Below are 72,089 nucleotides of genomic sequence, written 5' to 3' on the forward strand. Positions count from 1 at the left end.
TTTGGGTTTCATAGGAAAAATGATAAGGATGGAAAAGACCCTAGTGATTATAAGTACTACCTTTACAAGCAGATTCACTTTGAAATTTTTATAACAAGGACCGTGTCATTGAAATCAATGTACGAACAGATCCGAATGCACTTGTGGACCTTACAGAGGATAGAGAGGTTGATGTGGAATTTCTTTATACTGTAAAATGGAAGGAGACTACTACTCCTTTTGAGAAGCGGATGGACAAGTACTCTCAATCTTCTTCGCTGCCTCATCATTTGGAGATCCATTGGTTTTCAATCATAAATTCGTGTGTGACTGTACTTCTTCTAACTGGGTTTTTGGCAACCATTCTCATGCGAGTCCTTAAGAACGATTTTGTCAAGTAAGAACTGTTCATCCATTTTTATTTTATTTTTTGCAGTGCCTGTTTACTTTGACCATATTGGAGAATCTTTTTCTCTTTGCTGATAAATTGTTTCTGTCTTTCCCAAAGATATGCCCATGATGAAGAATCTGCTGAGGACCAGGAAGAGACTGGTTGGAAATACATCCATGGAGATGTATTTAGGTTTCCCAAGTTCAAGTCTCTATTTGCAGCTGCCCTTGGCTCTGGCACCCAGCTGTTTACACTGTAAGTATCTTTTAGTCCCTAGAGGCACATCTCTGTAAAGTTATTGTGATATTTGTCTTTATAAGATTTTGAAAATAAACTGTATTTATGCATGTTTTGCAGAACTGTATTCATATTCATTCTGGCACTTGTTGGTGTATTTTATCCATACAATCGAGGAGCTCTATTTACTGCGCTTGTTGTCATATAGCACTGACTTCGGGAATTGCTGGTTACACTGCAACCTCCTTCTCTGTCAGCTTGAAGGAACAAATTGGGTGTGTGCTTAGGAATTTTCTATGCGACTTGGTCCTGTTCTGATTTATCTTTAATTTGATTTTTGTTGATGTTATGCACTTGCCCTGTTGTCATGACAGGTCAGAAATCTACTTTTAACTGGGTGCCTTTTCTGTGGACCTCTGTTCCTTACGTTCTGCTTTCTGAATACTGTAGCAATTGCTTACAATGCTACTGCTGCTCTTCCATTTGGCACAATTGTGGTGATAGTTCTTATATGGACCCTTGTGACATCACCTTTTGTGTTGGGTGGGATTGCTGGAAAGAATAGCAAGTCAGAATTCCAAGCTCCTGTCCGAACACACTAAATATCCCAGGGAGATTCCGCCATTGCCATGGTATCGTGGAACAATTCCCCAGATGGCAATGGCAGGATTTTTGCCTTTCAGTGCAATATACATTGAACTTTACTATATATTTGCAAGCGTCTGGGGTCACAGGATTTACACCATATATAGCATCCTGTTCATTGTCTTCATTATTCTGTTGATTGTTACTGCTTTCATTACCGTGGCATTGACATATTTCCAGCTTGCTGCTGAGGATCATGAATGGTGGTGGAGGTGAGTGTACTACTTGCCACAATCTCCTTCTTGGTTTGTTGTCATGCATGCTATCTGATTTGACAGCTAATTGACTTATGGTTATTTGTTTGCTAGTAACTTTGGCACGCTTTGCTCTGGTACTTGACTTCCTGGTGGGTCTAGAAAATGGGTTGTTACATAAACATTGATCTTATTCTAGGCTAATTAGTTTTGCATTAACAGAAGTGATGATCTTCTATCTCTTGCCCCTGTGCTTGTATTGGTGTTTCTATTTTGTGTGTCGTAATATATCAGACCTTTGTTGTGTTCTTAATTATCTGCCTCTTGGATGATCTTGATGCCGGATCCTGTTATAGTTGTTATTATATCAATATTCAAGCGATAATCTGTAAACTGTGATTTTTTTTAAGTTATTATTTTTATATGAATATTTTTCCAAATGAAAAATGAACACCTCTGATAATTTAAATTTTGAAATGCCGAAATTTTGAAGGTAAAACTGTGATTTTCTTAGTTGTTATTTTTTATATGAATTTTTTCAAAATAAAAAATGAACGCCTATGATAATTTAAATTTTGAAAAATCAAAATTTTGAATTTAACAATTAATATTGGTGATAAAGTTCATGATGATTGCCTTGATATTGTCAACAAAAAACTATCGCTTTTCTTGTGGTTTTTGGCCATCAAATCTATTAAGACGTTCCTCATTGTCACTTCTGTATTCATATTTCTGAACCTGTGGACCCTCACCGCAATCCTCCAGTAAAAATAGAGCTGCGAGAGTAAAAGCTTTCTCGCATTTCCATTTACCTACTGAATAGTTTCATTTTTTGAAGTCATGTTTTATTGGTGAGATTGCCTGCATTTATTTAGCCTGCATTCCATTTACCTACTGAACAGTTTCATTTTTTGAAGTCATGTTTTACTGGTGAGATTGCCTGCATTTATTTATCACATGCTTGTTTAGTTTAAATTTAAAACTTATTCAAAGTGAGTGGGGAGAAGAGAGAAATTTTTAGTTCAGACATTTTCTAAAAAGAGAAAAAATTATCTCTGATTCTTGCCTTTCAATTCGTTCTCTCTTCGATCCAAACATTTGTCTAAGAGAAAATATTAGATTCGGGAGGATGTCAGAAAATTTCTTCATCCTCTCTCCCCAGTCTCCATTGTACTCAATCCAATCATGTCCATGAAAACTGGTGTTCAGGAGAAATTATTATATGCTCACTGTGCTTGACCTGTGGTTACGTTTCCTTTCAGGTCATTCCTGTGCGGTGGATCGACAGGCCTGTTCATCTATGCCTACTGTTTGTATTACTACTATGCTCGATCTGATATGTCTGGGTTCATGCAGACTTCATTTTTCTTTGGATACATGGCCTGTATATGCTATGGTTTCTTCTTGATGCTTGGAACTGTTGGTTTCCGTGCTGCTTTGCTCTTTGTTCGTCACATATATCGATCCATTAAGTGCGAGTAACCAGACATTTTGTCCTCACAAGAGTCCCCTAGAGCTGTTACTGTCTTCATTTCATAGGCATTGTGTAGAGAATTACATTAATTCTGTGGTTCTTTTATGTATAAGGGAAAGCTGACAATGGGACTCGGCTCCTAGAGAAGCATGTTAGATCCCAAAATAGGTCCTTCTTTGGGACTACTTGTGTACTGCCATCCTTTAACCAAACTTTGCAATACTATCTCTTTTTTCTTTTCTTTTATGAACTTTCTTTACAGAGCTAGAAAACCTGTTACCTTAACAACTTTTACCTAATAAATAGAGGCACTCTTAATCAGGCTCCAATAAAGATTTTGCTGCAATCATTTGTCACATCATTGTCACTTGTCTCTTGGACCTTCTTGTAGTTGTTTCTGTTTTGCTTTGTTGTCACCACCGTTGTGGTGATTTTGACCTCGAGTTTGAGTCTGGTCTGTTACTCCATGCCCTGATTTTCAAGAGTAGGGTATATTTATTTCATTTAGACACCTTTTAAATGTATTATAGGGTGTGAGAAGGAAGACTCGTGTTTATTCTTTGTGAATGTTCTATATGCAATATTTGGTAAAGAATAAGTATATGCAATATCTTTTTTTTCTTGTTTCCATAGAGGCGTATTGATATTATTCAGAAAAATAAAACCGAGATGTTAATCAAAGAAGGAATAAATACAAAGTTCATGGAGAACACTAAGTCTATTCTACTAATGAGGCAACTTTAAGATTGAGATTTAATTTTGTTTCCATACTTTTTTTTGAGGAACGCCGGGTACTTTATATTTTTAAGTGAAAGAATTTTATTCTTGAATTATTTTTTCAAGAAGCAAAAAACTTTTTTATTAATTAATTGTTAATTTTTTTTGGTTATTGACATAACATGTGTGTGTGGATCTTACGCACATGTAAGACTTTAATTACCATTCGCTATTTACTTATAAAACTATTTTTCTAGAAATACTAAATATATAACGTTTTTTTAGAAGTTTTTGAATGCTTTGAAGTCTTATTAAAATAAAATTTAATAAATATTATTAAAATAATAAGTATTTGAGTATTTAATAATTTAAATATTATTATTTAAATCATTACATCACCCTTTAATATTTTAATATTTTTGATATTTGGCAATTTTATATTAAAAATGAAAAGAATGAACTTTTAAATTAACGATTTGGGTATTGTCTTGGGATAAAGATTAAAAATTGATATCTAAAAAATAAAAAGTCATTTATAAAATTACAAAATGCTAGTTTGAATTGTTAATATTTGAAAAGTAATTTATAAATTTGAATAAATATTTATAAATAATAATATTTAAATTATTAAATATGAAAATATTTAGTATTTGACAATATTAATTAAATTTTATTTTAATAAGATTTCAAGGTACCTATTACTCCTATAAAAAGATTTTAGGGTGCCCAACATTCTAAAAAAAGAGTTTAGATGCAAATTAACACAAAAAATATGATCAAAGTCTTATTTGTTACTGTATGTGGATCTCATGTTAGCAAAAAATGAAAAAATTAACTGCCTTCAAACATAAGGGCTCTTTGGACCTTGAAAAAATACTTCATGAAAAATTGCTTCACTTAAAAATATAGGTATCCAGCACTCCTAAAAAAATAAGTGTAACAGTAAAATTGAATCTTAGTCCTAACTTTTATTGTGGCTATCCTTATTAATATTTTTTGAAACTTTTGAGAGAAGCCTCCTATGCCTCTCCTTTGAGACAAAAGTTTAATTTAAATTTGGACAGTCTAAATTTAATATTTTTATTTTTATTTATATTTTTAAAATAAAAAATAGATAAAGATTGTAAAATTTTTTAATAAATATATTTATTAATCTAACAGTTTAAATTTAATATAGACGGTCCAAAATTAATATTAAATTTTTTTAATAAACTTACCGTTCTGTTCGGAATATTTTTACATGGTTCAGAATATATTTAAAAAGTCAATTTAAATTTTTTTATATTAAATTTAAAATTATCTATATTAAACTTAGACTGTCAAATCGATAAGTATATTTATTAAAATTATTTACAATTTTTATACATTTATATTTTAAAAACATGAATAAAAAATAAAATTATTAAATTTGAATTATTCAGGTCTAAATTTTTTTCTGCCTTAAAAGAGAGGCAGATGAGATTTTTTTTTAAAGGAGGGAGGCCGACTACTTTTTTTGAGCATTTGAACGCACGAGTGCCTCCCGCCATTCTCGGATATGGCCTACATGAATTTCACAGAAAACAGATTTGTTAAGGACCCAAAAAGATATGTAGATTTGTTTTTAAAAAATATGTAGATGTTTTCCAAAAAAGAACGTAGATGAGACGAGAACTATGAGAGCATTCTAGAAGGGAAAAAAAAAAAAGAAACAGATAAATTTTTTGTTTTGGTAAAAATGGACATATAGTTTATACGTGAATGAAACCATGAAAAGTTTGATTGGCTTCATAGTGGTCCCCCGACCCCTCTTCATTTTGGGTCATAAAACTTTAGGAAAAGATAACTTTATGTTTATGTAATTTGCTCAAATTTTATTATAAATTTTTATATTTTTATTTTCAATGTTTCATATTATTACACTTTTTTTCCTTCGACATTTTATGTCTTTTCATTAACAGTATTATAGGAACCTAAAAGAAAAAAGTTCAGGGATCTGGAATACTAAAAAAATAATAAAAACTTGTAACAAAATTTAAACAAAATATAAAGATTTAAAGTTATGTTTTTTTTCTAAAACTTAAATAAGGGTGCCAGACATGGTGGATGATGAGAAGGCTAAGATACAAGTTGAGAACTGATCTCTTAGTTGGATTAATGCACTACTTGTTAATTAAAAAAAAAAAACACTCAATAAGGAAGAAGCTCAATGATCCCACAAAAGGAGGGGTTGAAGCCCCGACTCTTGGAATATTTATTTATGTATTTACATTAATTAATAAACTTAAATAGATTGGTTTTTATAATTTTGTGTGAACCGTAATAGGTGAACCATATAAGTGAGCCTAATAGGTAGAGATCCAACCTACAATCCTATAGCCATCAGTTATTTTCTATCTATTAACTGACTGGAGATAATAAAATATAATTAATTAATTAATTAATTAATTTATTAAAGTAGTTACTGATCTAGCTCATATAAGCTGATTAATCGATAACCGCAAACACACGATAGCTTTCACTTATTTTGTTATTTTTTGAATTCTCTACAAACTATAGGAGTTTAGTGAATTGTGCGTCTTTTTATATTCGATGTAATCGAGAAATTACAATCAATCATAAATTTTTTAGATATGCATTTTACTCTACTTAATTTTATTTAATTTATATAAATTAAGATACTAGAGTTAACAATCTCTTGTGAAAACGAGGCCCTCAGCCCTCAAGTCATGAAACTTCTTGTGAATATCTTTAGTTGCTTGTTACAATATAAAGCAGTTTTGTTAATATATTAATATAATTTATCATTTTAGAAATATGTACTCTCTCTATTTTCAAATAAAATATAAATAACCAATTCACACAGTTTAAAAAAATTATTAAGTATAATAATTATGTATGAAATTGAACTAAATTATCTCTATAATTAATGAAATAAATTTGTCTAGTGAAAATAAATATTGACATTATGAAGAACAATTTAAAAAAATGTGATAAATGTTTTTTAAATGTTATAACTTTTCTTATAAAAGAAAAGAAATATAAGATAATTTTTCTTATATTAAAAAACAAAGTAGCACTTGTAAATTTATTAAAAAAAATTGTTAACAATACTTTTTGCATATTTAATCTTATTGGCTTGTTAAAATATAAAATTTACTTGTTAGAATCTTAATTTAACTTAATAAAAAATGAAGGATATTTTAATTATTTCTTATCAAAATATATTTTCAATTCAGTCTCTTAGATCCCTACATTACATTTGCACATTCTATTATTTTCTATTTACAATTAAACCCTTATAGGGATCCTTTGCTGAAGTTTCCCTTATTTATTTGGAAAGAAAGTACAAGAGAATATAGCTATATATGATGTCCACATCTCGAAGTATACTCATTTACAGTTTTCTCTTAAGGAGAATCATAGTTAATTAACTATTATTCTCCTTAAGCTGCATATGAATGAGGTTTGATTCAGATATCACCGTCCCAGAGTTCTTCTAAGGACTTTATTAACTATTATTCTCCTCAAGCTGCATATGAATGAGGTTTGATTCAGATATCACCGTCCCAGAGTTCTTCTAAGGACTTGTAAGGCCCATTTTCAGATAGGAACATTTCTCCCGCGTACATCCTGCGTTGTGGAATCTGGTTGATCTTGTCTGATTCCTCTTTGCTTAGCTCCCAATCAAATATTTCTAGGTTTTGTTTCATCCTCTCCTTATTAAAGCTTTTCACTATAACGCTAGCCCCTTGCTCGTATATCCATCTCACTGCTATCTGCATACAGAGTTAGAAAGAGCAAAAAAGATTATGATTCATGAACACTCTGGTTCTGTCTATCACCCTTCATTTTAGTTCTAGAGATGGATCCTCACTGCTACTTTCTGTCATTAGAACAAAAAGTACTTTACTACTTCTCTATACATGTTAGGGCACCTTCTGGCACTTGGAAACTGGGGAATTCCTGTTACCGATTTATAATTCAAATATGTCAAATAGCTTCAAGAAATGACGGGAATGAAGAACTACATTTTGGGCACATGCAAAAGGAAATAGAGGTTATATCTTAGTTTCTTGAGGAGCGTCCGATTTCGGTCCTTGAAAACATGGGGTCATTATTAGTGTCATTATTAGCTACTAGCAAGTAATGGTCTAGTTGGTGAAGTTATGGATAGTTAGCAAGTAGTTTTGAGTTAGATCCTTTGCTCTATATCATTTAACAAAAACCATTGACAATGAAACCATTTTTGATCAAAAGACCAGAATAAGGATTTTTGGTATATATGAAACTTGTTGGCACGAAGAAAGCTGCATTTGGAAATATTTAGTTTGAAAGCTGCAGTACTGAACCTGAGCTATACTCTTGTTTCTAGCCTCAGCAATTTCCTTAAGGACTGGATTCTCCATCACAGCATTGGAGCCCCAACGTAATCCGTATGCTGCTAGAGGTGACCATGCACTCACATGGATCCCTTTCTGCTTGCAAAACTGTCTTATTTTTCCCTGACGCCATGATGTGTTCATTTCCACCTAAAATCACCATTCAGCACTCTTCACTACCAAGTCAAAATTAATGAGAGCCACTACAGTAGAATTGTTTATGAATATACTACAAAATTCTTTAACGATAACTTATTAATTAGTGTTGAATTGAAAGATGAGTGGAGGAGAAGTACATTAATTCCTATTTATAAAAATAAAGGAGATATTCAGAATTGTACTAACTATAGAGGGATTAAACTCATGAGCCACACAATGAAATTGTGGGAGAAAGTAATTGAGCACAGGTTGAGATTGGAGACAAGTATTTCTGAGAATCAATTTGGTTTTATGCCAGGTAGATCAACTACAGAGGCGATTTATCTACTAAGGGGATTAATGGAAAAGTATCGTTGTAAAGATAAAGATCTACACATGGTTTTTATTGATTTGGAAAAAGCTTATGACCGTATACCAAGAGAAGTGCTTTGGAAAGCGTTGGAAAAAAAGGAGTACGGATTGCTTATATTAAAGCCATACAAGATATGTATGAGGGGGTAAAAACTAGTATAAGAACGCCTAGTGGTCAAACAAAGGATTTTCCTATAAAGATTGGACTACATCAGGGATCATCTCTGAGTCCTTATTTGTTTAACTTGATTTTAAATGTTTTGACGGAACATATTCAAGAGGAAATCCCGAAATGTATGCTCTTCGCGGATGATATAGTTCTTATAGCAGAGACAAGAGAAGAGGTTAATTGCAAACTTGAGTTATGGAGGAGGACATTGGAGTCGAAAGGTTTTCGTCTGAGTAGAAGTAAGACGGAATATTTATATTGTAAATTTGGTAAAGGACTATTCGAAAATAATTTGGAAGTGAAATTGGGAGATCAAATTATACCTCAAGTGGAAAAGTTTAGATATTTGGGAGCCATTATTCAAAATGATGGCGAAATCAGTGGAGATATTTCACATAGAATTCAAGCTGGGTGGTTTAATTGGAGAAAAGCTAAAGGAGTTATTTGTGACCGTAAGGTGCCTAATAAACTTAAAGGAAAGTTTTATCGTACTGCTATCAGACCGGCAATGTTATATAGTAGTGAATGCTGGGCTCTAACGGGACAGCAAGAGCATAAAGTTGGAGTAGCAGAGATGAGAATGTTACGATGGATGTGCGGACATACACGTAAAGATAAAATTCGAAATGAGCACATACGCGAAAAAGTGAGGGTGGCACCTATTGAGGAAAAAATGGTAGAAAATCGGTTGAGATGGTTTGGGCATGTACAAAGAAGACCAAGGGAGGCACCAGTGAGAAGAGTGGAACATATAACTTTGAGTCCGATTAAGAGAGGTAGAGGAAGGCCTAAGAGAACACTCTTGGAAGTTGTTGAACGTGATCTCTTAATTAATAATATTTCTAAAAGCTTAATAAATGATAGAGCACAATGGCGTCTTGCAATCCATGTAGCCGACCCCACCTAGTGGGATAAAGGCTTGTTGTTGTTGTTGTTGTTGTTGAAAAAAGAAATCAGCTGTTTTTATTGGAAAATTTATAACAAAATGCTAAAAAAAAAAAAGAGTCTATGCATGCACATACGCACCTGATTAACTGCAGGAGGGATTGCAGAATTATCTAAGAGCTGGGTAAGCTTTTTGGTGCCAAAGTTGCTGACCCCAATAGACTTGACTAAGCCCAATTTGTGGCATTCTTCCATGGCCTTCCATGTTCCTTCTATGTCAAACGGAAGCACGTCCTCCGCAGTGAAATTGAAACCTTCAACCCCTGGTCTCAACCTCACTGGCCAGTGAATCAGATACAGATCCACATATTCCAGCCCCAGATTTCTACACAATTCCAACCCAGGAGTCCGAACAAGTCATTGGATTTAAAGAAATGGTGAGGCCTCAACAATAAGATACACAAGGAAAAAAAAACAGAACACACAAAATCACAATATCAACATGTCAATATAAAATATAATATTTATAGTAAGTTGGTACGATGAATAAGAATTAAATAATGCAGGTCTCCCCCACTTGGCAAAAAAAACCGCGTATATGTTTTTTTTTTGTGTCTGACGTGTTCAGCTGAATAGGATTCGATCTTTCAAATAAACTGGTGCTACCTGGACCAACACCAAAAAAAGCTTATTCTCACTAAACCTTTAACTAAATTTGGACAATCGCAATTTTTGTCTAAAAACTGAACATTATTCTTGCACGTTTTCAGCATATCACTACTTCTCTGGTCAATTCTATCTGGAGAGTAATTTCTACTCCTCTTTCACCTGATCTCAAAAATAACAAGAAAACACATCTTTGCCTCCTGTAGAGCAGTAAAAGAGCACATGCTTGAGTATATAGAAGACACAGTATACCGCGTGAGAAAAAATACCAAAAGCTGGGAAAGATACAAGAAGACAGACCGGAGGGATGTTTTGAGAGCTGGAAGAACAAGATCGGGATGAGCGTCGGTGTTCCAGAGCTTGGAAGTGATGAACAATTCGTCGCGACTCTTGACGAGACCTTGTTCTATAGCTACGGCCACGGCTTTGCCAAGAGGCTGTTCGGTTCCATAGATAGCAGCGGTATCGAAATGCCGGTAGCCAATACGAATGGCGTCGAGGAAGACGGCGGTGAGTTCGTCGGGCGGCGGAAGAGGAGCAGTCGCCGTTCCCAACCCTATCACCGGCATCTTGTGCCCAGAATTCAGCATCACATCTGGGACTTTCTTTGCTTCCTGCATAGTTCAAATTTTGAAACCACCAGTGTGATGAGAAATTGAGAGCAAGTGCAGGAGAAATCTTGGTGCCTTTATGATCAGTAAAGGAGTGAGTTTCTCGGGGTTCCGTTGCGTCCACGCACTTGCTTCCCCTCACGCCCACGTAACGCCAGAAAAGCCGATTCTCAACATTGTCCCGTTAGATCATGAGGTGGACTCACCATATCCACGCAAATCAATCAATAAAGTGGTATATTTAGCCCTCAAATTTAACACCCCCCCCAAAAAAAAAAAAAAGCAAATTACAATCAATTTTGATGGAACAATGACAATAAAATACTTCTCAAATGCATAAATTACAATTTAATTTATTAAAGTGTCATAATTTTTTTAAAATTATTAGAAAATTTTCTATCATTAATAAATTTATATAAATTATTAAATTATTTTTATTAAAAATAAATGATTCATAATTTTTTTTTATATTTACAATTTTTTTTTAAATTTACAATAATATAATAGCAAATGATAATTTTATATGTTGAATTTTTTATTTGCTGTTGCATTATTGTGAATATTAGAAAAAAAGTTTTGAATATAAGAAGAAAAATTGTGAATCATTTATTTTCAATAAGGGTAATTTAATAATTTATATAAATTCATTAATGAAAAAATTTTTTTTTAAAATTTTAAAAAAATTATAATATTTTGAGAGATTAAATTATCATTTATATATTTTAAAAAGATTTTATTATTATTTTTTCATTTTTAATTTGGTCCTTTGGCTTTTTGCATTGAACTCACCTTGATTTATTTATGTATGAGGTGCGGGTCTATTTAAGTATTTAGAAACTTCAAGTCATAAAATATTAATACATGAATTGCATTCTCTTAATGTTAATATTATGACGTACATTTCCTAAAATTAAAGATTTATAGCTAGCCATGTATAATTGCATGAGTGTTTCAATACTTTATAATTTGAATTCATGAATGGGTGAGGAAAATAATTTTATTTAAAAATAGAATAAATTTTTAATTTTATAATAAATTGAAGCTTCCACCAAAAAAATGAGGATTAAAATGCTTTTTTTCCTTTATATTTTCCTTCAAATAGTGCTGGATAACTTATACTAATAAATAGAGCATTTTTTCTTGAACCATTTTCTAAAGGATAAAAATTTTTCCTTATTAATGGATTATTAATGGAGGGTGAATTTTTGCTTATTTGGAAAATGATTCAAAGGGAAAATGTCCAATTTATTAGTGTAGAATATCTAACACTTCTTGAAAAAAATTATAGGGTCAAAAATTTACTTTAACCTAAAAATAAATATTAATAATTTTTTTCTTGATGATGACAAGAATAGAACAAACAATTATAACTTCTCCTTTGCAAATGTAGTGATTGCTTAAACTAAAATAGTCACAAATATTTACAACACTTGAACTTTAGTTAATCAAAAATTTACACAAAGAAAGTTATAATTGGTTATTCTATTCTAGTTATTACTAGAAAAAAAGTAGTTATTACTTAAATTAAAGTAGTCATTAATATTTAATTTTTTATTTTAAATCAAGAGTATCTTAGTTATTTCACTAAAAATCATTAACATATGAAAAGTCCCTAAATATTTAAGAAGAATTATGACATTTTGTGAGATCTCAATATCATTTGCATATTTCAGGAGATTAAAGTGCATTTTTACTTCTATACTTTCTTTCAAAAAACACTAGGCATCTTATACTAGTAAATAAGGTATTTTTCTCTTAAACTATTTTTTAGAGGAGTGAAAATCCTCCTTCTATTTAGGAGACAAAATATCTCGCTTATTAATATAGAGCGTCCAGCGTTCCTCAAAAACAGTATGGAATTAAAATGTTCTTTAATCTTTTAAAATTTTAAAAAGACTTTTCTATATTTAAATTACCGGTCAGTTATTCTCTCCTATTAAAATCGATAGCCAAATACTAACAACTCCATTTCGTGTTTTGGCTGACGACATAATTTTTTAGGTTGGACAGTTCCCTTTCTTTGTAAACATGAGTTAAATTAAAAATGATTTACAATTTAGTCGAATTAAATCACAATCCGTTATAAAGGAACTCATTCTTCCCTGAAAAAAATAAGAAAAAAACACTGAACTCACCGCACCAGTCGCCACTTTCAATAAGACTTTTTCCTCAATTAAAAAAAAAAATTAGCAACTAGATATAAGTACATGGCACTGAAAGTTTTCATGACTTAGGTCCAGTTTAGTTATTAGAAAGGAATTAAATTAAATTAATTGTAAAAAGATTAAAATTAAAATGAAATAAATTACATTTTTTTTATAGTAAGTATGATAAATCTCATTAATATATATTATAAATATAAAAATTATCAATCTCTTAAAAAAAATCTCATCAATCATGATTATCAACTCTATTAACTAAATTACCTCTCTTTTTTGTGAATGTGATCACCTATCATTTTAATCATCTTATTTTTACTTTTATTTTTTCAATCTATTTCATTTCATTTCATTTCATTCTTTATAGTAACCAGGACCTAAATGTTAAACATTTTATGATCTCTCCATCCTTATTTTTCAATTTTATGATCAGTAGGATGATTTCTGCGTTGTTTCTTTGCTTTCCTGCTGGCTTTTGTTCTGTTACGTTATGAGATTTCTGGCTTTCCGTCTTTTGCTGGTTTTTTGTTTCATATGGGCTGTCTCTGGACTCTCTCTAGCCTTGTGGAAGTTTTTATGGAATGAACTATTGCTAAAAAAAAAAAACAGAGTCCCTTGATATGCGTGTTCTTGGGTGAATTAATTTCGGCGGATAGAGGAATTGTAAGAAATGAATAAAATTGTGTTAGAATTTAATTTATTGCATTTAACTAAAGATACTTTTAAAAATATTAGACAAGTTTCCAAACTATCTATAAAATACGGTTTCGGTTTCTCTGCTCTCTCGTGAACCCCACTGCCACTCCTTCTCACCTGATCAGATTTAAGCCTTACTAGTGCGCATATCATATACTATACACATTCAATATACTGATATTTTATTTTTTAAAAATACAAGATATGATTCATTTTTAATACGTATATATATTTATAAAAAATATAATTTTAATTTAGAAAATATCAATTAACATACATATAGAGTTCTTTATAATAATACTAAGTAAAATATAATCGTCAATTGTAATTCATTCTATCTATACCTAATTGTTATTGTTTAGTCCTTATTAATAAATATAGTATTAATATCTTTACCTCGTCAACAACAACAACAACAACAACAAGCCTTTATCCCACTAGGTGGGTTTAGTCCTTATTAATAAATATAGTATTAATATCTTTACCTCGTCGATTATCATAAAATTACATTTTCATGGTTTATAACTAAAAAAAATGTAATTTTCATTCTTTTATTACATCCAAATAAAAGTAAATCCAAAAATGATATTAGTAATACAAAAATTTAATATCAAAATTTTTAATAAAATTTAATTCTTTAAATATTTTTAGCTTTAAAGAATCGACTTGCAATCTAGAAGTATCATATACAGGTTAATAATTAATTTTTTTAAATTAAAAAAATATTATTTCAATACTTTATGGATATATATATGAAAGAAGTATTGACAAGTATCAGTATTAGATGCGATACCGATATGAACATTTGAGGCAATTTGAAGTATCAGTGCTTTATAGATTTAAACTGTCTAAATCTATACAGTTTAAATTTAAAGTTTTCAATTTTATTTTTATATTATATTTCTTAACATAAAAAAAGAAAAAATGATAATAAAATCCTTTTAAATTATATAAATAATAATTTAATCCCTCAAAACGGCATAATTTTACTGAAGTTTTTAAAAACTTTTTTATCATCAATGAACCAAATTGTCCTTATTGAAGATAAAATAATCACAAGTTTTATTTAAATAATTATAACTTTTCTTTTTGTATTCATAACAATGCAATAATAAATTAAAACTTCACATATCAAATTCCTGATATTGTTACAATTGTTGGAAAAAAATAAGTAATTGTTACAAGTTTTGTTTGAATAACTACAACTTTTCTTCTTATTTTCGCAACAATACAACAACAAATCAAAATTTTACATGTCAAATTTTTAATATTGCTACGAGAATTAGAAATAATAAGTAATAATCATAATTTTTATTTAAATAATCATAATTTTTTTATATTTGCAATAATGTAACAGTAAATCATAAATTTGCATGTCAAAATCTTAATATTACTATAAGTGTTGGAAATAATAAGTAATGATCACAAATTTTGTTTGAATGATTACAACTTTTATTTTTATATTTGTAACCATAAAACAGCAAATCACACTTTTGCATGTTAAATTTATGATATTGTTATAAGGTGATTTGGTTATCTACATAAATTCATTAATGATAAAAAGGTCTTTGGGAATTTTAATGAAATTATAACATTTTAAGCCATCAAATTATTATTATATAATTTAGAGAGATTTTGATATTATTTTCTAATAAATAATTATAAAAAAACATGTAGTATTGCCAACATGGACAATTCAAAATTAATATGAATTATCCAAATTTAATATTAATATTTTTTAATTTTTATAAATTGATTACGTAGATCTATGCCAAATACTTTGGATTTAAAATTTTAAACTCATAATTTTCTTAAAAATATTTTTAAAATTTCATATTAAAATATTATCTTGATTTTTAATTTTCATTATCAAAATAAAATTTATAAAATTTATTAAAAATTTAAATATTAAATCTGCACCTTCTAGAGTGAATTTGCATAGTCATCTTATAAAAATTATAAAAAATTTAATATTAAATTTAAATAATCTATATTAATTATTAAATTTGAACTGTCTAAATTGATAATTTAAAAAAAATTTAAATTTTAAATTTAAGAAATGAAAATAACAATTGAAATAAAAAAATTAAATTTAAGTGATCAAATTGTGTATAGAAAAGTGAGAGGAGAGGGGCAAAAGGTCTCCCCTTTTCCTTTCCTCTTTTTCTCCTCCATTTCTTTAATTCTAACCATTGAATCCATGGAGCTCTTATACCATTCAAAATAGCAGCGTTAATTATTTTTTTAAGAAAAACAAATCTAATAACATTTTTGGTTCATGAAAAAAAAGGGTTTTGGAATTGGATTTTTTTATTAAAATAAACACAGCATTATTAAAAAAATCCTATTACATTTTTTCAAAATATTTAATTTAAATTTTATTTTTATGTTTTAAAATGAAATTATTATAAATTTAATCTTTGAATGTTTGTTTTCATCTTTGTCGTTTTATTTATAAATAAAAATAAAAATGGGGAAATATTAATGTGTTTATAAAAATATATTATTTAAAAAATTTAAAAATACATATTATTATAAATTTAAAAAGATTTTCCTACCAAAAAAATTAAAAACTGTACAGTGAGTAAACCAATTTTTACGTTTTTCTCATGCGATGTTCTTCCGGTAACATATGGTCCTGCATTTTCTACTTACCCGAATTGCAAAATTCATGTTGATTTTACCATATTGATTGAAATATATATATATATATATATATTTATATTAATATTTCCCCCCACTGAAATGTTTTTTAAATGTATACATTGATTAAAAAACATAAGAATTAGTTTTACTCCCTGACACAGTTTTTAACTTTTTGGTAGGAACAGTTTTTAAAATTTATAAATAATATATTTATATAAATACTCTTCTAGTACTATTTATAGATCACTCCTAATATGTTGTAGTGAAATTAAAAAAAATTTAAAATTTATTAATTATGTCTAAAAATTTAATACTTCCTTTGGTCCTATTTATAGGGTAGATAAATAAGATTTTTTGTCTTATCTATAAGTTATCTCATTAAATTTTTTTATTTGTCCTCCATTGAATATTAATGAGAAAAAATATGTTATTAAAGTATATATTTAATAGAGATAAGATGAAAAATTTTTAAATTTTTAAATAGAGTTAATGAGTTTAAAAGTTTTCATTGGTTTGATAAAATATATTGAAAGTGATTTATAAATAAAATTAGAGAAGTAATTTATCATTTTTATCCCTATTAAATATATATACTCCCTCCATTAAAAATGTAAAGTATTTTTGAAGAATTAAATGTTAAAAAATATAAGACATTTTTAGTCTTTTACGGTGTAATCATTGCCTTTTTTTCAAAAAGTGCCTCTATTGATAGTGAGTTTATATTTATTGTAGGGTATTTAATAGAGATAAATATAAAAAAATAGGGTTAGCTTGAAAGTAGGTTATTATTTTACTAAAATATAAGATTCTGTTAAAAATACTTTATATTTTCAAACGAAGGGAGTATATTTTAACAATACATTTGAAAAAATAGGACAAGTGGAATACTTTAATGTTGAAAAAATGTAATAGGATTAGTTTTATAAAAATAATGCGTGTTAACCTTTTTTTTCATACACCTTTTTTTTCATACACTAACCAAAACCGTTTTTTAAGACCAAATTGTTTAGTGATGATGTGTTGAATTACAATTGGCTGTTACGATCTTAAAACTCCCCAGTCTTTAAACCGTGCCAGTTTTAGCATGATCAATCTCTTGATCTTTGCTAAGTTAGTCGAACTCTCAAGATGTAGTCAAAGAAATTAGGAAACTTGAATGTAAGAGAGAAGAGAGCTTGGATGAGGGAACTTAAGAGTTTTAAACTTTGATTACTTTTCTTGTTGTTTACAAATGAGGAGTTGTGAGGATATTTATAGACCTCCCCCTTTGTGCTAAAAATTTTTACCTCCTTAATGAATAGTAGAGGTTAATCTAATCTTACAATTTACATTCATCCTCTAAAGTATTTCATAAAAAAATTTATAACAAATATCTAAATATTTATAAGGATATTTCTAGACTAATCTTTAAGATATGTGTGGAATGTTCTAGAACATTTTAGAATATCCTATAATATTCTAGACATCTCCACCTCCCTCTCTAAGTTTTTCGAACCTTTTAGAAATTTTTAGATTTTTTCATATTATTCTAAAATATTTTAGATGCTTTTAAAATATTTTAGCACATATTAGATTCTTCTTAAATTTTCTGAAAATCTCTGTATCGTCCTGAATATCTCCAAAAATATCATATTCTTATGGTTTTTTCTCTTTTTAAAGAGAGATTGTGACATGGCGCTAGCTTTGCGTGATCATATCAAAGTCTCACAAATTGAATGGTTAGGATCAAAGAAATGGAGGATAAAAGGGCGGAAAAGGAAAGGGAAAGATCCCAGCTCGAGGAGAGGCACCTCAGCGGAGAAAACCCAACCCCTGTAAATAACATTCTTCTAGTTGAAACTTTTCTCTCCTCTTTTCTTTCCTTCTCCACCCCTCAACTGCATTAAGTAAAGGTTTGAATTATTTAAATTTAATATTTAATATTTTTGTTTTATATTTATTAAAGTAAAAAATTTAATAAATCTAATTATCAGGTTAGTTCAGATTTAATATAAATAATTTAAATTTAATAATAAAAATTATAAAAAAATTTAATATTAAATCTTGTGTATATTTAGATAGTTAATTTATATAAATTATGAAAAATTTTAATATTAAATTTGAATTGTCATTGTTGATGAAAAATTAAAATTAAAATATTTAGATTTATTAATTTTTTTTTAATAATTTGTATAATTTTTATTTTAATTTATATAAAATTAAAATTACAGTACTAAACCCAGACCTGATGCAGTGGAGGGAAGGAGAGGAGTGGAAGTCGCGGGGGAAAGCCGAGTCCCTCCTGGTTGACATGGAGGTCTGAAGATTGAAGATAAGATTCAAGACAGAGTTTTCAGTACCACACCATAGCCGGTGGCTTTAAAGCACTTATTCCTTAATTATTAATCTACGAAGGTCAGGTCCATCCAGAGAGATAGATCTAAGACTGCTCTGGCGCGTACTGGTAATTCATCATACATGAAATCGCAACTCAAAGTTTATTTAAACTTTAATCAATCACACAACAAATCAGAATTAAACGTCGCCATCCCAAAGCTCTTCCAATGTCTTGTAAGATCCGGTTTCAGATAGCCACATATCACCTGTGTATTGCCTGCGCTGTGGAATCTGCTTCATCCTCTCCATCTCTTCCTCGCTCAGCTCAAAATCAAATATTTCAAGGTTTTGTTTCATCCTCTCCTTGTTGAAGCTTTTCACCATCGCACTCGATCCTTGTTGGTACGCCCATCTCAGTGCAACCTGAAACGATTCACATACTCGCTTTGTTATAACTTTGTTGCCGTCTTCATATGAATATAGCTACTATCAATTGAATCAAAAAGCCTTTGTCTGATTAGTGCATGATGGGAGTTTGATGAATTACCCACAGAAAGCATTAGCATTTTATTGTAATTCTGAAAGTACTAGTTCATTCATTTTTACTAAGGGGAAGTGGAAGTTTGTGTTTTCCCTGAGCTATGATCTTCATCTTGCTCATGATTTTCAATTACCTGAGCTGCGGTCTTGTTTTTGGCCTTGGCAATTTCTTGTATGATTGGATTCTCCATGACTGCCCCTGAACCCCAAGATACCTTATAAGCTCCGAGCGATGACCAAGCACTCACATGAATACCTTTCTGCTTGCAGAACTCTCTAAGTTTCTCTTGCTGCCATGATGGATTCATCTCTATCTGAAACGCATTTGGGATCATCTTCATGATCATCATGTTCATCATGCAATACACTAACCGATCATTAGGCTAAATCGCTTAATTATGGATACCTGAAGAACTGCAGGAGGGATGCTCGCAATTTGTAGGAGTTGGGTTAGTTTCTTGATTCCATAGTTGCATATTCCAATGGACTTTGCTAAGCCCAATCTGTAACACTCTTCCATGGCTTTCCACGTCCCTTCTATATCAAAGGGAAGTAAATCTTCCTTTGAAAATTTCACGGGGTTTTGCAAGTCATGTCTGAGTCTTACTGGCCAGTGTATCAGATAAAGATCCACATAATCCATCCCTAGATTTCTGATCAGTTGACAACAATTAGTGAAAAAAAAAAAGCACAAAAAAGGAACGCAAGCCCACTATTGTTAGAATAATCTAAGCAAGCTAAGGAAAAGAGATAGTTGTTACTTTAGTGAGGTTTTGAGAGATGGGAGAATAAGATCAGGATGTGCATCTGTAATCCATGGCTTTGAAGTGATGAAAGCTTCATCACGGCTCTTTATAAGACCTTGCTTCACAGCTTTGGCCACAGCTTGCCCTATGTCTTCCTCTGTTCTATAGACAGAAGCACTGTCAAAATGGTGATAACCCATTTCAATAGCATCCATGAAGATGGAGACTAGGGTGTCATTTGGAGGAAGATTATCAGCTGATGTTCCTAAACCTAGAACTGGCATTTTGTGGCCTGAATTTAGCATCACAGTTGGCATTCTCTTTGCTTCCATGTTTTCTCCTCGTTGTTGTGTATAACGTGACTAGGAATTGTAGGCACTACCTCATATATAGTTGTTCTGGTTTGAGCATAGTTATTGACTGTAGTAGCTGGTCCCTAGAGTTTCTTTTCATAACGAAAAGGTCAACTGATATTGTGAATAAAATAGGGAAAACCTTCCTGGTTTTGTATGGGCTTATGTTAAAATGCCTGGTTAACCTAATTTGTCATTTTCAAAAACTCGATCCTAATTGATCGTGCTTAAGCTGAGGCATAAAAGCCTAGATATTTTCTGTTAACATTTTCCCCCGAATTTAAACTATATCATCACAAATTCACAATACTTACCTAAATTCTAACGGAGAAAAAAAGTAGATGTTATGAGGTTCAATTTGTGTAATGCACATACGAACTCTAAATTATCAAATCAAAATGTTCTAAAGTTCAAATTGGATAATACAAATCTAGGTTTTAAAGGATAAAATATAATTTTTCTAACGTCTAAATTGCAAACACAAAATTAAATCTCCCTTAACTTTCATCCTCATCGTCTAAAAGCAAAATATTTGACCTTTCAGATGTAAGGTTGGGTCGGGGAGACTGACCTAATGTAAAATGGGGGATGGGGAGACTGACTCTTTGTTTGAATGAGGTGAAAAATAAAGATAAAAAAAATTAAAAAAACTTTTAAAAATAATAAAACAAGTTACTTTTACTCCTCCTTTTTTTTTTTTTTAACACTTTTTCCCCATTTACACCAAATCCGATTTCAACTTTAATTCCTTTTTTTTTTGGGGGGCAGATTTCAACTTCAAATTTGTGAAGAGAACATCGTGTCCGCCAGGCTTGGATATTTTGGCTGAGCTTTCAACAATGTCTTTTCAGTGGAATGGATGATGGATATATGGCCTGTACTGTAAGCGCAAACCAATCGTCAGCTCGTGGTATCACGTAACATATTATAAATTATAAATAAATTTTATAATTGTAGGACAGTTTATATTATTAGAAATACTAAAAAAATAAAGGTCATTCTCATATTTTTCCTTTAATTTAAAGGCAACTTTTTTCAACTTTTTACATGCACCAATCTATCCTGGGTCCACCTAAAATATTGTTGTCGCTATCAGAATCAAACTTATGTGATAAAGACAGAGAGAAAAAAGTTAGAAGAATTGAGGAAAAGCCACGTAGAGAGAAGTTGATTGAGGAGAAGCCACGTAGAGAGAAGTTGAACAGGACAACACGCAAGTTGAATTATTAGTAGTTGGAAGCCACAGAGATGCACACGACCATGTGAAATAAGTTGACAAGGGCGGCCCAGTTCTCTGCCGAAAGGGTGAGTCACACAAAGTTCCAACCAGAGCAGATAAAGAAATATAAAATTTGCAGGAGAATAAGAGTTAAGTCCTAAAAAATAAATTAATGATTGTTATATTTTTAATAAAAATTTTATAAAATAAATTATAAATAATAATTCAAATAATTATAAATAAAAATTTATACTACAATTTAAAATTTATATTTAATATTAAATACTTATTTATAATTAAAATTTTTGATTTTGTAATAATTTGGATTGACATTTTAAACTTAATTTTTTCAAAAATTTGGTGGGCACTTAATTGGTGTTAATTTAATATTTTAAAAGTTAATTGTCATTCTCACTAAATTTTTTATTTGTGTTTATAAAGAATTGAAAATTAATCCCTCAATCCTTGTAATTTCATTCCTTTTTTTGTTTATGACTTGGAAAAGCTACTTAATGCTATTTTTTTTAAAAGGAAAACACTGTTATAAAATATAGTTAATATGAAAAGTAAAGAAAAACAAGACAATATAAAAAATAAAAGAGAAAATAATGGAGGAAAATTCTTATTTAATTATGTACATATACTTTGGACATGATTTCTATTTATGCCTCCAACCATTCAAGTCCAATTTTAATATTATAAAGATATAAAGAGGCATATAATGGTGCATTATGTAACCTTTAAAAGTTATAGGTTATTAACAACAAGAAACTTTCTTCTATGCCATTCATTAGGACGTTAAGAATAAATGAATTCTAAGAATTATGAGTTATGGACGTATATAACATAATATTTATAGTACTCTCCCTTAGATCCAAAACAAAGATTGTGCCTTATTAAAACCTTACTAAAAAAAATTCAATGGGATAAAAATCTAGAAAGGAAAAAGAGTATATAATATTTTTAAACACTCGTTAAAGTTGTTTCATTATATATCTTTCTAAGAAAACTCCAATGGGACAAAATCTTGAAAAGGGAAAAAGAGTATAATATGATATTTACTCTCCATAGTCTTCCCCTTGTAATAATATCACTTCATTTCTCTTGGTAACATTATCACTTTATGTCTCTGAATCTGTGCATTCTAATACTATACACTAACTTCTCAAATGTCAAAGTTGGTAGCATCTTAGTAAACAAATATGCAAAATCATTACATGAGTGAATTTGTTGAACATTTATATCATCACTCTTCAAAAGGTCATGAGTGAAAAAGAAGTTTGGAGAAATATATTTTGTTCTATCTTTTTTGATGTATCCTCCTTTCAATTGAGTTATACACACTATATTATTTTCATGTAATATTTATGAAATCTTTTTTTTCCAACAATAAACCACGCATTTTTTAGATATGATGAATCACTAACTTTAGCCAAACACATTCTCTATTTGTCTCATGAATGGCAATTATTTCTGCATGATTTGATGAGGTAGCAGCTAAGGTTGCACAAAGGACTGTACGGGACTGGACTTCAGCCTAACTAGGGGTCTAATCTTTTTCATGAAAAGGACTAGGTTAGGCATCTCGTAATCTATTCTGGTCTTATTAATCCAGTACTTACTTGGCCTTTTTTTCCCCTCTATGATAAGCAATAATCCATTTCAACCAAATAAACTCAATTAAGATAATAAAAACACTTATAATTATAATAAATCAATAATGATTTCTAACAACAAGAAAAAAATATTTTAATTATAGTCCAAACTGTAGATGATTTAAATCTATAACTTCAATGAAAACACTCAACAAAGTTCAATACTATATTACATCTGTCATGTAATTATCTCTTTAGCTCCAACAGAAACAAACTCAAAAAGTCTTTGTATAATTATATCCTTAACGTCAATAATACTTAAAGCATCTGTCAAAAATAAATTATATACACATATATAAAGTGATTATTAAGTGTAAAAATGCAATATATAAATTAAATTAAGGGACATAAAAATTGAATATATTACCTGCAATATTAAATACATCATCAGTCTTTTGAAAATTGTTAACCTCATGAAGCATAGAGATAAATTCTGAGGGAGATTGCCCTACAACTAGCCAATTTTGAGCACAAATGCATGCTTCAGTCATCTTAGGAGATAAAGAACTCCTATAATTATCAACAACACATCCTCTAGTGCTAAAAGCTAATTTAGAAGCAATTGTAGATACTGGTATAGCCAATATATCTAATGCTATCAAGGAAAGCACTCTGTACTTGGTAGAATTAACCTTCCACCATGTCAAGATATTAAAATCATCATCATCATCATCATCAATAGGGGTGTCTTCAGATGCACTAGTAGAAAGGTATGTATCCAACTCTAATTAGGTATCAACTGATGAGCTCTTTTGCTTTTGGAATGTTAACCATTCATGATCAGGGTCTTTTTTGCCTTTATTTGCATTTGAAGTATTGGTGTCAATAGCACTTGGAGAGTTGGCCCTACCAGAACTACTTGTATCAGGACAAATCGTTGTAGAGTAATCCTTAAATAGGTGATACAAAGTATCTCTTACCTTATTCTTCATGGATATGCAAAGGTCAAGGTCGAGAAAAAGCTAATCAAATACATGGTTGATATAGGCAAGCTTGTATCGAGGATCGAGAATCACAATAATAATCAACAAAAGGTTCAAATTAGTTGTTGCCTCCCAATACTTATCATACTTACTCTTCATACTCAAAGATATCTCCTTAAGAAGAGGGTCATCACTTTCAATATTCTCTTCTAACAACTCCTAAATTAAAAGCAATTTGATGGAAGTATAAATGTGCAGTAACTTTCAGTGTGCTAGAAAATTGTAAAGTGACATCATAAAACACCTTTAAGAACTTAAGAAAGAACCATGCTTTATTCTAAGCTTGTTTGTTTGGAGGGCCATTATGCTTAGGAGGAGCTTGGCTAGAGTAAGCAAAAGCATCTATGTTGTCATTAGGTCTATCACCTTGCTTATAAACATAGGCATCTATGCTACCATTTAAATAAGCAAAGTCACTTTAAGCACGACAACTTTGAACCTTTGTTAAAGTAGCTAACAAAATCTTCATCCTCATCCTCTAATCTTTCAAATTCCTTTTGAAACTTCAAAGCAATATCCAACATTAAATATGTGGAATTCCATCTAGTACCGATATCGAGGCAAATAATACTTTTTGTGTCTAACATTTCTAATTCATAAACATCTTCAAATCTTTATAAGTGAGTAGAAGTTGAATGAACATATCTAATAGCATTTCGAATGGACTCAAAAGTATCTTTCAACCCCTTCAAGTCATCATTACCAACTAGATTAAGAATATGTGCAGAACATCATAGTTGAAGATAATCATCACCACAAAGAAGACCCCTCTAATTCTTTAGATGCCTGTTTAAGTAAGACAAGACTGTGTCATTGGAAGTTGCATAATCTATGGTTATAGTAAACACATTTTGTACGCCCTAGTTTGATAAGCACCTTTCAATTGTCTTGCGTATCGTATCATCCTTATGATTCTCAACCATACAAAAATTGAGAATCCACTTATGCAAGTTCCAATCATTATCAATGAAATACGCTGTCTAACATAAGTAATTGAAGTTTTGAATTGATATCCAGCAATTTATAGTGAGGCAAAGATAATTAGTACACTTTAGTAAATTTTTAAAGATTTTAATTTCACCAAGATACAATTGCCAGGCATCTCTAGCCACTATTGTTCTTAAAGGGATTTGAAATCTAGTTCTAACTCCTTTACAAACTTTTTAAAGTCTTCCTTCTCAATATGCCTAAATGGCATCTCATCACATATGATAAACTCAACTAGAGCCCTACAACATCATTTTTGATTGAACATGTGAGGTATTAAGCTTCACTCTTTCCCACTTGGTGTCACATAATTCAATACAGATTGCTTTGTCATTTGTGTAGCTTTATGTGGATTCTTGGGACAATTTGGTACAAGCCTCTTTAAGGATGTTAAACAATACTTGCTTAGGTCACAAGCATAATCTAAATTATAGTACTTGCATGTAATTCTAACTTCTCCATTTGTCTCCTCTAATGGTAACTTAGTAAAGTGTTCTCACACTTTTATACCTTTCTTGTAGAGTTTTTCCTCTTTCTACTTCCTTCTATAGCTTCATTTTCAATTACAGTTGTAAAAGGAGAAGGACATTTTATGGTAGTTAGGGGTTGAGGAGGAGGAGTAGGTGTCAAAAATGGTCTAGAAGGAGTTGAAATCACATTTTCACTAGTAAAACGAGACGATTGAGGATGGTCAATCTTGGATATTTGCTCAATATCCATGACTTCACAATGATAAAATTCAAAATATTATAAATGAGATTACAACCATAGTTAAATAAAAAAAACATAAATAAAAAATATGATAGTTCATTAGTTTGAATTGTGTACTCTAGCCTTTAAAATAAATATTTTTTCTTCCCAGCTTACTCATTCTCCTTAATTGAAATGAATTATATGGAACAAATTATTTGACTTAAAACCAACGCAAAGAAAAATATCAAAAGTAAAATTTAATCCTACTATCTTCCCTCAGTTCTATTCAATTGCCACATTGTATATCAAATTACCATGTTAAAATGAAAGAACAAGGTTATCAGGATTATTGAACTCCCACCCTTACCCTCACCTTTGTCATCCCAAGCAAAAAAAAAAAAAATTGAAGTGAATGAATAATAATTTAGTTGAACAAGGAAAATCACTCCTCAAATTTTTATCACTGCATAAACCTTTCATGTCTTAACTAAACTGAACATTGTATAATTAAAACTGAACATTTCTAAAAGTTCTTGGAAAAGCATCATGAAAATATTATCAAAGAAAACACGCTTAACCAGTAACGACATTTGAATTGGTCTTTAACCTTAGATATCCAAAATGCTCTTACCAAAATCAACATAAACTCAGTCCCTTTACCACTTAATATTTCATTGTATGAGTAAACAAGATTATTCAAGAAGGTGTTTATTTTTGTTTTACAGATCAACTATCATTAATCATACGATTACTCTATGTCGTTTCAACAAAGGTGACATTTAAAACTCACACTCTAAGTCAGATAAGTTGGTTATCTAAAGAAATGGTGATTTAAACTCAAATCCATTTTGATGTGCTGATAGTGCTATTTCTAGGAAATAACCTCGCATTAAACCCTAAAATCTCTCCACCCGAAGCGAACAAATTGGGTTAAGACTTGAGAAGAACCTTAATTTTCTCAGTTCATAGGCATATCTAAGCAATAAAAATATTATTATAAAATGCCTCAACTCTCAATAGCAGCACCAATATGAAAAGTTTAGTATCAGCTATAAGCAATAAATTGAAGTAAATCTAGGAACTCTAACATTGGTTTTCACATGCTTGGCGTGTTTGATAGTGCACCGTGTGCTCGATAGTGTAGGAGCTCGACAGTGAGGCGTGCTTAACAGTGTGGGAGCTTGATTGATAGTGAATTAGAGGTCAGGGTGATAGAAAGTAGGGGCAACCGTGTGACATACTGGCGTGCTTGACAGTGTGGCAAGCTTAATAACTCTGCGTGCTTAGTAATGAATCAGAGGTTAGGGGTGATGGAGAGTAAGGGCGAGCGATGGTGCAACATCACCGACATAATTGATGGTGGTGGTGCAATAGAGAAGGGTGGGGGCTAGGGCTTCGATGCTTTGCTTGTGTCTGTGAGTGTGAGAAATAGAGAATCAGTGCTGTGCCTGTTAGGGCCTGTTGCAACATCCCAATTTAAATTTTAATAGTTAATTTGGGTTAATAAAAATTTTGAAAAATATTTAGAGGTAAGCAAATTAGTAGAAAATGATTATTAAATCTAATTTAGGATATAATTCTAAATTAAAATAAAAAAATTAAAAAAAATTATTAATTAATTAAAAAAAATAAATAAATATTATTAAATTATTATTATTATTATAAAAAGAAAGAAAGAGAAAAGGTATGGAAAAAAAAAGAAGAAGAAGAAGAACAAAATTGCTTTCGGTGCGTAATGATCACATATAATAATAATAAAAAAAGAGAATGAAGAGAGAGGAAAGAAAAAATAATAAAAAAATTATGGGACCCACATTCATTTTTAAAAGCCACCGTTCCCTTCTCATTTTTCTTCATTTCCTTCCTCTTTCGTGTGCGATCAGAGAGAGCGCCTGTGAGCGTGAATTGCCGGTGTAGAAGATCTGAATTTTTAAGGTAAGAGTTTTTAATAGGATATTTAGAGTGTGATTTTAAGCTTTTCAAGACTAAATAAGTGTTCTAAAAAATTTTCTTAGTCATCCTTCCTCTTTGATTTCTGATTTTGTGGTGGTAAAAAATTTAGGATTTGGAAGAGGGATGAATTTATGGTTAATAAATATGATTTATGAGGTTGTTAGTAGTATAATAAATGTTCTAGAGTATAAATTTATTGATAATCTTTGAATTTGTGACTTATAGATCAAATTCTAAACTAGATCTGAAAATATATGTTGATTTATTGAGGTTTAGATGATTATTTGGGATGAGAAATGAATTATTATGGCTATAGGATTATGATTCTAAGCTAGAGACTCAATTTTTAATTTTTAGGTATTTTAGGTTCGAATTTATGAAATAAAAAAATTTTAATAATAGAAATTAGTTTAAAATTTAATTTTTAGATTATTAATGTTTATTGATGAGTAAAAAAGGATTTAAAAATTTTACTTAATAGTATTAACTCTAGATTTGTATTAAGATTGAGATTAAGAATTATGTTATATTTTTAATTCTATTATTAGAATTATTTTATTAGTTTCAAAAATTAAAACTAATATTTATAAATAATATGTTATTTGTAGATTGTATTATTAGTGAATATTGTGGTGGGAGAGAAATTTGTAAGGAATAATTTATTAAAAAAGCCACGAGGTAACCATGCTTTTAATTTGTGATTAGTGTTACTTTATGTTAATTAGGTGATTATTGAGAAAATTATGAATTTTGTAATATTGTATAATTGTGCAATATTATTATGAATTTGTTTGATTATTGTGGGAGGTGTTGGGAGACTTGCTATTGTTGTTGTATTTATGTGCCATGTGGTACGCCCCTATTGGAGCTCAATAGGTGGCTTGTAAGGGCTCGGGCTAATCTACTTTTGGCCGAGTAATTTAGCACCGAGTGAGAGCTACGGCTCGAGGTTAATGGAGGGATATAAGGATAGTTATTTGTGTATATTGTAATATTTCTTATATTTGTTGGAATTATATTATTTTTGGTTTCCACTTAGTAAGCACACATATAACTGTTTATACATACTATCATAAATTGGCTTTGGTTACTGGGACTTTTGAGTCTCATTATGTAGTTAACAATTTTTAGGAGAAGAACCACGAGTAACACGTGGAGGAGTCCCAGAGGCTTAGTGGCATAGATCCATTGTCTCTTTTGGGTATTTGATTTGGTATAGATCCATTGTCTCTTTTGGGTATTTGATTTATGATTTATAATGTGTTATATTGCCAATATTAGGGCTTTTTTGTTTATTGACAATTATATGAATATATAAATGTAATCATACCTTTCAAACTATTTCTATTTTTGGTATACCTTGGGTGACTGTAATTTTAATATTTGGTTTACTTTGAATTGGTTAAAATAGCATGATTATGAGGCTAAATAACTGACTTGTATTGAAAATTGACTAAATTGTTTATTTTACTTGTTGGGAGTATAAGGATGGACAAATGTGATTTAGTTTACTTGTTGGGAGTATAAAAATGGACAAATGTGATTTAGTCTAATGGCATGTGGGAGGTAAAAATTTATCTAAAATGTTATATTGTGTGAGTTGAAGCCAATTATAAAATATTTTATATTGAAATTATTGATATAAAAAATGTGTTGGATGGCTGTAACCCAACTATGGTTGAGTTAAATTATTTTAAAAAAACAATTTGGTGTGTTACACCTGTGGCTTGAGACTCGAGTGCGTGCAAAAAAGACATTAATTATGTCACGTCCCAAAAATAGAGGGTGACCAGCATATGATGTAAATTATATCATATATCCCTTAAGTCTCAAATCAAGAAAATTTTCCATTTTCAATAGCATAATTAAATTTTTGATTGAAATTATGATATAAATAACAATATTTTATTTTAATGAAATTTTTAATATTTTTATAAAAATTTTGACATAACCTCCCTTATAAATAGAATCTCTCAAAATCTCTATAACAGAAAATATTATAATGTGCATTCAACAAATTGAAACTATATTCCCCAGCCACAGATAGTTAACATAATAAAACAAAAATTAAGATCCTAGCTATAATTAACATGGAGCACCTAAATATAAATCTCAAAATAAAACACATAATTGAATATTTACATCAAAAGAGAAGAGGTTTAAAAAAGTAATAGCCCTTAATAATGGGCAGGAGGTCCAGCGTCAGCTAATGAATCTGAGATTAAAATATTTTTTAGTGAATAGCATCCTTAAAATAGAATTTAAAGAGCAAAATAATAAACTTACTGTTATATAAAATGATTTCAAGAAAAATAATTCAGTATAATAACTTATAAAATCTAAAGATATCAATTATAATAATAAAATATGAAGGACTTAAAATTACTCAATTTTGATAGATTTAAAGAGAACAATTTATTCATATTTAAATAAAGGTAACAACTTACTGAATACATTGAAAATTTAAATATACTAACTTAAAACAATCGATATAATATAATCATGAACTTAAAAATTTAGAAATTTCAGATAGCTTTAAAAATACTAAACCATTAAATTTACAATGACAAAACAGTCTTAATGCTTTGTTCTTGTAAAATAACATGGATTTAGTAAATAAATAAAAATAATATCCTTTATTAAATAAAATCAATGAAATATGTATGCACAAATCAATCAAAAGCTAATGATTTAAGGACTTTGCAGAACAAGTAATAAACGTGAACACACAGTCCACGAGGATAAAATAACCAAACGTGACTTGTGCTATGAAAACAAATGTGAATACACAATCCATGAAGATAAGTAACCAAACGCAATCAAAGCAACGAAATAAATATGAACACATAGTTCACGCCGGTAATGCTAACCAAATGCAGCCGAAGCCACAAAACAAACGTGGATACAAAGCCCACGAATAACAAACTTGAAAACAAAGCCCATAAAACAAACTATCTAGTTTTTGACCAAGGTACGCCAAGGGCTAATGGAACTGCCATTAGCAACAGTGTTCTAGTTAAAGTATTCTTAAAAATTACTTTACAAACATGCGAGAAAATACTCCTTTTGAAATACAATTTTCTTTTTCAAACCAAACTGGCATGAATTATCTTACACTTCAATTCAATAGTTGTTGTAATAAAATTTCATAATAATGTCCATTCTTGCATTTGTTGAGTAGCCAAAATTTTCAAGAATTCGATAAAGAAATAAAAAAAATTTGCCTTCATCAATACTTAAAAGTATATCTTTTCAAGGAAAATACTAACACAAATCATAATTTAAGTATCCATTAACATTATTCTATAATCTAAAAAAATAGATAATTTAATTAACAAGATTACCAACACACACACACACACACACACACACACACACACACACACATATCATAGTTGTTAATAAGAACAATATACATAAAAATATAATAATTTTAATGAAAGATTTTTACCAATAAATTAACTGGGGTGCTATTCACTTGCCTATTAAATTTTAATTCCAGTGATTTCTTTCCTCAATTCTTATCAAGGGATGTATCTTCCACACATCCTATAAGAATATGTACAAATGAAACCTCAATTTGCTTCCTATAGTAATATAAACTTTATTCCACACCAACACAATCCCAACCAATTGGAAGCATTTAAAATTCCAAAAACCAATATTCATATCTTAATGATTTCCCAATCATCATCACTTACCACAAATTTATCCCATAACATTCTAATCATAAGTACCATTTAAATGAAAATGGTTTTCTCATACCTTATGTCCAATACTTTGTGACAAAAATTTTCAAATACCCATAATTAAACTTATCATACTTCTTTTACCCATTTCTCAAGCACCTTAAATGTAACCTTAAGATCAAATAATAAAACACCACTTTAGCTAACCACACAATAACTTAAGAATCAAATCCTTTGCAATGCTCAAGTTAAAACTCACCTAAATAAAGTTTGAATCAGTCATGTCTCTCATCACAATAAATAGAATTTCAGAAGAGTCCAAACCAAGCAAAACTCTTCACACAAACCTTTTATTGAACACCTTATAAGCACTGATCTCAAATTTCATGCCTAAGCTCTTCTCTTCCAATTTCATCCCACCAAATTCTCAAAATCAATCAATCAAATGAAATTACTTCAGCTTGAAATTCAAACCCATATATATCATTATGACCCTTTAAGATAGATTTCTAACTCAACTTTGAATTTTCATTATCATCATTTTTTTTTCACAGCAAGGCAGTAGCAGAACCGGAAGAGAAAATTGAAATTTGATGTCCATGACTTCACCCACTTACACGTACGAAATTCTCTAAGGAAAGGAGAAGAGATCACATTTCTTACCTTTAATAGACCAACAATACACGAATAGGGAAGGAAAATGAATTTTTTTTACATTTGCTGCACGATTCTAGCATCGGAGGAGGATGATAAATTCCAGCGAGCTCACAGCCATAAGCGACGAACTGAAAAATGACTAGAAAGCTGATTTACTTGCACGATTTCACAGATGGCAGAATACAGGAGATTGACACAGAAAAGGGGAGAATAATACCAGCCAATTTCTGCCTTCCCATGATGAAGATTCCAACATTCATGAAGTTTCCAGTAACAAGTTGAACGACAGAGATCATGGCAGAGGCCAAAGGAGCTAGACGAGGCTTTGAAGCTTCTATTACCAAATACTTAAGCTCTCTTCACCGACTAAATGAGCACAGATTGCGGAAGAGAGAAGGAAGGAAGAGGAAATAAAAATATAATGGAATGGAAGTAGTTTAGTAATTTCAGGAGCTGGGTAGTTTGGTAATTTCAAGAGTTAACAGGCATTATTAAAAATTAGAATTCATAACTTAAGCCTTCCAGGAATCAAACTTAAGACTTGATTGGGGAGTGGTAACACAATTCCCACTAGGCCAACATTCCCACTTGATATAATAGCTCTAGAATTAATAAAAATTCAATCCAAACATCTTAATTATCTTATTATTATTATTATTATTATTATTATTATTATTATTTTACCAAATTTGTTGGGTTATTACAAACTGTGTAAAGTGTAAGACTTATTAAATAACAATTTATAAATTAATTTTAATTATATTAAAATAATTATATAGAAATAAACTAGACTACTTAGTCCAGATGCTTAGTCTCTAGTCTGGTCTTACCTGAAAAATCAGTCTTATCTTTTTGGTCCTTTTAGTCCTATAGGACTAGCGATTTAGAAGACTAGATAGGACTAGGTTTTCACAGGCCGGATCGGGTCAGACCAGAGACTAGACCATGAGACTTTTGCATAGCCCTAGTAGCAGCTAAAGTTTGTTTTGTTGAATGCCAAGATATTGCTATACCCCTACAAGTAAACAAATATTCAATTTGTGATCTACCTTTATGTGGATTTGATCAAAATCCTACATCTGCATAACTAATAAGTTTTGATCTTAATTCATTAGAATAAAATAATTACATATCAATTGTCCCTCAAAGATATCGAAATAAATGTTTAACTCCATTTCAATGCCTTTTTGTTGGGGAAGGACTAAATCTCGCTAATAAATTCACAACAAATGCAATATTAGGTTTTATTGAATTAGTAAGATGCATCAGTGCACTAATAACACTAAGATATTGTACTTCATGACCAAGAAGTTCTTTATCTTTCTCTTGATGGTGAAAATGACCTTTTTTCTCAAGAGATTTTACAACCATCAGAGTAGTTAATGAATGTGTTTTGTCTATATAAAATTGCTTTAATATTTTTTCAATGTTAGTTGATTGATGAAAAAAAATTTCATTTGCTACGTGCTTAATTTGTAAAGTGAGGCAAAATTTTGTTCTTCCAAAATCTTTCATTTCAAATTTCTTTTTTAAGCAATCAATTGCTTTTTGAAACTCTTCAGGAGTTTTAATTATATTTAAATCATCTACATAGACATCAAGTATAACAACTCTGACCTATTTCTCTTTGTAAAAACACATGGAGAGATTGAATCATTTTTATAACCTTCCTTCAGCAAAACTCACTAACCCAGGACACAAAATACATAAGTTGTACGCAAAATAATGCAAGCAGTGTAAAAATAATGTCAAGTGATTCTAGTTGGCAAATACAATAACATATACACATGAAACAACAAAAAGGAGGCATATAGAGGATTACTCCATAATCCTAAGCCTTCACATGTTTCCCCTAACTTAGATCCAATGAGCTAGGCCCTGAAATATTGAGAATTGAGGGGTGAGTACAACTACTCAGTAACCAAGTTTCACCTAACTTATACAGTTGCATGTCAATTGTAAAATAGATGCAATTGGGTAAATACACAGATATCACATATAAATACTTAGTCACAATTCACAAAACTAACAACCATGTGACCGGGCCCTCAACACATAATATCATGTTATTTCACAAAGCATATCATGACATCAAAATAATAACAACCATGTGCCCCTAATAAATGCCAGACCACAAAACTAACAATCATGTGGTTGAACTTATAAGTATGATAATATGCCAAACTTATACCCTCCTATTACCTTTAACATGAAATTGGTGGTTATCATGTGGCTACATCCTTTACGAATTAACCCAACCTTCCACTTGTGAGGAGCTATCGGGCCAGGGTAAACTCGCTCACTTATATAATTCAATTTCTCTTAATACTAATAACCATGGGTCTCATACCCCTAATCTAGCCTCCTCATGAACTGGTGGAGACTAGTCAGGTTTAAGTCTCTCGTAGAATAAGTGGGACAATCTCGAATCAAATATAGGACAAGGGCTATCTCTTGATTTCAACTGTTGGTGCCAAGGCAAGTTCTCGATTTCAACAGTCACTGCTAATACCACATGAATTTAAATCAATATACTCCTCTCCCTAGGCAAATTCTCGCCAATGATCATGCTATGTACATTTCAGATGATATACATTTTAAACAATCAATTTATGGCATATAAGTTACATATACTCAAATACTCCACAAATTCAACACATTTCTCTTCACAATTCTCCACCCACAATAATAAACCAAAATAAAGTTCAAAAATCACAAAGGGTGGCATAATCAAGGTTTTCCTTTCCAAAACCATTTTGCAAGTCAAACACATTGCTAATATATATCATTAATTTAAATTATAAATCACATTTCATAACACAATTAACATTTAACTATAAAGATTAAGTTTCCTTCAATTATCTCAAAACTTTGAGAGGTTAAAGGTTTATCCCTCACACAAAAATACTTTCAAAGCTTCAAACAAGCTTGAATGGTGCCAATTTAACTCACACAACAATCAAAATCAAGAATATCATTTTTATCCCAAATTTTAAAGATTTACTAATACTGAACTCCACATATCCATTCTACCAATCCATAAATATCTACCCATTCATACCTAATGGGTCCACTAGGTTTCATTAATGCACATTATCATCAATAACACTTCAAACCATCATTAATGGACATAGACCTCTCCCAACTACCTCATAAATGTTAATTTTCGAGCATTTGATGCTCTATCTAATAAACTCTTGATAAAACCATCAATGCAGGTTTTATCTATCTTAAACAACCCCCAATATACCTATTTTAATCAATAGGATCAGACCCATAGTCCTATGGATCGAAAATCCTCCATCTAACTCAAACCCTATCATAAATCTCTATAAATGAGGGAGAGAAAGGAAGAATAAGGCTTAGATTACTTAGTTTAGGTGTTTGAGAGCTTTAGTTTATCTATAAAGGTCCTAATGTGTGTGCCCTAGCAGAGCTTAGATGTGTTCTTCATTTTCTCTCCTTTTCTCTTTTGTTTTCTCACTTAGAATGTGAACTAATTTATCAAAAATTTTGGTCGTGTACCACAGCGCATGCTGCCCACCATCATGGAGTATGGCACAGAAAGGCCTGCCACATTCAAATTTACCTTTGTGCACTGTGACGGATTGACCAAGCACCGCGGCATGTGGCACAAAGAGCAAACCTTCACTCTTTCTCCCTCTTTCTTTACCTGAGTGGCTCGCCATTGATCTAGATCTACTTTTAGGGCTAAAATCATAACGATTACACCAAGTTAAACCCCTCTAGCTACACACCTCATTAATTCACTAATCAAAACAATTGGGTTAACTAATTGCAATTAATTTTCCCAGATGTTACAATATCCAAGTGTGCTATAGCATCAAAGCCATTAATATCATCCAACTTATTGATAAAATCATATTTGTATGCAAAATTTGCCTTAACATCATTTCAAAAATTAAAAATTTCTTTCATATTATTTGAATTCTTTTTTATGGAGGCTTGATAAAGCTCTACTAGATGTGTAACTCTGTGGGAGAGAGACAAGTAAGGTTACCCTTACTAATCCTCCCCAATCTCTTTAAATCCACGTAATCATCCATTCTAATCAAATTATGCAAATGGAATAAATCAATCTTAATTTTGCAAATAAGATTCTAAGATTTTAATTTTTAAATACTCTTATATGCTTTCAATAGTCCCAAATTAGAGTTTTAATACAATGCGGAAGCATGTGAATCAAGAAAAGCTAAAGCATTTGCATGAAAACTCAAACTAGTGAAATAAGGCAGAAAATGGCACATGCGTTGTGGCTTAAGGCTGTTGCACCTTTGGCATACATGTCTTTATGCCATGCTCCATGGCGTATTATATGACTTTGATAGCAATTTTTTTTTATCATAGGGAGTGAACTTCCAACGGGTCCTAAATCTCTATCTAACATCTCATTGAGGTAATTTCGGTGTCTATAGAGAGCTTTCTCCTATATCTAATTAATGGCATAAGTTTCACAAATAAACTCATTTCCTATCAAAAGTTGAACACCTAAATCCATTTTCACTCCTTTTTCACAATTATACATAAGTGGGGTGTCTAAACTCACATACAAGTGCCACATGCTTACACCAACCACTTGACCACACCCAATGGACCATTTAGTACTCGTGCAACACATCACACCTATAAACAGACTTATATAACATAATTTCATCACTCAATCCCAATTTCACAAAACACAAGGGGGTGGAAAATTTGCCTAAATCATCATTATCATATCAAAATATCCCTAAAATACATTTTACACTACTTGCACAAGTATTTTGGCCCTATATAAGGTTTACAATCACACCTCATTAACCCAGGGCTCAAAAATACACAAGATTTATACAACAATAATGCAAGTAGCACAAAAATTGATGAATGAACCCTAGTTGGCAATTCAACAACATAAATACACATAAACAAAGCAAAGAGTCATATAAATAGGATTTACACTGAAATCCTAAGCCTTTGTATGTTTTCTCCGATCTTGGTCTGATGAGTTAGGCCCTAAAAATATTGAAGAATGATGGGTGAGTATAAACACTCAGTAACCATGTTTTGCCTTCTATTTAGTTGTATATCAATTAGAATGGATGCAAATGGCAATAAAGCATAAGCATCACGTACATATGACAAATATAGTGTTGGCCACAATAATAACAATCATGTGATTAGGCCTAAAACACATATCACACATATCCCTATTATGCATGCTTGGGATTGTAAAAATAACAACCATGTGCCCCTAACTCATGCCAAACCATAATACTAACAACCATATGGTCGAAACTAAATGCATGATTAATTCCAACTTTATATCCTTCTGTTACCTCTGACATGAAACTTGTGGCTATTAAGTAGCTACATCCACAACTCGAACTAACCTAACCTTCCACTTGTGAGGAGCTGCCAGGCTAGGGTTAACTCACTCACTTGTGTACTGTGGTTTCCCTTAATACCAATAAATATGGGGTGTCATATCTCTAAGCTAGCCTACTTATAAACTGATGGAGACTAGTTATGTTTAAGTCCCTCATAGAACAAATAAGACAGTCCCGAATCAACTATGAGACAAAGGCTACTTCTCAATTTCAATGGTTAGTACCAAGGCAAGCTTTTAATTTCAATAGTAAGTTACTATTATTGCATGAATTTATCAATTTACTCCTCTCCCTAGGTAAACTCCTGTTGATATTCATGCCATGCACAACTTGACGCTTAATGTCATTTTAACATAATTATGCATATCTTGACACTTAGTCATTTCAAAACAATTTATGCACATATTTTTACTCACATAATCATCATACTTCACGCATCAAATAGCATGTTTTCCTCAATTTCACAATGAGATGCCATTAATCAAAATCATTAATCTTAAATATGCAACATGTATGAAGTTTTTCATTTCTAAAACCTTTTTCACAAATTCATCATATTGCCAAAATTGAATCAATAGTTCTCATATATCAAAGAAGTCTCAACATTAATTTCAACAAATAATTAATTAACATATAATTATACAAATTAAGTTTTGTAATGCCCTAATTGACATCATCATTTAACTTTTCACACAATATACTAAACAAATTTTAAACTATTTTCTTTGAAAGGTTGGGATCTTATTATAAAATTTTTTAAAATAAAGATCTCAATTTTTAAAACTATATAAGATGGTACATACTAGAAGCATTCAATCAAGTATGTGTAAATGTCAAAAGAAACCACTTCATAATAATAAGATTTGCATAAAATATGAGCCATGAGCTGCAGCTTGTGTTGCATGCGCTGTAACATATGGTACAGAGTCACTAGCATCACACTTTATGCCATGTATTGCGGTATGTTGACACATGCGTTGTAGTGCACATATTAGAATTTGCTATCTAATTAGGATGATTCAAGCGCTCACATGAATCTTATTTCAAAATCTAACTAATGACACTAGTTTCATTCAAATTTGATACTTCGTTTAAAATTTGGACACCTAAGTGCATTTTGACCATTTTAAATTAAAATTCACCACTTGAGTATCACCATTTGAAACCACAAGTCATTGAAAACTTTTAAGGCCTTGACCATATCTAAATGGACAATTTACACCTGATTGAGCAATTTAATTCACAATATTACACGCACACATACATGATTGGTGTATCAACTGCCCATTTCACATAAACTTGGGCATATCCACTTTTTCTTATTTTAAACATGTAAGTGACCAAACTTTTACATCTTATCATATATTCATCTTTCTCACATAACCTTAAACAAAATTTCTAGTCCATAGCATTAAATTTCATCTTACATAACACATACATACTCAATTGGGCTTGAACTCAAAATTTCACACATTTCACAAGTTTATGCACAAACATTGGTTCCTTTTGCAACTTATATATATAAGTACCCAACTACTATCATACAAATTCATTATACCATCTTACAATAGGCTTTTAGAAAAATCTCTACTCTCAACCCGATTTCTTTCCCTTTATACTACTGCTTTTATTGATTTGGAAAAAGCTTATGACCGTATACTAAGAGAAGTGCTTTGGAAAGCGTTGGAAAAAAAGGGAGTACGGATTGCTTATATTAAAGCCATACAAGATATGTATGAGGGGGTAAAAACTAGTATAAGAATGCCTAGTGGTCAAACAAAGAATTTTCCTATAAAGATTGGACTACATCAGGGATCATCTCTGAGTCCTTATTTGTTCAACTTGATTTTAAATGTTTTGACGGAACATATTCAAGAGGAAATCCCAAAATGTATGCTCTTCGCGGATGATATAGTTCTTATAGCAGAGACAAGAGAAGAGGTTAATTGCAAACTTGAGTTATGGAGGAGGACATTGGAGTCGAAAGGTTTTCGTCTGAGTAGAAGTAAGACGGAATATTTATATTGTAAATTTGGTAAAGGACTATTCGAAAATAATTTGGAAGTGAAATTGGGAGATCAAATTATACCTCAAGTGGAAAAGTTTAGATATTTGGGAGCCATTATTCAAAATGATGGCGAAATCAGTGGAGATATTTCACATAGAATTCAAGCTGGGTGGTTTAATTGGAGAAAAGCTAAAGGAGTTATTTGTGACCGTAAGGTGCCTAATAAACTTAAAGGAAAGTTTTATCGTACTGCTATCAGACCGGCAATGTTATATAGTAGTGAATGTTGGGCTCTAACAGGACAGCAAGAGCATAAAGTTGGAGTAGCAGAGATGAGAATGTTACGATGGATGTGCGGACATACACGTAAAGATAAAATTCGAAATGAGCATATACGCGAAAAAGTGAGGGTGGCACCTATTGAGGAAAAAATGGTAGAAAATCGGTTGAGATGGTTTGGGCATGTACAAAGAAGACCAAGGGAGGCACCAGTGAGAAGAGTGGAACATATAACTTTGAGTCCGATTAAGAGAGGTAGAGGAAGGCCTAAGAGAACACTCTTGGAAGTTGTTGAACGTGATCTCTTAATTAATAATATTTCTAAAAGCTTAATAAATGATAGAGCACAATGGCGTCTTGCAATCCATGTAGCCGACCCTACCTAGTGGGATAAAGGCTTGTTGTTGTTGTTGTTGTTGTTGTTGTATACTACTGCTTTTAGAACTTGAAAAATATAAATAAGCACAGGTGAGATCAAAATCTTAATAACCAATACAGTTCATTAAATGTTCATTATCACAAGTAACTATGTCAATGTAACAAAACCAAAGTAATGGTTTAATATAGAATCCTTCTTTTTGTAAGCATTTCCACACAATCACAAACAATAGCATGGTCATTTATCTACAAGGCCTTCAAAGCTCCTTGACTTGAAGCGATAGGCTCTACTAAATCAATCATATATTGACTCGAGCACACCTTTAGTGGTAAAAACATTTGGCCAAAGGTATTCTAATTCTATCCCACTTTTAGACTATAATTTCCCTCATCTCACATACTTGTGATAGAGATGTCGTTGACTTCTAATCGTACCCTAACAAGTACTAGGGAGCTGTTACATTGCCTGAATATCCTATGGTAACAATTTTAATATAATGTTGTATTGGATAACCTATGGTACTGGCCTAAATATAATGCTGCATCGGATGTCTCATGGTGTCAGCTCGACCATATGGATTTGTTTACTCATGTTTCCACACACACACACACATCTACATATATCTTGGGTGAACTTTCGCCCCCTATGATAATGCTTTTCACATAATTTACTACTTTTTCATACTTTACACCACACACACACACACACAGATCAATCAAATCTAGTAATCATCCAACTTCCATTTTACAAATCGATTTCATACTAAAAACCATTTACAATGCAAAATCATATATAAAAACTTACAAAACAATGAATTCACAACTAGATATTTACTTTCACATAATTATAACAGCTAATAAACATAACAAACTATATGATTACCTCAACCCTTTTGTTTGCAAGAAAGGGTTACTTGTGTTCCACAATCTTATGTTTCTTTCACTATTCAACTTGTCACACACGAACATTTACACAATTAAAGGTATCTAGAGTCAATTACCCTATTGACTAATAGTGCTAATTATTGTAGTTAAGCACCTAAATGCTAACGCTTCCTTTACTCATGTCCATTTCCACCTTCTATATCTAATCATCTTTCATTTCAAGCATCAGCTGCCCATTCTCAAACTTTACCCATTTTCCTCTCCCTAAATCTTACTAATTAAGCCTACAGCTTTAAAGTTTTATCATTCTAACTTAAACCAGTCATAAAGTCCTAATTTAATCCTAGGGAACCTTTCTATTACTATAGAGTAAAAATCATCTCTTTAAAACTTTTGAATTCAGTTTCTCAATAGTTTAGACTAAGATAAAAATATGGTAGAATTGAGATTAAGGTGGTACGAGGCTTACCCAATAAGTAATAGGTTAGAAATGTCATCCTTGCTCCCGAAATTGGATGCCTTAGCAGAGCTTGCCCTTCTTTCCTCTCTATTTTCATGAGCAAGTCACATCTAATTTATTAGAATTTTATGTCATATGCCACGATGCATCCATCACCAACAGTGGTGTATAGCATAGTGAGGGAATTCCTTATCGCGCACACATGTTCTACTTCACAATGCTATTCTCCTGCTCTAATTTGTTTATACAACATCTCAATGAGTTAAAATAACATCCCACCATCCAAAATCCTAATCTCACATTAAATTACTAATTTACCTCTTAATTAGTATTAATGTAAAAATCATGAATTCAGAATGTTACAACCTTGGTTACCTCAAAACTTTAAGAGGTCAAAGGTTTACCTCTTACAATATCACTCCTAAAGCTTCTTTCTAAGCTTGAATGGTGCTCGAAACAATAGTTGATAGCCAATGACAAGGATATACATCAACATCTCTCTTTAAGTAAATTTCTCAACTTTTAACTCCATATTCTCATTCCACCAAAATCATAAATTTACTACTTTTCATACCCAATGGATTTATTAAATTTCATTGACCCGCATTGTCATTAGTGAATCATTAAACTACCATTAATGAACATCAAAGACTTCTAATAACCTCATTTATTACTAAATTTGGATATTAATGGCTCCCAATTACTAACAACCACAAAACCATTAATGTAGGGTTTAAATACTCTAAACAACTCATATTATATCCATTTTAGTCAATGGATTTCGACCATAGCTATATGAACCGAAAATCACCATTAATACTCAAACCATAACTTTTCAACTAGAGAAAATGAAAGAGAAATGGAAGAAATGAGCTTAGTAATCTTACCTTATGTGTTGGGAAGCTTTAAAGCATCACTAATAATCCTAATATACATGCTTTAGTAGAGCCAAGTTGTGCCTTTTTATTTTCTTGTTCTCTTCCCTTCTAATTTTGTACTTAGACACAAATTAATTAATGCAGATCTTTGGTCTTTGCTGTGGTGGATGTCCCTCACACTGCGGCATATGGCATAGAGGACTTTTCTTTACTTTTTCTTCTACTTTTGATGCTCGAATGGCCTGGCTTCACTTCAGACCTACATTTAGGGTTGAAATCAAAAGTAAATACACTTATTAAATCATTCTAGCTACACATCTCATTAATTCACTAATTATCCTCATTAAGCTTAATTAGTCAGGTTTATATTTCTAGTATGTTATAAGATGCTCGGGCTATGACAGGTACGTGACTAATGTCCATTCATACCATACTAATACCATTGATTTTCAACAGGTATTGGACCACTCTTATTTCTTATTTTTTCCTTCATTATTTTTCTCCCTTTGGTAGGTATTAGGACTATAATTAGTACTACTACTACCATGATAATGATAATTAGCACTCCCCCTGCAATGACCATATCCATAGTCGTGGCCGTGGCCATGACCACGACCATAATAATAGTAATTACTATGTATAGTCACATTCACTTCAAGGAATGGAGCTAATCCAGTAGGATGGATTTTATAATTTTTTATCAGCAACTCATTATTTTGTTCAACCATAGAAGACATGAAATTAATTCAAAATACTTTTTAGAAGCCTTTTCACAATATTGCTATTGTAGGAGCAGATTTGAAGCATGAAAAGTTAAAAATGTCTTCTTTAATAAGTCGTCATCATTTATTTTCTCACTGCATAATTTCAATTGAAAACTTATTTTAAAAACTACTAAATTATATTTACTTATAATTTTAAAATATTGCAATCTTAAATGCATTCACGTATATCAAGCTTTAGGTAAAATTATTATTTTCTAGTGGTCATGCCTTTATTTCATATTATTCCACAATTCTAATGGATTTTTTACCATTAGGCACTCAACTTTTAACCTTTCATGATGATAACAAAGGAATATCATTGCCTTGACCTTATCTTCACTACTTGTTTCATTGTTAGGTAAAATTGCATTTCCTAAACCTTTGGTGTTTAAATGAATTTCAACATTTAGCACCGACGATATATAATTCTTTCCCGTAATATCAAGAGTCATAAATTCAAGTTTGTTAAAATTTTTCATGATTCCTAAAATAATAATAAAAATTAGAATTATGAAAAAAATAATAGATAAATATTATGGTAAAAAAAATCCTGCACACACACATTTTAAAATGATAAATAACCATAAATTGATTATAAAATATAATTCATAATATAGCACAATATAAAGAAACACAAACATAAACAACCAGACTTATTAAAAAAATAAAGCATAATAAAATAAAGAAATGCAATAAAGAAAATAAATTAAAAAAAAATATAATTCATATGATATGAGCAAACAAAACAAATTACATTAAGAACATAAAATTGATCAATATATATATATATATATATATATATATCTACACACACGCATACATATATAAACAAACGCAATGTATAATATGTGTGTGTGTGTAGTATTCATTTAATGGAGGACTTAAAAAAAATAAAGATGACATCAAATATACAAACACAAAGAAAGAAAAATAAGTATATCAATATCCACAAAAATATAATATAACAAATAATAAAAATAAAGCAATGAATGGTTAATGAGAATTGATTAAATCAAATCACTAATCACATGATTATTTTCAAATGAATAAAATGAAGAAATGTAAAATCACTTTGTAATTAAGAAAAGAAAAGGATAGGAAAGTAAAACAATAAAATATAATGTTGCAAATATATAAATAATATAACCATGATTGTTAATAGAACAATAATATAAATATAAATATATATAATATAAGAATATATTAATTTAGCTAAAAGCTCGTGCCTTGTTTTTATAGCCAATTTGTGTTAATAATGTGTTATAAAATATAGTTAATATAAAGAGTAACGAAGAATTCTTATTCACTTGCACATATATGCTTTGGACATGATTTTTATTTATAGGCCTCCAACCATTCAAGTCCTATTCTAATATTATAAAGATATAAAGAGGCATATAATGGTGCGTTATGTAATCTTTAAAGGTTATAAGTTATTAACAATAAAATACTCCTTATATGCTATTCATTAGAACATTAAGAATAAAGAAATTTTAAGAGCTCATGCATATTCATAACATAATATTTATAATAGTCACCAATTTTAATTTGTGTGCACTGAGTCAAAGCATAATCATCCTTTATTAGTCACCTCAGTTGTAATGTCCACCTTGACATTATCAGGACAACACTCACGCACTGTTGTGATAACTAGGATTACATAAAATTCCCTGAAGAAGCCATTACAACTTAAGGGTTTAAAGATAATGGGTTTAAATCATTAGGATTTCAAAAAACATCCTTTTTAAATTTGTTCGAGCTCAAACTGTGGTTAAAAATCAGTTTAGAACAAGTACGGAAGTATGGAAAACAAACCATGACAAAATTAGGCTGAAAACACCATTTTCTAGTAAATACTAGTCTGTCTGCTATCGCACAAGCCACGCCTGCTATGGCGGATGGCATAGAGGGATGAATCCCTCGAAGGCCTCTTGTGTCGTAGCGCAACAACCATGCGCCGCGGTGCGCACTTGCTGTCATGGCATTTCTCTGAACTTTTGAAGTGTGTCATTTCACCATCTGACATTCTATTTGAGCGGTTTAAGTATCTACACGAAACTCTTTGAGCCCTCTAGCTAATGGCACCAGTTTCATACTCAAACAATCATCCGTTTAAAAGATGGACACCCAAACTCAAAATGGTTTGTTTTCACCTCAAAACATATACAAAGATGTCCAACTCACAATACCAAATGCCACTAGCCCCAGAGACACTTTGACCATCTCAAATGGACCACACATAACACAACAATTCATTCATATCACACAATTATGCAATCATGCTCAAAATGACCACCTAACCCCCAATTGTCAACAACACAAGGGGTAGATACAAATTCGACACACAAATTAATTAGTCATTTTGACACTTAAAACACTTAAAATACATATATATCTTGTAAATATAACTTGGCTAAGCACACAATTTATCCACAACATCAATCTTGGACTAAGATACACACACTTATCTTAAAATTCACACAAGTAATATCCAAATAATTTCATGTTCCTAAGTTGACAATATTTAGTACCAATATTCATTACAATACCCAAAAAAAGAAAGGGAAGAGCTATGCAATGATGCTCTTCACTCTTCAAATGCCCCTTCCTTCCCTTTACCCCTACTAGAGCCCTTACCTGTAAAATATAACTACGGGGTGAGATAAACATATCGATAACAGAATAATTTGCTACTAATGATTAACATGCATAACCATAAGAGAGTAAAACTATAAAACCTCCAAAATATACATTTAGCATATCTCTACATACACTTTACATCAATACAAAGCTTTTACTACTAGCATGATCATTCTACCATTCGAGCCTCCATATCACTCTGACCGAAACTATAGGCTCTTAGACTAAGTGCACATTCATAATGATCCAAGCTCACTTTTAATGGTAGGATCACTTGGCCAAAGGTGTCCTATCCTGCTTTCGGACTATGGTTTCCCCCTATCATATATGAGTCGGGATGTCGTTACTCCAACACTGCATTATTGATGCTAAGGAGCGTTACTCTCCAATGCCGTATCGTGCATGGATACTAAGGAGAAAATCTCCAACACTGTACCTCACTAGACACTAAGGAGATACATGCCATATGGACTTCCACTACTCATTTCTACGGGTGAACTCCCACCCCCTAACATGATCATGCACACATTCAACATATATATCACATATACATTACAAATTCCTCATCTCATTCATATATATATAGTTTTCATCATACTTCATAATTTACAAATAGATTTTTTATGCACAAAAATCACATTTCACAATATGCAAGATTACAAAATCTCAAGTTCAAATCAACATATTTACTCACAAAAGTTAGGTAATATAATCAATCAGTGTGAATTATTCTGTTACCTCAACTCTTTGTCACATACAAAAGGGTTACTGTGGTTCAACGTTAGCTCCTCATGTTCTATACACACGATAAGGCTTGAGCAACGCTCAATCTACACCAGTAAGTGACAATAATCAATTATCACTTCGGATAACTTTGAATTCTCTAGGTTCTAAGTGTCTAAAATACTTAAATTTCTTCTTTAACAACACCAACCATTCCCATACACACTAACCATCCTATTAAATATCCTAACACACTAAATTCGCTAATCAATAGCCCACATTGTCTTAAAATTCTTAAATTATACTTAGGGTTCGTCCAAACCCTTACAAAAAATTCTCAATCACCACAAAACTCAAAAACTCAAGGTTAGAAGCTTGATTTAACTTTCCAAGATCTTAAATAAACCAATGGGTTTGATCTAAACCTAAAGGAACCGAAATTAAAGCCTCCATTACCCCAAATGCTCAGATTTTTACATAAAAGAGAGGAGGGAATGTACAATTTACCTAATGGTGATTCAAGCTTCAAATGCCCTTAAAGTAGCCTAGAGATTATGCCCTAGTAGACCACCAGCTCTCCTCTGTTGCTTTATCATTTTCTCTATTTATCTCTTCTATTTTCGTTTGTTTTTGCAAACTGATAAGTGTTGATTTTGTATGTGTGCCGTGATGTATTGACATGCCTACCATGGCGCATGGCACAGAAAGCCTCACAAAATTTTAAACTTCCTTCCGTGCCATGGCCCGTTTAAACATCGGCTTAGTCTTCTTCTAAGGCTATCTAAAGATCCAAAAACAATATTAGCCTCCATAACCCTCGCTAAATCAAAAATTCATCTAAATTGATCAAATTACCTTTGAAAATGCTGATAATTTATTAATGAGAAAACTTAGGATGTTACATCAATTGTTAGTGAGAAAACTAAAATGACCTGGTTAAAAATTTGATAAAATTATAAGTACCAAATAATGATCACGTCTAATAAAATCAAGTTTGTGCTAAAAAGCCTACTCTACTAAGATATAATTGACTTTAGTTGTCTAGAGGTTATTTCTTCTGAGATAAATGTGAATTTTTATTTTTGAAGTGTTCTCCAATAAACATTCAATATTTTACATTATTTAATATAATATTTTAATTCATAAAGTAATTAAAATATAGTATTTCTACCATGATATTAAATATTTACAAATATCTGTTAAATAGTTAAACCACTTTCCCTCACATCATATATTAATGAATAGCAGAGCCATGTTCATGTGGGGGGACAAATACGACCCTTATAGCGTGAAAAGTTTACAATTTTACACCCCATATTTTTAGTATTTAGAAATCTCTAGACTCAATAAAAAATATTTGGGGTCCAAATTTAAACTTTATATCAACATTCTCAATATATTTTTGCCAAAAAAAATCTCAATATATTTTGCCCAAATAAAAATATGTATAATTTTACTTATGTTATTATATTTTTTTCCTAATGTAATTAATTTTAAAAAATTAAATATTATTTTTAATAATTAATTTTTAAATTGAACTATCTTGTCCTTTTAACATAGGGTCGTAGCTCTGCCATTGCAGGTAATGTTTATTATTTAATGTTGGAGAGAAGAATACTATGTTTTAATTACTTTATGACCAAAAATTTTATACCAAATAGTTTAAGGTATTGGGTACTTCTCGAAGAATATTTCAAAAGTAAAAGTACACATTTACCCTTTTTTCTATAAAAACATTGTGGTTAAGTAAGTTTGTACTTTTTTATATTTACCTTTTCTACTTCTTATAGTTCTTACTTGCTTATATCTTGGCGCTCAATTCCACATATGAATGGTAAAAAAATAAAATAATGTTTGGAGATAGTCACCAAATCTTAAAAAAAAATGATAAGGAGGCTCTTAAATCAAACTTCATCTTCATCTCGTTGTGAAAAGAATTGAAGTGTTTTTGAAAAAATACACTCTAAAAAAAGGAATAAATTGGAGTATAAAATGTTAAATGATCTTTGTGTTTATCTATTGCAATTTTTGATTGAAGAACTGGTATGTTGTCCTAATCAATCCAAAGCTTTACTTATTATTTAGCTAACATAAGTTTAATTATTAGTTTTTAACTTCTGATGCTTTGGTTTTGTCCCTCTGTTTTAGAGTTTTTAATTAAAAAAAAAATCTTTTGATCCTATTCATCATGAATGCATTGGTGGCAATGATTGTAAATATCCTTATTCGTCTTCAAATTCAAATTTGTCCCCTAGTTGTGCTTCAAAGATTTGTGTATTAAAAATTATGCCCTAGAGTCAATCATTATATTATATACATTATTATTTAATGAATTTTTCTTTTCTTATCATATCAATTGCAAGTTCAATATGATAACTATATCCTTAGACAAACTATAGTGATAATCCTAAATACCCTTGGTCGATCATCTATAAGGGATCATAGATGAAGTAAGACTAATATGACTTTAATTAATTATAGAGATACAAATTAAAGTCATAGGCACTTAAAAAAGTACAAGGTGCTAGACCAACCCGCTATGAGAAAGATGCATTGTACAAGTTATAAGCTTATCTCATATGTAAATATATCACTAAATCCTTTGACTTGAGATCATCATGAATTCCTACATGATGATTACTGAACTTTGACTTAGTCAAAAGTCACTTTTGATCGGGTGATCATAAAGGCTAGGATTGAGTTTAATGATATTCATGTAAAGGAATATAAGTGATTAAGATGAAATTTATCCCTCATACTAAGTAAGAGATATTACTGGGACCTCGATGAGTAAGACTGAAAAAAAGTATGGTCATACTACAATGAAAAAGGTTTTTTTTTCATTGCTACTGTCAGTCCACTCAGAAATCGAGAAAGTAACGGTCAGATAAAGAAGAATGACAATTCTATGTCTCATACTTGACTGATATATCGCATGACAAAAGGATGTAATGCGGTTGCATGATAGGTTACATTGGATCATTGATCCCTATGTAAATTGAGTAGTTGCAATGTTTTGTTAGAGGTCACTTGTGACTTGTGAGCTAATAGCATAATTAGCATATTGTCAATTTCATATGGACCTATAGGGTTGCACATAAGAATAGTCTAACTTGAGCTATAATGTATAAGTTCATTGAATCTGAAATATGTCTAGATTCAATGAATGTAATATAGGGTGAATGAATTATATATATATATATATATATATTTTGAATATTTATTTGATAAATATACATATATATATATTTATATGAAATATAAAATATAAAATATAATTATATATATATGATATATATTTTTAAAATATATATGTATATATATATTCATATATACGAATATATAATATAATATGTATATGTGATATATATTATATTATATTATATTATGTTAGTTTTAAATTTAATTTTATATGATAGATTAAATTTAATAACTAACATAATATGAGAGAATATCATGTCAGTTTTATAATTTAAATTTATAAGATAAATTTCAATTAAATATGATATCATGGATTAAATTTATAAGATAAATTTAATTAAATTTTGTGGGCTTTTAAGTGAAAGACGAAAATCTTGATCCATATACTATATATAGATAGGAACGTCCCTTATGAAGTACAAGAGAGTTAGAAAAGTTATGACGGCAAGAAATACTTTGAGAGTTATAAAACACCCTATAGAAAGGAAAACTAATGTTCAAAGAAGAATGAATACTGGGAGCACTAGCACGCTATTCGAGTTAGAAAGCTGTTCTTGTGAATATTGGTATAGGAAATAGATCTATGTTGTTGGCTTCTGAGATCCAAACTCTTGAAGAGAGCAAACGCCAAGTTTAGAGAATTAAAATATAACTCTTTTATTCACTTTGACTTAAATGAGTTCATTCGATCCATATCTAGATAAAGACTTTAAAATTTTAATCGTGCCTCTTTGTCCAACACTGTAGTGATCGTTGGCGTCCTGATGAAGAGATGAAGTGGTGTTGAGCGAAGGAGATGATGGACAATTGAAGAAAAAGTAATGGGCATTTCAGTCAGCAAAAATAATTTCCTGGGACAGTGGAGGTAAAGCTCAGCAAATTATTTTCCACGCTCTTCTTTAAAAAATCATTTTTCAAGAATTCAATTTGATGCCAAGAAAATGTAAAATTCCACTTTCTTTCTTTTTCCTGAATTAAAATTCCAGGCAGCATTTTGTTTTTCTTTTTTTGCAAGGCCTGAAGATTGAAGATGAGATTCAAGATAGAGTTGTCAGTACTACACCATAGTCAGTGGTTTTAAAGCACTTATTCCTTAATTATTAGTCACTGGATGTAAGATCAATCCACAGAAAAAGACCTAACATAGTTCTGGCACGTACTGGTATATAAATTTATGACAAATTCTTCACGCATGGAATTGCAACTTGAAGTTTATTTAAACTTTAATCATTCACGCAACTAGTCAGAATTAAACGTCGCCTTCCCAAAGCTCTTCCAATGTCTTGTGGGATCCGGTTTCAGATAGCCACATAGCACCCGTGTATTGCCTGCGCTGTGGAATCTGCTTCATCTTCTCCATGCCTTCCTCGCTCAGCTCAAAACCAAATATCCCCCAGGTTCTCTTTCATCCTCACCTTGTTGAAGCCTTTTGCCATTGCACTCGACCCTTGTTGGTTTGCCCCTCTCAGTGCAACCTGAAATATTCACATACTTGCTTCGTTACTACTTTGTTGTCGTCTTCTTCATATGGAAATAGCTACTTGCAATTGAATTTAAAAAGCCTATCTGTTTATTGCATGCTGGGTGTTTGTTGAAATTACGCACAGAAAGCATTAACATTTGATTGTAATTCTGAAAATTATTATTTCATTCCTTTTCATTAGCACAAAGAAAGTAAGGGGAGTTGGAAGTTTGTATGTTCTCCCGAAGCCATAGTCTTCATCTTGCTCATGATTTTTAGTTACCTGAGCATTGGTCCTGTTTTTGGCCGTGGCAATTTCTTGTATGATTGGACTCTCCATGACTGCCCCCGAACCCCAAGATACCTTATAAGCTCCGAGCGATGACCAAGCACTCACATGAATACCTTTCTGCTTGCCGAACTCTCTATGTTTCTCTTGCTGCCATGACGGATTCATCTCTATCTGAAACCCAGTTGAGATCATCTTCAAGACCATTATGTTCATAATGCCAATACACTAACCGATCATTAGGCTATATCGCATAATCACGGGTACCTGAAGAACTGCAGGAGGGATTCTGGCAAATTGTAGGAGCTGGGTCAGTTTCTTGATTCCATAATTGCATATTCCAATGGACTTTACTAAGCCCAATCTGTAACACTCTTCCATGGCCTTCCACGTCCCTTCCATATCAAAGGGAAGAAAATCTTCCTTTGAAAATTTCAAAGGGTTTTGCAAGCCATGTCTGAGTCTTACTGGCCAGTGTATTAGATAAAGATCCACATAATCCATCCCTGGTTTTCTGATCAGTTGACAGCAATTAGTGAAAAAAAAAAAAAAAAGAGAAGCAGAAACACAAACCCACTATTCGTAGAATAATCTAAACAAGCTAAAGGAAAGAGATAGTAGTCACTTTAGCATGTTTTTGAGAGATGGGAGAATAAGATCAGGATGTGCATTTGTATTCCATGGCTTTGAAGTGATGAAAACTTCATAACGACTCTTTACAAGACCTTTCTTCACAGCTTTGGCCACAGCTTGTCCTATGGCTTGCTCTGTTCTAAGACGGGAACGCTGCCAAAAAGGCGATAACCCACTTCAATAGCATCCATGAAGATGGAGACTAGGGTGTCATTTGGAGGAAGATAATCTGCTGATGTTCCTAAGCCTAGAACTGGCATTTTGTGGCCTGAATTTAGTATATCACACATGGCATTCTCGTTGCTTCCATGTTTTCTCCTCCTCCTGTATAATGTGACTTGGAATTGTAGGCACTTGCTCTTGTATATTTGTGGAGATTTGAGGAAAGGTATTGGCTGTAGTAGTTGGTCTCTAAATTTCCATTTTATAACGAAGAGGGCAAATGATATTGTGATAAAGTTGGGATACAACGGGCTTAGTTTATATCACAACTTCACAATACATATCTGAACTTTGAAGGACAAAAAATAAAGGGAAAATTGCCATAAAAGACTTCATCAAATTAGTTGTTGCAAAAGGAGTTCGGAGATATTTAATATTGAGGTCCTAACAATATTGCTGATGGCTAAATGACAAAAATGCCCTTAATGATTAAAAATAAAGCAATAGTTGCAATGTCCTTAACTATCAGTATGTCGTACAAGGCCTTTCGTTGTCATTATGTCATAAGGTCTTTTGCTGTCAATAATTTCATGTCAACACTTAATACAAGGTTTTTAGCATCAATATGTCAATTTTGAATGCTAGAAGTAGAGATCTTCAATCATATGCAGGGACTCTTTTACTATATGTATTTGAACTTCAATTATATGCAAGAAAACTTTCATTTATTCAAATAATATTTTTTGATATTTTGAAAATTCTTAATTTAGATGGATATTACAAGTTGTTATTTGAATATTACAAATATATATTTTGAAAATTTTCTCTTTTTTTATAAAAAACATTAAAGGATATTCTAAAAACACATATGAATATTTTAAAAACGTAAATGGTTATTTTATATGGATATTCTAAATATTAGAAGTAGGGATCTTCAATCATATGTAGCAATTTTTTCATTATATATATTTGAACTACAATTATATATAAAAAAACTTCTATTTATTCGAATAACAACTTTTGATATTATGAAAATCTTTAACTCAAAAACTTTCTAAAATGCTATAAGTAAAGGTTTTCGGTCATATGCAGTAATTTTTCCACTATATGCATTTGAATTTCAATTACATGCAAGAAAACTTTCATTTATTCGAATAATAACTTTTGATATTCTAAAAATTCTTAACTTAAAAGCATTCCAAAATACCAAAAGCAAGGGTCTTTAGTTATATGCAACAATTCTTCTACTAAATGCATTTGAACTTCAATTATAAGAAAACCTTCATTTATTCGAATAACAACTTTTGATATTATGAAAATTCTTAACTTGAAAGCATTTTGAAATACTAAAAGTATAAGTCATTAGTCACATGTAGCGATTCTTCCACTATATATGCTTGAACTTCAATTATATGCGAGAAAACTTCATTTATTCAAATAAAAACTTTTGATATTATGAAAATTCTTAACTTGAAAGCATTTTGAAATATTAGAAGTAAGGGTCTTTACTCATATGCAGCAATTTTTACACTATATAGCACTTGAACTTCAATTATATGCAAGAAAACTTTCATTTATTTGAATAACAACTTTTGATATTCTGAAAATTTTTAGCTTAAAAGCATTCTAAAATACTAAAAATAGGAGTCTTTAGTCATATGTAGTGATTTTAACACTATATACACTTGAACTTTAATTATATGAAAGAAAATTTTTATTTATTTAAATAACAACTCTTGATATTGTGAAAATTCTTAACTTAAATGGATGCCACATGTTGTTACTCAAATATCATAAATGCATATATATTATGAAATGTTACATATAATGCATGTTATATTCAAATAATCATAATGAATATTCAAATATTTGTTTTTAACACAGAACTTGTATGAAATGGACATTCAAATATGTCATTGTTTTTCATGAAAACATAATAGATATTCTAAAAATTTTTTCACTTCTCATGAAAATATCAATTGATATTCTAAAAATGAAAATGAAAATTATGAAAATTTTCAAATTTTCCATGAAACATCAATTGTCACTATTGTTAAATGTAAATCTTATAAGCGAAATAAAACTTGAAGCAAGAAATTGAATTCGAATATTCATTTATCATATCATGTAATTTGTAAAATAAGAGGCATAAAAAAGTGAATTTCTATATCCTGAAATATGTATACATATAACCATGTATGTTTTACAAATGGAAGCAATTTCATAAACATAAACATGTAAAAATGACATATCCTAATGATACTCCTAATTTATTCATCTAGCCTTCTCCTTCCCAACATTTGGATAACCCATAATTTAGATTGGATGCTATTTTGCTAATGTCAAATATCTATAGAAATCAATGTCAAAAATATAAGAAGGTACTTTTAATATGCAATAAATTAGGTGGCAAAATATCACATCTTATAACATCACAAAAAATTTAACCCCAATTGACTAAGCTTAATTAGAACAATTAAGTGATTTAATGTGTGTGTGGCTAGAGAGGTTTAATATGTGTGTTTGGTTGTGATTTCATCTCCAAACACAGGTCTGAAGTGAAATCAGGTCATTAGTGCATCATAAAGTGAGAAATACTAGAAGAAGGAGGTTCTATGCCATATGCCGCGGCATGCAACACCTCCATTATGGCACATGTGTGCCAACTAGAATCCAGACCTCTCTGTGTCATGCATTACGGTGTGTGGTCAAAATTTTAGTCATACCAATTTGCATTTGTTCAAAAATCAAAAGGGAAAAGGGAAGGACAAATGAAAAGCACATCTTTTAATCTGTTATGGCAGGAGTTTGATGACTATTGAAGATATTTTGGAGTAAGGGAACACCCAAGGTAAGTTTATTAAACTTCTTCCTCCCTTTCTCTTCTATTTTCTTGAAGAGTTGAGGTAAGGTTTGAGTTGAAATAGTGATTTTTGGTCCATATGAGCTATGAGTCCAAACTCATTGACTTAAATAAAGTCAATGAGATTTATTTGGGTTATTTAATACTATTATTAATGATTTTATAAGTGGTTGGTTTGTTAAATACCATTAATACCTAAAAATTTCATTAATGGTGGTGGTTAGGAGTGTTTAATTGCTATTAAAGGTAGTTTAATGGCTCCTAACAATAAAGTGTGGTAAAGGAACCTAGTAGGCCCAATTAGAATGGTTGAAACTTGAAAGTGAGTTTGATTTTGGTAGAAGGAAAATGTTGAGATAGAGTGTTGAAAATTGTCCACATAAGGGTATTGATGGATATTCTTGTAATTTAATTATAGATTAACCTAAAATTAGAATCATTTAAGCTATTTGGAGCTTTGAAACTTTATATTTTGGAGGACAAACCTTTGATCTCTTAAATGTTAGAGGTAAAGGGGAGAAATTTGGTTTATACTTTTGCATAGTAATTAACTATGTGTTAGAAAGAATGATTCAAAATTCATTTATGTTTGCAAACTCATATTAAATGCAAAGTTTGGCAAGCTGTTGTGATATATATGAAAATATGTTGGAGCAATGACAAAAAGTGATACGTATATTTTGCATGTGTTAATAATGCTATTCAATAAAAAAAATGCATATGTATACATATGATTATGAATATCACAAGATTTGTGTAGTATGATGAGATTTGTGGAGTGTGATGGAGATGGTTTTATGGTGAATAAGATATAATGTGATGATTGGCAACAATCTTGCATATTTTGTGTTAACACATGCATAGCATGATTATTTATGGCAGGAATTCATCTAGGGAAAGGAGTAATGTTAAATCCACATGGTAGTGGTAGTTTATTATTAAAATCGAAAGCTAGTCTCAACTTGACCGTTGGAATTGAGAGTTAATTATTATCCCACAATTGATTAGGGACTGTCCTAGTTGTTTTTGAAGGTATTCAAATTTAACTAGTCTCTACCAGTTCATGAGGAGGCTAGATTAGTAGTATGACATTCCATGATTATTAGTATTGAGGGAAACTATGGATCACAAGTAAGTGAAGTAGCATTGGTTAGGCAGTTCCTCACAAGTGAAAGGCTTAGTTAGTCTGGATCATGGACGTAGCCAGTAAATAGCCATCGATTTCATATCAGAGATATCAAGTTGACATTGATCATACATTTCATATTTCAGGCCACATAGTTGTTAGTTTTGTAATTTAGTGTGGTTTAAATTAAATAGTCACAAGCATGTTTCATAAACAAAAAATTACCAAATAATCCATCCAAAATTTTAGCAAAAAGCTCAATTATATTTCATACTAGGTTTTTTGTCCCTATTAAATCCTCTAGATAGCCCTTAAATATGCCAGTTGATGAAACCTAGAGTGTAGACTAAAAAATCAACTCAATCCCATTGAAGAGAAAGGGAATGAAATTACCAATTAAACTATGTTAAACATTGCTTCATATTTAAATGAAATTGTTAAAGACATTAGACTTGAAAAATTTCAGAGTGCTTGTGATAATTTCATTGTCTTTAATTTTTCTCTAGGGGTGAGTTCTTCCATCAATACTTTTTTTTGGCATCACAAATAAAGGAAAGGAATGAAGAAGATTCTTTTTCAAGCCCCAAAGTTTTGCATCATGTGATTAATTTACTTTAACAGGTTAAAAAAAAGGGAAATGACAATATCTAAGCACTTCAGTGCTTGTAAATCCTATAAACACAATTGTAGTGTAAATATCCAATCCATCTTAACAAAGTCAATGCTCATGAGTCATCAAAGATGCCAAAACCTCTAATTCAAATCTCTATTGGAACTTAAAAGTGAAAAAGATGATTGCTTATCTTTAAACTATGATAACAAATCACACAAACATCTAGAGCCATATCGTGGAGATAGAATCTAAAGATCATTTATATTAACTCAATTTAACATGATGATATTAAGAGCATGAGCATCAACGTGAGAAATTATATACTTTATTAGCAAGTTACCATAGAAAAAATCTACACATACTTCGAAACTAATTAATGAACTACTTCATAACAATAATTCAATGAAATAACCAACTTTTATAACATAACCTTATCCATTGATTATGCAGTTTCCCTCAAACTAACATAAACAAGTGCAACTAATAGGAAGATACTTTCTAAAGACTAGCAAGTGTAGTATTGATTAACCTTAATAATAATTCCTTAATAATCTAGACAGAATCTGGAAATAAAGAAAATAGTTAACCATCAAAATACTAAATTACGTTATTATTCTATGCTAGTAATAACATCCATAAAGCCTTACTAATGCTATGGCCGAAGGGTCATCGATGAAATTGTGAAATATATCTTGCATGTATAAACATCATGTTAGAATTGAGAAGTCTCAAAGCTTTGCCCAAGCATCAGAAAGTTCAAGAAATTTTACATAAGGCCATTATTCATGTTCATGGATTGAGAAATGAAATGTACTATTTTTGGCTGAAATACATTGATCGTGCTTTATACAACAAGCATCAAAGCCATCACAAGGAGCTTCCTAAGGACACCTACTATACAGAAGCCTATAATACTTGCCACATCTCAATAATGGAGGCACTATTATCATTCAGAGATATGGTAATTAAAATCAATTTAAGCTTAATCACCAAAAATCAAATAAAAAAGAAAATAAAATTGGTGAATATAAGTGTGAATGTACATACCTGAACAGAAGCTTGATTCACATGTTTTGCTACACTCCTTACTTTGTATATGAATCAAAGCAAGAAAAATAATCAGAAGAGAATGAATTAGAAGAATTGATTTCCATGTGTTGAATCTAAATGTATATGATTGTTTGTGGATGAAGAACAGATTAAGAAGTGTTAAACCACAAAGATGGTGACTTTGGTGGTTTCAACTCCAATGTTATGGGCAAATAAAAGGATGGAGAAGGAACTGAGTAAGAATGTGAGAGTAGAAAAATCCCCAGGGTTTTAACCTTTACTCCCTCTTCACCATCTTCAAACCAAGAACTAGCCTTACTTTCCCTTGTCTCCATTACCATCAAAATCACAACCACCTACATTGCCATCAAAATCATGGAGCTATGGCTAAACAATGCCAGAATTCACATGGGAACCAAGTAGGAGAGGTGAGGGAGAGCCGAGAGGGAGAGGTTTTAATCAAGCACATTTAAGTCTTTTATTTATTTTATCTATTGACACTGCAGGACTAGGTCCTTCCTCAAATTCCCAAGTCTTTAATCTCAAATTTAGAGGAGTTTTTTTAGCAAGTTTCCCAAAAATAAATGCTTTGCAGTTCAATTTGTGTAAGGCATATCCAAACTCAACAATGACACCTTATCCCACTAGGTAAAGTTAATTATATGAAGTTGATTATATGGATTGCATGACATTATTGTACTTCATCATTAACCAAGCTTGAATATTGTTAAGTAAAAGGTCCTATTCAATAATTTTCATAATTAATACTTCCTTTACCAAAGAGAATAAGACAATTCCAAGCATTAAAAGATAAAATAAAATTTTCTAATGCCAAATTACAAATACCAAATTAAATCTTCCACAACCCTCATCCTCACCATTCAAAATGAAAATATTTGTCGATTAAAAGATAAGGGGAAAGAAAAGATTTTTAGACTTGCTCAAGCCTTATAGGACATTTAAGCCAGAATTCAATAAATGTTCATAATGTAATAAATTAATGTTTGAATTTTTAGGAGAGGTGTTTATACTTAGTATTTAATAATATTTCAAACATAATTACTTTCAATAAGAGAATACTTTTAGTTAATAATAATAAATAAATAAAAACTCAAGAGTCCTTTGCCTCTGATTTTTCAAGCTCAACCTTGTACGCGTAAATTGTGGGAACAAATCCCCAACTCTAAATCTGTGAAGAGAACATTATTTTCACCCAGGTTTGGATGTTTTGGCTGGGCTTTAAAAAAAAATGTCTTTCAGTCAAATGAATGATGGGCACATGGCTGGCAGGATTACAAGCAACCAATCGTCAGCTCGTCCCATAAGATAAATAAGAGTGCAATTATCAAGATTTAGGAATGCAATTTGTTGTAAATTTTATATTTAATATAGTTTTAGTTTCTACCATTTAAATAAAAACATTAAAAAATAAAGAATAAAGGTCACTCTTATAGTATATTTTTTCTCTTATTAAAAGCCTACCTTATTCAACGTTTTACACGCACAAATCAATTCTGGGTCCACTTAAAGTATAGTTTTCATATCATATTAGAATCAAACTTATGTGATAAAAGACAGAAAAAAATAGTAGAGTTGAGGAGAACCACGTAGGGGAAAAATGAACAGAACAACACTGAAGTTGATTTGTGCAATGACCATGTAAAACAGGCTGACAAGGACGGCCCAGTTCTCCGCTACAGTGTAAAATAGATATTTATTGTGTTGTCAAGAAACCATAAGGATCCCTATAATTATGTGGTTCTGACAAAAAGGAGAATGTGAAAAATCTTGCAACTATCTTTGGTGAATTTAGAAATTTGGGCAGGAAATTTAAAAGCTCATTGTCAATATTACCCCCTCCCATTTCTAAGTGTAAGAACTATTTGAGAGATTTTTTTTATCTTGAATCTAAATTTTTTTTAAAACTATCTGTATTAATTGCACAAGATTTCAGATTTCAAAATACCAAATGATTAAGAGTTAGGGTAATTTAGGAAAAAGAAGTGCATAGCTAATAAATATTAATTTAGCTGATAATTATCTGATCTATAACCTTCACAATATTTGGTTAGAGGGGAGGCAAGAGGAACCCCTCCCAATCCTCAATATGGGGAGAGGTTTTGGAGGAAAGGAAAGAAAAAAATTATTAAAATATTATTTGCTTGGATAAAAAGAGAAGGGAGGGGAGGGGAGGGCATTTGCTCCCCTCCCCTTACTTGGTTTGAAAAAGTAAAGGGGGTGGGAGAGGTATAATTTTGTTGCATAATGATAAATATATCCCTTCTTTTAAGTACTATTCCTCATCTTTTTAAATAAATTCCGCAATGGCACATTTTAATGGTATATTTAACAATGATAATTACTATATATACTTATAATTACATGTTAAAAACATTCATAATTATATTTTATTAGCAAAATAATTTTAATAATATAAAGGTAAAATTGTTTATTTATAATTATTTTTCCTTTTCTCCCCTCCTTTCCTCTTCTGAACTAAACAAAATAACATTAAAAACCCTCTCTTTCTCTTCATTAAAATTTCTCCCCTCTATCAAACAAGGGGTTAAGGTTGTGAGTTTAAATCCACCACCAATGTGATAATTTTGTTGGTAGACAATTTATAAATATTTTTGTATGTACTTTTTAAATCCAGAGGCATGTCTTGATCCTTGCAGGTTGTTAAAAACTCAACTCACCTAAACTTTTAGCAATAAAAATAATACACATATTTTTTTTAATAATTGCAAATATCCGCTTGATTTGCATGAATTAATTAACTAAGTTTTACATTAAGATTGGAGAAGGTGTCATATTTTGTGAGATGTTGGTAACCTTCTAAGATTCAAAGAAACTAGTCATAATTTCAAGAATCATTATTTTTTATTTTCCTCTCATATAAATGAATCCAATTTACTAAATATATCAACATTTATGTGTATCAAATACTGCATCAAGATTCACAGAAATGTTGACCCTGTCAAATAGTTAATTATTTTTATATTTTATTGTTAGTTGTGATTTCATTATTAACTCTTTTTGCGTGTATCAAATAGTAGTGCTCCATCAAGATTCACTGAAATGTTGATTTAATATAACCAGAAAAGGGGGAAAACTCACGTGGTCCATATAACCAAAGTTGATAGGTACTAAATAATTAAATTATTTTAAAAAAGCATTGGAGTGGTTGTCTGTCACTTGGTAACCTTTTTCAAAATAAGAAGACATAAATATAGTTTTATACATTTAATATATTTTTATTCAATTATATTAAGATAAGCAAATTTTAATGTAATAATAATATTTTTTATCTGCATGAATTAATAATATTAACACTAAGAGTTTATTTGAAAGGAACTGAATTGTCTTTTATCCCAACAGAAAAATGACACTACATTAAAGAAAAAAAGATGCCAATTGCGTGTCAATTTGAAACATATCCCTGTCCTTTTGGTTAGGAGTAATATATCCCATTTTTTTAATACAATAATATGACTCTTTTAGCATCCTCATGCGAGAAGAAAAAGGAAATATTAATCTCAGTTTGGAATGAAAAAAAATAATTAAAGAAAAGGACATTTTTCCTCTATAAGATAAAATTTTTATCTTACTTCCCTTCTTTAGAGGAAAATTAGGAGAAATAATAATGAAAAATGTCTTTTCTTTGTAATTTTCTTCCCTAATTTACACACTCTATTTTCTTTCCATTCCACTAAGCGAACCTGTTGGTTTCCATGCATTATGAAGAAACAAAAGCATTCTCACACAATCTAGAGTAAGGGGCTAATTTCAAACAACGTCATGAATTAATATTCAAATCATCATTAAAAAAATGCCTATATTTATTACTTAACTGTATTTTGAATAGGACCACCTTTAATAAATGGATATTTATATGAGCAATCAAAAAATGCATTCTCACACAATGAACCGAAATTTTTTTGCACCCCAAAATAAGAATTATACAAGCGCAAATGTTTTGTTTTGCTTTGTTTTTTTTTGGAGGAAAAAACTAGGAAAACATATCCCATATAAACATAAGAAAAAAATACCAATTTTTCATGTGCTAAAAATAAACTTAATGAAAAATGATAAATAAAAAATAAATAGTAATAAATGATTATATATATATTGCATTTCATTTTAGCATTCCAAGTTTTTTACCTTGATTAATGTAGTCGGTAACTTGTAGGCACTTCTTTAAGGGGCATATATCCTAAAGAAAATTTAATCACAACTGCATACTTAAGACTTGAATTCAAAACCTCTAGTTAAACTAGATCAACTCTCTAACCACCCATGCAATACACATGATGCACCCTAGTTAATTTAAAATACATACACAAGTTCAAATCCACGATTCACATTGTTGAAAAATTTAATACCAAAACCTCAAATCTAATGACAAGCTTCGTCACACAGATGATGCTTTAACATATTGATCAGTAGTAACATTATCAGTGCATGTGTTCTGTAGGTTCCGCAAGAGAGGGTTCAAGTGTGTTGTTAGATTGATGATGATGACGGTAATGAGTTGGATTTTGTTTGTTATAGGAGTGCATCATGACAATATGATCATAATCATCACAATTGTTGTTGCCGCTGCCACTGCCGATGCTGTCGTTGCTACCAAATTCTCTCATATCAACTCATGAGAAATAGCAATACTAGCACCACTGCTTTTGGCAAGCAACACACTCATCACCTGCATCCAATTGATGAAACCGCCCTTTAATTTTAATTTCATCATCTCTTATATTCTCACTCTCTATATCCAACATGCCCAAGTAAATCTATAGTTTTGATTTGTTGATATATTAGTTTTTTTATCCAAATCACCCTATAACTAAAAATTTATTATATACTTCCACTAATTTAAGTCAATTCAGTTAAATTAATATGACAATCAATGGAGGGTAACAGAATGAAAAAAAACAACAAATGAATTTATTTTTTATCTTGGCAAGTTTTTAGTGGGCTTAAAAGATGTGTTTTTCTTTTGGATTAAACTTATATATGGCACAATTTTCCTTTCAATATTTGAAAATAGTGCTTGCTGTTAAAAATATTAAATTTGACTTTTAGTTGACTTAAAAATCGTAGAAAAAGAACAAAAAATTATATAATATCATCCATAACATTGCATATATGTACCTTATAAAAAAATTAATATCAATTAAGTTTCCTAGATTACATATAAATATTAAGATATAAATATTATTTCTTACCCATGTAAAAGACTGAATTATAATTTTTGACCAACCAATTTAACTAGCTATTAGACAATTAACAATGTATCATTTTTAAATGTTGAAGGAAAAAATTGCATTACATATAAAATTAGAGTGCCAAACACTCCTGAACAAATAGTTGAGATATCCTACTAAGAGGCAAGCACCTCTCTTGATTTGATTCTAGATGCATTTTTTTTTTTGTTTAGGGCTCTATGGAAAAGGTATTGTTTAATTCTTGTACATCTCATTTTTCTATTTTTTTCATAATTGTGTTGGATGAATGAGTTTAAAATTGAGCCTTTTACCATATGACTTGTATGTTTCTACTCTTATGGGAATTTGTGTTGTAATTTCTTATATTTGCATAGACAGTGTTATGATATTCAAAAATCAAAGTAATACTATGCATCTGATTTATTTGCCCTTGAAACATCTGGAATTGATTATTGGTATGGATTGGTTAACTACCAACAATGCCATCATAGAGTGCACAAGTAAGATATTGTTTCTCCTTAGAGTGCATATGTATTATTTGTGAAAGAGAAGTATGGGAATCTTCAATTATGTAGTGATTATATGTAGCTTAATAAGGTAACCATTAAGAATAAGTATCTATTTTTGAGAATTGATGGTTTGATTGACCAGTTAGCTAGTGCACTCGTATTCTCAAAAATTGATATAAAGTCTAGGTATAATCAATTGTGTGTTTGAGTGAAAGATGTATCAAAGACCACTTTTAAGACTCGATATGGACATCATGAGTTTTTTGTGATGCCGTTTGGATTGATTGATGCTCCAACAATGTTCATGGATAACGTGAACTATGTCTTCAGGCCTTACTTAGACAAGCTTGCATTTGTGTTCATTGATGACACCTTGATTTAATCCAAGAATGAAGAAGAGCATGTATGATAGGGGACGCGGAAGCAGAATCATGCTAGTTTAGGGACAGAACCCTAACACAACAAAAACACAAGAACAAAAAAAGAAAGAGACAAAATTTATGATGAAAATAAAGAAAGATATGAAATAAATAATGGGATAATGATCAAGGAGTAGACCCTCTAGAGTACCTGCCTTTAGGAACCCCAACCTTCGAAGACACCACAAGAGTTAATCACGCTCTTGATCGCGTCTGTTTCTCACACGGGATGCCACCACAAGCACTAAGGCTCACAATAGTTATAAACTCTAAAATGAATAATTTTATTCAACTTCTGTTCTGTTTACAAGAGGGAGCACGCCTAATTTATATAGGCTCATAGAAAAGAATATTTTCTAAAAATAAAACCCTAATTTCCTAATACTAAAAGGAGAAATAATATAAAATAATGATAAAATATTCAGCCACATAATTTAGGAGATATAATCCTAAAATTATGGGATTACAAAATTTAGAAATTAATACTATAATTAATTCTAACTTTTGACTAGACTCAAAATAGGAAATCAAATCAAAGGACCATTAAAATAGGAAATAATTTAGGAGACAATCAAGGAAACATAAATGATTTAAAATCACGCCACCCTTGACTTCTTCACTAGGGTTTCATGCCTCTTTGCTTGCAAGAGGCTCAACTTGTAGTCTTCCTTGCATTGGGCTTGGGTCTACATCTCTTAGGCTTGACTCTTCATGAGTTTGGATCTTAAGTACATTATACACATATAGATGCTCTCCTTTGGGCTTGAGAGGAATGCTTTGGGATGTGTTTTTAGACTTAAGTTCGGGTTTAGGGTGAAGTTGAGTCACATGAACATAAAAAAGGGAAAAAATGGAGGAGAAAACCTTTGTGCCAAATGTCATGAATCGTGCGTCGTGTGCTACTATACATTTGGCTAGAAAAACATGAAGGACCTTCTTTGTACAACACACCATGATACGTGTTTTAGTCTATATAAGCTATGGTCCTAATGCATTCACTTAAATATCAATGAGAAATATTTGAGTTATTTAAAGCAAGGATTGAATGCTAAACACTTTAATGGTGGTTGTTGGGTATTTATGTCTGAAAAATTGAGTATTATTGTGAGATTTTGGGGTTGTTGGCCAACATTAATGACCCTAAAGGAGTAATAAAGTAAGTTGGGGCCAATGAAAATTTATAAACCTAATAGATAAGCTCAAATGTTAGAAATGAGAATCTTAGGATATTTCAGTTTTGAAATAAAGAGTTTAAATTAAGTAAATGGTGATAATGATAAGTTTGGATATGATTAATTGAATATTGGAAGCTTGAGAGCAAGCTTGAAAGAAAAAATTATTTAAGAGGTAAATGTTTAACCACTCAAAGGTTTGAGATAGCTGATGGAAATCTTTTTATTGTAATTGTTTGTTAATTGATTTGTCTTCAAAAATGAAATAATTGACATGATTGATTGAATTTCATGCTTATGATTGTGTGCCAAACATGTGAAGTAGTGACTAACTTATTGGGCTATAAATGTTAATTTTTGAATTAGAAAAGTTTATAAAAACACAATTATGTGTTGAGATTTATTATTGACCATTTGATAAGGCGATGGCATAATTGTCTATGTATTATGTATAATATGGAGAAAACAAAAATTGAGACATGGGCTTAAGAATATAGTAGAGTGTAATAAAGGAAAAATGTTTATAAGGCTCACATGTGACAGCTTGTTATATAAATCAAATGAGCTTGTAATTGTGTAAGAGACTTGTTTATCATATGAGCATGAACTCATTATATAATCATTTGACAGGAGTTTGCCTAAGGAGATGAATAGATAAATTCATGTGGTATTATATAGTCACCTTTTGATAATCAAAGGCTAGCCTTGTTTCATTGTTTGTCGAAAGACTTGAACCTAGCTATCTCTACCTGTTTGTTGAGGAGATTATCAAAGGGTTTTATGACACCTCAGGGATTCAAGAATGGGGGAAGTTATGGACCAAAAGTTAGTGTTGTGATCTTTGGTTGGGTTACTCCTCACATTTGGTGTGCTTGGGTAATCCATTCACATGGACAAAGTTTGATTTGAATTATAGCCTATGGTTTCAGTCAGAGAAAATAAAGAGGATATCACGAGGAATTGATCATGCATATTATCCAATGTGTCACATGATTATTAAGTTTGTAGCAAGTCATGATTATTAATGTGCCATTGTCATATGGTTGTTAGTATTGTAGCAATGAGTACTATGTTGTGTTTGCAAGATATATGACAATATGGTACATGTATAATATGAAATAAATGTATGTATATGTTTATGTGATCATATTACTTATGAAATTGTGTTAGTGTCAATTGATATGCAATTGCATAGATTAGATGTGCTCTGATTACTAAGTAATTGTACTCACACCTTCTCTCAATATTTTATTGGCTTTAGCTCGGATATAGAAAAGAGAAGGGCTCTAGAGGCTTAGAAATTTTAATATTCATATAGTAAAGCCTCTCATCTTTATTTATTTCATGTAATTAGGTGAATATTGCCATCTAAGGATTACATTCTTTTGTTATATTTACACTATAGAGCTTTTCATGTTATGATTGTCATATTTTGGGCCCTAAAATGTTGTAAGTAAATTTAATTATTATTAATAAAGCGAAAATATTGGTGCATGTATGGAAATGTCAAAATGACTATAACTATGGAAATTATTTGATCAAACGTAATGTTAAACCTCCCATTCTATTTTGATATTAAGGGGTTGAGGAGTGAAAATGAGATTTTATTGTTATCATGAGCATGTGGTATGTTGCATAAGTGGTCCTAGGTCCATTGAGTATGGTATAGGTGTTAGTGATAGCTTTTGGCACATACATTAGGTTTTAGACACACTTATTATGTGAAAAAGTGTGAAAAGTTGAGTAAATTTGTTTAGGTGTCCAACTTTGTGTGAAATAATTTAGCAGCAAAACTCGTGTCACTATCTAGATTATGAAAAGAGTTTTATGTAGATACCTAGATCACCTCAGACATTGAATGAAGAAATGGGGCTCATTGAAAGTTGCCCCAAATGCTATAATATGACAACACAATGTTGTCAAATTTTGTACAACATGTCGTGACATGCGACACTGAAAAGAACAAGTTGTGGCACATGTGCATAATGTCGCAATGTGTTCCTCTATTGTTCACTCTTTTGATGTTTTTCAATTAGTATTGAGTCTTTTTGACTACTAGATGATATCCCATGCTTCCATAAATCATTCATTCTGAATTTTTAGCTTAATAGAGTCACTTTTGATTGGTTTTATCAAAGCTCAAACTTGAGATCCCATTTTTTAGAAGAACTACTTTTGGTTTTGAATTACGTTTAAAGGTTAACCATAGTTGAGTAATCATATTAGGTTAATTCCAGTGATTACCCGTGTTGAGTTATTGTGGAGCTGGATTAGTAAGGGTGACCATACAGTACTAATTGTATGCCTAATTTAGTAAGTGAGTTCTATTTGAAGGAGTAAAAAAATTTTTAAGGCATGTGATTTCGATAGAGGGTGTTGTAGTGGATTAAAGGTGGTACATAATTAAGGGTATCATCGATTTGTAATAGACATTCATAACTTTTTGAGTTTTGTTGGGTTATATAGGTTTTTTGTTAAAGGATTCTTAATTAGTCATATCGTTGGCTCATTTAATAAAGAAGGACATACTATTTGTTTAAGACAAACAATGTGAGATAGCTTTCTAGGAATTGAAGGTGTGGTTGACAATGACTCCAGTGCTCATCGTACCAAATCTTAGGGAGCCTTTTATGATGTACAGTGACATATCCACAATTCATCATTTGTTTTTATGCAATAGGATAGAGTAGTAGAATATGCCTCAAGAAAATTGAGATCACATGAGAAGAACTACATAACTAATGATTTTTAATTGACTATAATAGTGTTTGTTTTAAAAAATTTGAAAGCATTCCCTTTATGGCATGTGGTGTAAAGTGAACATAAGAGGTTAAAGTATCTGTTTGATTACAATGAGTTGAATATGTAACAAAGATGTTGATGGAGTTCCTTAAGGATTATGACTTCCCTTTGGAATATCACTTAAGAAAGGCAAAAATGGTGGTTGACACCTTGATTTGCAAACTGGTTCACATGAAAGGAAATTTGCATGGCCCAATTAGAAGGTAAGTACTTGTTAAATGTATAAGATAACTGAAGAAGGGGTCACTCAAGAATTTAATCTAACTGCTTATATGTCTATTTGACACTGTGAAAGGATATATGTATCAAACAATGAGACATTAAAGAACATCATTCTAGGTAAAACCTATAAAAGTAAGTATATAATACATTAGGGCTCCATAAAAAATGTATTGATGTAATGTCCATCTTGACATTACCAAAACATATAATACATAACACACTATCATGTTAATTAGGAGTTAGTTAATTCTAATAACTTATCATAATAGAAAAGGGGGTAACTAATTTATTATAAAATCATTTAAAGGTTGGATCCTAATAAAAAAAACCTTTTTAAAATATTGATTGAACTTAACACGTGATTAAAAATTAGAGTTTAAAACATATGAGAAGCATAAGGATTAAATTAGGGAAATAGATGAAAATGTGGTAAAACTATAATTTTCCCAAATTAAAGCCATGTGCCACGGCCAATATGTCGTTTGCCACATTATGGATGACACAGAGGGATCATTCCCTCGCTGTGCCATGTGCCCCTCCACCATTTGCTATGGTGTATTATGCAGTCATGACAACACATTTGCTGTCATATCATACTGAAACTAACTTCCTACATACGTTGTTTTCTTGTTCGGCATCTGATTAGAGTAATTCAAGTGTTTACACAAAAATTACTCAATTATCTAGTTAATAGCACTAGCTTTATCCCAAAATGACATCTCATTTAAAAGTTGAACACTCAGATACAAAATGATCACTTTTTCAAACTTTATACACCTCCAAGTCATGTGATCTTGGGCCGAGTCACACCTCACGATTGGTGAGCTTGAGTAGTTTAGTCACATGGATGGAACCATATTCAATATTATAGCCCACAATTTCAATATGAGAAAATAAGAAAGGTATAATGTTGGTTGATCATTGCCTATACAAACTTATGACGTGTCACACGTGTTAAGTTATGGCAAGTTGTGTAAATAATAGGTCATGGTTATGTATCTGAAAGTATTGTGACAATGTACCTAGGATATGTGAGTTAAAGATGTTATTAAATGAAAAATGATGAGTTATGATGTGTGTAAACATGTGTTAAGTACTTGGTTTCATATGCATGTGCTTGATTTATAATAGATATATAACTGCATAGGTAAATTTTACCTTGATTACTAAGTGGCTAGACTCACTCCTCTTCTTTAACACTTTTTAGGCTCTAAATTTGATACAAAAAAGGAGAAGATTCAAGAGGCTAAGAATTACCACATTCCTATTGTATGCCTCTAGATTAGATTTATTTTGTGTAATTGTATATAATTGCTAATTCTAGGTTGCATGCCATCACACTTGCACTATTTTATTGTTGCAAATATTAGATTTGTATTTTGAGCCTTGAGTAATTATATATGATGAAATATATGTGTGTGTGTGTGTGTGTGTGTGTGTGTGTGTGTGTGTGTTTATAGGCCCAAAATACTAGTACAAGTATAGAAATGTTGTTTTAAACTTGTTATAATGAATTTTAATGCAATGTAATGACAATTAGCCTCCCCCTCTATTTTTGGTAAAAAGGAGTTAAGGAGTGAATTTATGTTATAATGTTGTTTAAGCTTGTGTGATGTATTATACTAGTAGTTCTAGGTCCAATAGACATGGTCCAGGTGTTAGGAAAGGCTTTTGGCATTTGTTGAGGGTTTTGGACACTCTTTTTGTGTGAAAGTTGTGAAAAGTTATTAAAATGTGTTTGGGTATCCAACTTTTTGGTGTGACTTTTTTTGAAAGTGAAACCTATACCACTAGCTAATTCATGTTAATAGCTTTCCGTAAATACCTAGATCACGTTATTTAGACATCGGATGAAGAATCGGGACGCGTCAGAAGTTTCCTGATTCTTTTATCAAATGACAGCAGAATTACTAATATTTTTGTGCAATACATTGTGGCACAACATGCAATAACCATGGTGCATTACCCTATCACATAGCATATGAGTTTTTTTTTCAATCGTTTTAAATTTTTTCACTCCTCTGAGGTATCCCATACTTCTGTAACTTGTCTTTACTATAATATAAGAGTTTATGATTGTTTTAAACTTAATTTAATTAAGAAAAATTGGAATCCCTTGAATTTAAATTAAAACTTGATAATCACCTTTTTGTGTTAATTATTTGATTACCATGAGTTTTGTTGGTTAATTGTGTTTAGTGGAGTGAGTTATTTTAACTTTGACAAGAGGAATGATTTTATTCCACAAACGGCTTTTTTTTTTTTATCAATTTTTATTGCATGTATTCTTCTATTTCCCACATTACTTCTTTTGGTGTTAACCTTTCTCATACTACTTTGACAAGTGGAATAGTTTTATTCCTCAAATGTTTTTTTAAATCAAAACCCACTATCCTGACTGGTTTGAGATATTATGTTAAATTCTTTTACTTGCATCATTTCTTCTACTAATGTGCGAAGAATCAGGTACATATTTTTGAAGTTGAGATATATGAAATACAAGAAAAAAATTTGTGAATCTAGGTGGCAACACAATTTGGTAGGCTACTAGCCCAATCCTCATTAAGATTTGAAAAGGTCCAATATATCTTAAGCTTAGTTTTTAAGACTTGAGAGATCTACCTATCCTTGTTTTAGGAGTAATGTTCAAAAATATATGTGCCCCTTCCTCAAATTTTAAGGGTTTTTTCCTTTGATCTGTGTAACTTTTTTTATATACTTTGAGTAATTAACATTCTTTTCCGTATTAACTAGAGCTGATTGGTGGTTTCTTGTATTAATTTAGGTCCTAATAACCTTTTTTCTCCTACCTCAAACCAATAAAAAGGTGATCTATACTTTCTACCATAAAGAGCTTCATAGGCTTCCATTCTTATATTTGAATAATAACTATTATTATATGCAAATTTTATTAATGGTAAGTATCTCCCCCAACTTTCACCTTGATATATTGTACAAGACCTAAGCATATCCTCTAAGGTTTGAATTATCCTTTCAAATTGACCATCTGTTTAAAGGAGGATAAGTTTATATTAAAATGTAATTTAGTACCAAAAGCTTCTTGCAACACTCTCTAAAATCTTGAGTAAATCTAGGATCACAATTTGAAACTATACTTGCTAGTTCTCCATGTAATCTTACTATTTCCTGAATGTATAACCGAGCAAGTTTTTCTAAGGAATAACTAATCCTCATAGGTCAAAAGTGAGCTGATTTGGTTAACCTATCAACTATAACCCAAATAGTATATTTATCTGATTGCATTTGGGGCAATCTAGTTACAAAATTCATGATAACATGGTCCCATTTTCATTTAAGAATCTCTAAAGGTTGAAGGAAACTAGAAGGTTTTTTATGTTTGATTTTGACTTTCTACCAAGTCAAACATCTACTCACGAATTCGACAATTTCCTTCTTCATTCCTAGCCACCAATACATTATTCTTATATCCTGATACAGTTTTATGGATCTAAGGTGAATGGTGTAATTACTTTTATGTCCCTCTTATAGAATTTTCTTTCTAAGTCCCTCTGTTTTCGATACATAAATTTTTCCTTGAAATGAATCATTCCATTTGCAACTTAAGAAAATCCTTCTTGATTCACATGGCTTTGTGGGAATGGATTTTGCTATTGAGCTTGTTTAATTTGATCCTTCAGGTCACAACCTATCCTTACAGTAATTATTCATAAACTGTGAGGTAAGACCATTAGGGAGAATCTGTTACCTCTAAAGTATTCTAACATTTTAGCTTGCTCTATTATCAGGTACAAAACTTAGAGATTTTCTATTGAGTGCTTTTACA

General features: G+C 30.9%; 3 protein-coding genes and 1 pseudogene across 3 annotated transcripts; 1 reads left to right on the forward strand and 3 right to left on the reverse strand.

Moving 5' to 3' along the window:
* The first annotated feature begins 77 nt into the window (after positions 1-77).
* LOC129313196 (transmembrane 9 superfamily member 3-like) lies at positions 78-3,160 on the forward strand. The gene is given in 8 exon segments (XM_054956166.1): positions 78-376; positions 488-625; positions 728-810; positions 813-854; positions 857-882; positions 982-1,203; positions 1,205-1,464; positions 2,709-3,160. Coding segments are annotated over 8 exon segments (1,137 nt in total). The 5' UTR covers positions 78-230; the 3' UTR covers positions 2,929-3,160.
* Positions 3,161-6,927: 3,767 nt separating this feature from the next.
* On the reverse strand, positions 6,928-10,960 carry LOC129313207 (protein REDOX 2-like). Its single transcript, XM_054956174.1, has 4 exons — positions 10,529-10,960; positions 9,704-9,947; positions 7,969-8,148; positions 6,928-7,395 (listed from the first exon to the last, which is right to left on the reverse strand). Exons 1-4 carry the CDS (start codon positions 10,846-10,848, stop codon positions 7,171-7,173), a joined length of 969 nt encoding a protein of 322 aa, XP_054812149.1. The 5' UTR covers positions 10,849-10,960; the 3' UTR covers positions 6,928-7,170.
* A 7,709-nt stretch (positions 10,961-18,669) lies between these two features.
* LOC129313217 (methylecgonone reductase-like) lies at positions 18,670-20,355 on the reverse strand. Its single transcript, XM_054956185.1, has 4 exons — positions 19,958-20,355; positions 19,603-19,849; positions 19,331-19,510; positions 18,670-19,079 (listed from the first exon to the last, which is right to left on the reverse strand). Exons 1-4 carry the CDS (start codon positions 20,272-20,274, stop codon positions 18,855-18,857), a joined length of 969 nt encoding a protein of 322 aa, XP_054812160.1. The 5' UTR covers positions 20,275-20,355; the 3' UTR covers positions 18,670-18,854.
* A 30,479-nt stretch (positions 20,356-50,834) lies between these two features.
* On the reverse strand, positions 50,835-52,428 carry LOC129313233 (methylecgonone reductase-like; annotated as a pseudogene).
* Between the last annotated feature and the right edge of the window lie 19,661 nt (positions 52,429-72,089).

The sequence above is a fragment of the Prosopis cineraria genome, unplaced genomic scaffold (genome assembly GCF_029017545.1).
Source record: "Prosopis cineraria cultivar Desert tree isolate PC_DT_omini unplaced genomic scaffold, ASM2901754v1 PC1, whole genome shotgun sequence".
NCBI classification, from domain to species: Eukaryota; Viridiplantae; Streptophyta; class Magnoliopsida; order Fabales; family Fabaceae; genus Prosopis; species Prosopis cineraria.

Excerpts from the sequence above, each read along its gene's own strand:
- LOC129313207 (XM_054956174.1), bottom strand. The coding sequence starts at position 10,848 with ATGCAGGAAGCAAAGAAAGTCCCAGATGTGATGCTGAATTCTGGGCAC. Across the intron at positions 9,948-10,528 it reads GCTCTCAAAACATCCCTCCG|AAATCTGGGGCTGGAATATG; the intron begins GTCTGTCTTCTT and ends GGAATTGTGTAG. Across the intron at positions 8,149-9,703 it reads TCCCTCCTGCAGTTAATCAG|GTGGAAATGAACACATCATG; the intron begins GTGCGTATGTGC and ends TGGTGATTTTAG.
- LOC129313217 (XM_054956185.1), bottom strand. The coding sequence starts at position 20,274 with ATGGAAGCAAAGAGAATGCCAACTGTGATGCTAAATTCAGGCCACAAA. Across the intron at positions 19,850-19,957 it reads TCTCTCAAAACCTCACTAAA|AAATCTAGGGATGGATTATG; the intron begins GTAACAACTATC and ends TCAACTGATCAG. Across the intron at positions 19,080-19,330 it reads AAAACAAGACCGCAGCTCAG|GTTGCACTGAGATGGGCGTA; the intron begins GTAATTGAAAAT and ends GAATCGTTTCAG.